Raw genomic sequence first — 72,089 nt, 5'->3', positions numbered from 1 at the left:
CGTCGGGGTGTGCCATGTAGGCGTACTGCGGGTTTGCATGGAGGAGGTGGGCTTTCTCAACCAAGGGAAGCGATTTATGGCTCCGCACATGCTTCCGCAGGAGGATGGGACCAGGAACTGTCAGCCATGTTGGGATCGAGACCCCGGAGGTGGACTTCCTGGGAAAGGCAAACACACGTTCATGTGGGATCACATTAGTCACGGTGCACACGAGCGACTGATGGAGTGGAGCGCGTCGGCAGCTCATCACTCATGAAGGAGGATCCCTGATCACTGTTAATGTAGGTGGAGAAACCGAACAGAGTGAAGATACTGTGCAGGGCTTTGATGACAGTGCCAAAAGTTATGTCGGGGCAGGAGGGAGTACTCATCAATTACGTTGAGGAAGTACACGTTGCGGTCGGTGGAGGGGAGGCGCCCTTTGAAGTCCACGCTGAGGCGCTCAAAGGGGTGGGAGGCCTTCACCAGGTCCGCTCTATCTGGCCGGTAGAAGTGCGGCTTGCACTCTGCGCAGACGTGGCAGTCTCTGGTTACGGTCCTGACCTCCTCAATGGAGTAGGGCAGGTTGCGGACCTTTACAAAATGGAAGAACCGGGTGACCCCCGGGTGGCAGAGGTCATAGTGGAGAGCCCGGAGTCGGTCCACTTGTGCGCTGGCATATGTACTGCGGGAGAGGGCATCAGGGGGCTCATTGGGCTTCCCCAGGCGATACAAGATCTCATAGTTAGAGGTGGAGAGCTCGATCCTCCATCTTAAGATCTTGTCATTTTTGATCTTGCCCCGCTGCGTATTGTTAAACATGAAGGCAACCGACCGTTGGTCAGTGAGGAGAGTGAATCTCCTGCCGGCCAAGTAATGCCTCCAATGTCGCACAGCTTCCACAATGGCTTGGGCCTCCTTTTCGACAGAGGAGTGCCGAATTTCGGAGGCATGGAGGGTGCGGGAAAAGAAAGCCACGGGTCTGCCCACCTGGTTGAGGGTGGCGGCCAGAGCTACGTCTGATGCATCACACTACACCTGAAAAGGCACTACCTTCAGTACCGCACTGGAATGTCAGCCAGGATAATGCACCCTCATGTCTCGAGTGGGACTTGACTCACAGCTTTCTGACTCAGAAGCAAGAGTGTGCTACCAACTAAGACAAGGCCAACGCTTAATGAGTTAAAGTCATTTCAACTGAAATAAAAGGGCTTCCAAATTCTATTCTCAATACTTTGACTTTGGCCTGGAACCAAAAGATTGCAGGTAAACCCGGTCGACCAGAACCAGGTTAGAACACAAAGACAATCTCACAAGTTCACCCATTCAATCATTGTGGATTTAATCAGAATTTTCAAAGCATTTCCATCAGTTCCAACCACAAACTGCAAAAAAAGCAGGCCTTGCATTTGTACAGCACCGTACATGACCTCAGGACATCCGGGTCGCTTACTGCCAATTCAATATTATGTTTTGACATGTAGTCACTTGTAATGTAGGAAATGCAACATTCCTTCAGCTAGTGTGAGAATGCAATGGGTTTGAAATGTACTTGTACCCAGAATTAGGCACAAAGGGGAAAATAAACAGGCATGTTGGCATTAACTAAGGCAGCACATAATAGTCATGTCACCTGCTGATTATCATGGGTCAAGAATGCAGTTGGTAGTATTTGTTGTATGCACACCTGTATGGGGAGCTGGATATTGGGCCTCTTTGACACCACTTAAAGGTAGTCTGCGCCTGTTAAACAGAAGGGAGGTGGTGGCGTAGTGGTATTGTCACTCGCCTAGCAATCCAGAGACCCTGGGCAATGCTCTGGGGACTTGGCTTTAAATCCCACCATGTGATAAAAATCTGGAATTATAAGACGACGATGACCATTAAACCATTTTCGACTGTCGGGGGAAAAAAATCTGGTTCACTGATGTCCTTTAGGGAAGGAAATCTGCCATCCTTACCTGGTCTGGCCTACATGTGACTCCAGATTGACAGCAATGTAGTTGACTCTCAAATGCCCTCTGAAATGGAGGGCAATTAGGGACGGAATAAATACAAGCCCAGCCAACAACGCTCACGGCCCATAAAATTAATTTAAAAAACCTTTTAGAGCATGACCTATGGAGGCCTTGGGTCTGGACGATGGACACCTCTCCCTGCCCTCCACCCATCTTGCAATGAGGATGGGGTACCCTTCAGGGGCCAACGGATGCTCTTTCAGTATTAACTCCACTGAAGAAGAACAAGGGATTGTCAGGAGCCTAGTTTCCAGGAATGGCTAGAATGCTGGAAACATTCAGGGCGGGAGTCTCTCAGCCCGGGTCTGGGCCGGAGAATCCCCGTGACCGATGCAAATTGCGCCACGCCGCCCCAGTGCTGGGACGCGTGCAGAGAATCGGCGCCATTGGCGCCGGCATTGACGGCATGGCGCCGGTTGGGGGCCGTTCTACGTGGCCCCAACCGCATCCCAGGCTGAGCGACTGTCGCAAAAAACCCAAATCCCGCCAACGGCGTTCACACCTGCTCTCAGCCGGCGGGACCTCGGTGTGGAAGGGTCGGGGGCGGTCTGTGGGGGGGAGGGGGGGATCGGGGGGGCCTCCTTTGTGGCCTGGCCCGCAATTGGGGCCCACCGATTGGCGGGCCAGTCTCTCGGACTGTGGGCCTCCTTTCTTCTGCGCTGGCCATTTTAGCCCTACACATGTTGCGTCAAGGCTGGTGCGGAGAAGGGAGCCACTGTGCATGCGCGCGTTGGCGCCGGTGCCACTGCGCACGCGCAGACCCCACGGCTCCCAGTTGGTGCCAGGATCAACAGCTGGAGCGGCGTGGGTCACTCCAGTGCCGTGCTGGCCCCCTGTTGGGGCGAGAATTGCTGATCCTGAGGCCACGTTGACGCCGTCGGGAAAAGCAACACCGTTTCTGACAGCGTTAACACTTTGCCTCAGGATCACAGAATCCTTCCCTCAGTATTCCCTCTGGAATTGTCTAGGTAACTTCAGGAAAGAGTTAAGTAGATTGCCGTGATGTCTTTTCATATTGCAGTAGTATTAACATTTAACCTATTAAGTGAGTCTCTGTTGAAGAGATTGAAAGTGCAATCATATTAGAGGCTTGCGGTGGCACAGTGGTTAGAACTGCTGCCTCATAGCGCCACGGAGCCAGGTTAAATTCCAGCCTTGGCTGACTGTCTGGGTGGAGTTTGCACCTTCTCCCCATGTCTGCATGGTTTCTTCCGGGTAATCCGGTTAACTTCCCCAGTCGAAAGCTATGCAGCTGGATTGGCCAATTTAAATTGGGCTTGGGTGTCCATGGTTGTGCGGGCTTGGTGTGGCAGGGATAGGATGGAAGCCTGGTTAGGGTCTCTTTCAGAAGATCGATGCTGACTCGATGGGCCGAATAGCATCCTTCTGCACAATGATTCATTTTTTTTTCTTTAAAAAAAAAATTTAGAATACCCAATAATTTTTTCCAATTAAGGGCCAATTTAGAGTGGCCAATCTACCTATCCTGCACATCTTTGGGTTGTGGGGGTGAAACCCACACAGACACAGGGAGAATGTGCAAACTCCACACGGACAGTGACCCAGGGCCGGGATTCGAACCCAGGTCCTCAGCGCCGTAGGCAACAATGCTAACCACCGTGCTGCCCCTGCACAATGATTCATATTGATGGCATGAAAAGCAATGATCAGTGTCAGCAATGGTCAATTTAATTAATAATCAATTCTGATAGTAAAATCTAATTGAAGTATATTCCAGTCAGAGACCTATCATTGATAACATTTTTTAAAAAATCATTTATGGGATGTGGACATCACTAGCAAGACCAGCATTTATTGCCCATCCCAACTTGCCCTTGAGGAGTTGATGGTCAGTAGCCTGTTTAAACAGCTGCAGTTTGTGTGGTGAAGGCACATCCACAAAGCTCTTAGATGGAGGGTTCCAGGATTTTGACTCAGTGAAAGAGCAGCAATATATTTTCAAGCCAGGTTGATCTGTGACTTGATGACTTGGAGGGGAACTTGAGCGGGATTCTCCAGGCTCCCACCCCTGTGTTTTGCAGTGGCAGGAGGTGGCGTGCCGATCACTGGTGATGGGATTCTCTGCTCCCGCCACTGACAATGGGAATTCTCATTGAAGGCACCCCAAGCTGCCGGGAAACTGCTGGCGCGGAACGGCTGGAGAATTCCGGCCCTTCCAGGTGGTGGTGTTCCATGCACCTTCTGTCCTTGTGGTAGAAGTCACGGAGTTGAAAGGTGCTCTTGCTGAAGTCTTGGTGAGTTGCTGCAGTGCACCTTGGAGATGGAACATGCTACAATTACTGTACACTATTGGTGGAGGGCGTGAAAGTTTAAGGTGGTGAATGAGTTGCTAATCAAGCAAGTGGGTTGATTTGTCTTGGATGGTGTTGAGCTTCTTCAGTGTTGATTGAACTGCATCCTTCTAACCAAGGGATGAGGATTCAATCGCACATCTGACTTGTGCCTTGCAGATGGTGGACAGGCTTTGGAGAGTCAGGTGGTGAGTTACTCACCACCGAATTCCCAGGTCTGACCTGTACCACAGTGGGCTGGATTTTTCCTGCAGGCGTATGAACCCCACCATGAGGCTCAAATGTGGGTCACAATCCCACAGTGTGTAGGAAACAGTCACTCATGATTTTCCCTGGAGCAGCCACGATTACTAGAGGGTGAGCTTGATATCTGGTGGGGCCTTAAAATCAGGCCCAGTATTTTGTAGCTGGTCCAGTTATCATCCTCGTTAATGTGAACTCCATGGTATTAATGATGGTGGAATTCAATGATCATCGTGTAATTGAATGTCAAGAAGAGATGGTTAGATTCTCTCTTGTTGGAAATGGTCATTATCTGACACTTGTGTGGCACAAATGTTACTTACCACTTATCAAGTCAAACTTGCATGTTGTCCAGATCTTGCTGCATGTGGGAATTGTGAATGGAGCATTGCACAATCATCAGCCAGCATTCCCACTTCTGAACTAATGATGGAAGAATGGTCATTGATGATGCAGCTGAAGATGGTTGGGCCCAGGACACTGTCTTGAGGAACTACTGCAGGAATATCTTGGAGCTGAGGTGACTGACCTGCCAACAATCATCAGCTAGACTCAGAGGAGGCAGAAAAAGTGACTTTGATCTGAGAAAACTGGGGAGTGTAACATGCTAGGGAGTTACAGATCTGTGCACTGTAAAGCCAGGACAATCAAATCATTGTTAAGTGACATATTAAGTAATGCTGCGAAACATGCTAATTGTCACTAAAAAGTTATAAATCAAGGGTGGTACTTCGGAATTCTTAAGTTTGGCCGATCTAGTACACTGAGCTCAGAACTGTAACGTGCTTTATATTTCCTGGCTGAAGCTTTCAACATTTTGTCGTAAGTGCTGTTGCTATGTTAAATTATTGTCAATAATTGTTATTACTATGTATAATAAATCTGTAAATGTCCACGTTCAACGCTGTCAAACATTTATTTTGACGTGAAAGAGTTCTGTGACAGTACTTATTAAAATGACGCAGGGGTTTGATGGGGGCAGGCACTTCCACATGTGGTAGTATCCAGAGTAGGGATCATAAATATATGATAGTCATTAGTAAATTGAATAGGGAATTCAGGAGAAACTCCTTCATAATTATAATCATAATAATCTTTATTATTGTCACAAGTAGGCTTAATTTAACACTACAATGAAGTTACTGTGAAAAGCCCCCAGTCGCCACATTCCAGCAGGTACACAGGGAGAATTTGGAATGTCCAAATTACTTAACAGCACGTCTTTCGGGACTTGTGGAAGGAAACCAGAGCACCCGGAGGAAACCCACACAGACACAGGGAGAATGTGCAGACTCCTCACAGACAGTGACCCAAGCAGGAAATCAAACCTGAGACCATGGTGCTTCGAAGCAACAGTGCTAACACTGCACTACCGTGCTGCTAGGGAGTGGTGAGAATGTGGAAATTCCTACCATGAGGAATAGTTGAGGTGAGTACCACAATGAAAAGATGCGCATTTCTGTAGCACCTTTCACGACTATCAGACATCTCAAAGCGCTTTACAGCCAAATAAGTACTTTTGAAACGTAGTTACTGCCGGGGGGGGGGGGGGGGGGGGGGGGGTGCGATTCTCCATGCCCGCCCCGCTAGCCAGAGTGGTTCTCCTGGCGTCCCAGCCAGGCCCCATCCGGTGGGACCATGCAAATAGCGCATTAGAGCTATTTTGACTCTTGTTGCCGGGCAGGAGGCACCATTCACCAGCCAGGTGGGATGCTCCGGCTCCCACAACTGAGGGTCCCATTGGTGGGAATTGGTGCAAGTATTGAGGAGCGTGGACCTGGCGGCTTGCAGTCTGAGGGGTGGCAAGGTGATCAGTACCCTCCCAAAAATTGCTTCCAAGGTGCCGAGTGGGTCCTTCATGGGGAGTGGGGGTCAGGGGGCTTCTGCTGAAGTGCTTCCCAGAAAAAACAGCTGTGGGGACTGCCCCTTCACTTTCTCGGAAGCACTTGGGAACAAAGAGACAGACCTTTAAACTTGGCATGGTGGTAGAATTTTTCAAGGGACGAAGGATACAAATAGGATCACTTTTACTTAATTATGGGTAAACTTTATTTTTTACTTATTGAGGTGACTGTTTAACTGGGTTTCATGGTTGCAGATGGGGAGAACAGCCAAAGGAGCTCCATCCCAAGGAAGACCTCCAACCTAATCCCCTCCAAGCCAGCACAAACCCTGCTGACCCCTACCTCCCATGGACCTCCTTCGGCACCCTGGCGACAATTGTTGGGAGGGATTTTACCACCTTTCCACCCCACAGACTGCAAGGTGCCAGGTTGGCACTACCAAGGAGCGGTGCCTAAAAGGGTGAGATTGAAAGGGGGGTGAGGGGGTGGGGCGACGGAGTGGGGGGGGCACTAAGTGGGGGGCCTAGGAGGGCTATAAGCAGAGTTTGGAGGAGGGGGCCCTTGTCAGCCATTAGGGATTAGGGTGCTAGAGGGAAGAGGTATGGTGGGGTGTCCTGCCAGCGATCTTTGGGCAGAGGGGGGTTCTGCAGCAGCTTTTCGAGATTGGACGCCGTTTAAAAATACTGCTTCGAACTCTCAGAGGTGTGGGACTTGTCAGAGAAATTAGGTTCCGCCCCTATCAGTCCCAGCGCAGACCCCGGCAATCATTGAATGGTACGAAGAAGGCAAATTTACCTATACAAATTTCCAAGTGCCATTGAATAGCACATTAACATTCCTCCCAGCACCAACAGGAATCACTCTGGCACCACAGGTGGGAGCACTTAGATTCCGGGACAGAGAGGATCCCGTCCAATATCGTAATGTGAGAAACACAGCAGCCAATTTCTGTATTCCAGGCTGACATAAACAACAATAATGACCAGTTAGTGTAATACTGTATTATGTGATGTTGATTGCAGGATAATATTGGCCAGTATGACAGTAATATATTTGAGGAAGCTGTATAAGTACACGAGGGGGAATGAATAAAAGGGTATACTGATTGGGTTAGACGTAATAGGATGGGAAGAGGCCGATGTGGAGCAGAAACACCATGGGCGCGATTCTCCGCTACCCACGCCAGGTGGGAGAACCGCGGGAGGGCCGGGCGACTCACAAAACGCCCCCCTGGCACCCCCCGCGATTCTCCCACCCCCCTGCTCGGATGAATCGCCGGTCGCCATTTGTCACGGCGACTGCCGATTCTCCGGCCCGGATGGGCCTAGCGGTCTGACGTTCCCGACCGGTTCACGACGGCGGCGACCACACCTGGTCGCTGCCGTCGTGAACATGGGCGGCAAATGCTCGTTTGTGGCTTGTGGAGGGCACAGAGGGGAGTGAGCACCACGGCCGTGCTCGGGAGGGGACTGGTCCGCAATCGGTGCCCACCGATCGTCGGGCTGGCATCTTCAAGCGACAAACTCTTTCCCCTCCGCCGCCCCGCAAGATCAAGCCGCCACGTCTTGCGGGGCAGCGGAGGGGAAGACGGCAACCGCGCATGCGCGGGTTGGAGCCATCAGCCGTCATGCCATCAGCCGCCCATGCACGGGTTCGAGCTGACCAACCTGCGCATGCGCAGCTGATGTCACTTAGGCGCCGCCGTCGCGACATTCTCGGCACGCCGCCTTGACGCAAGCGTCAAGGCCCGGCGGCCGAGAGTTACGGAGCGCCACTCCAAGCCCCCCCGGGTGTGGGTGAATAAGGTGCAAGGAGCGGCTTCCGAGGCCGTCGTGAAACTCGTCCGCGTTCACGGCGGCCTTCCCGATTCCGCGCGGGAGCGGAGAATTCCGCTCCATCAGAGCCCAGTTGGTCCAAATGGCCAGTTTCTGTGCTGTAAAGTCTATGTAATTCTGTGCATCATAGAATGGAGTCTTAAGGGTCACATCCTGATTTCTGTGAGAGATGAAAAAAATGAAAATGAAAAATGATAGCATAGTGCTTCAAGCCAACTCCACTTACTTTCAATTACATTTAAAATTTCTCTGGCAAATCACAGTCAAAATCTAAACAACATGAAAATTCACAGAAACCTGTCCTCGAACATCAAGGATCACAATATTGTGTTGAACACGAAGGTGGATTTAAGTGGTTTAGAGAATTCTTTGATGAGGGGTCTCAGACCAAAATGAGACTGATGCTTCAAAGGTTATATATAACCTGTTGTGTCTTGATCAAATAGTTGCAACACCAATAGATTTAGCGAGAAGTATATGAGGAGCTTAAAAAAATGTGAAGGAGTGCTTGTTTAGGGTTGAGGCCAGCAGTGGAAGGCAATCTTAAACATGGGCCAGAATTCTCCAGTCATTGCGATTCACTTCTCCCGCCCGCAGCACACACGCACCAGCGGGTTTCCTGGCAGCGTGGGGTGGTTACAATGAAAAACCATTGACAAAGGGCGGGAAGATAGAATCTTGCCACCAACGAACGGCATGTAACCGAGAACCATGCGGCTGTGGAACCGGAGAATCCAACCTCTGGACTTTTGACAGGGGCTTCAATGTCCATCCCCCGCCTGCCCCCTCACCCAGTATGCTGTGGCATTCCACATCTCACTTTGTCCAGAGTGAGGACAAGGTTCACCGCAAACGTCAGAAATTCAAATGGCTGGAAGGAAAATATGATACAAGAGAAAGGCTGCAGCATTTCTTTCATTTTCATCAGTGGCTTTAAAAATCTCTGTGAAAGAACCTGGCATCTACAGCTGTGTCCACGCCTGTTCCAGCAGCAGCTCTAACCTTTTTCTGTAAGCCTTAAATTAGACAGCCTTTCACAGAGGACCAGACGGGCTTTGTCAAAGGTAGACAGCTTACCGCGAACATCAGGCGCCTGCTGAACGTGATAATGACCCCCTCCGGGGAGAGAACACAAGAGGTGATCGTCTCCCTGGACGCAGAAAAGGCCTTCGACAGAGTCGAGTGGAAATACCTCATAGAGGTACTGGAGCGGTTCGGGCTTGGAACAGGGTTCACCGCTTGGGTAAAGCTCCTGTACAACGCTCCCATGGCGAGTGTACAGACCAACAATACCAACTCCCAATACTTCCAGCTGCACAGGGGCACCAGACAAGGATGCCCACTGTCCCCGCTGCTGTTCGCACTAGCAATTGAACCGCTAGCAATCGCGCTCAGGGCAGCAAAAAATTGGAGGGGGATCCGAAGGGGAGGTAGAGAGCACAGAGTCTCACTCTATGCGGATGATCTGCTCCTCTATATCTCGGACCCACAAAGCAGCATGGACGGAATCATCGCGCTCCTGAAAGAGTTTGGAGCCTTCTCGGGCTACAAACTCAACATGAGCAAAAGTGAGATCTTCCCAGTACACCCGCAAGGGGGGGAGGGGGGGGGGGGGGGGGGGGGGGCAGCACTAAAGGGGCTGCCGTTCAAACAAGCCCGACATAAATTCCGCTACCTGGGGATCCAAATAGCCCATGACTGGAAAGGGATCCACAAATGGAACCTCACCAGCCTGACGGAGGAAGTTAAAAAGGACCTGCAAAGATGGAACACACTCCCGCTCTCCCTCGCGGGGAGAGTTCAGACGATCAAAATGAACGTACTGCCCAGGTTCCTCTTCCTGTTTAGATCCATTCCGATCTACATCCCCAAGGCCTTTTTCAAAGCGCTGGACAAACTCATCATGGCGTTCGTATGGGGGGGTAAAAATGCTAGGATCCCAAAGAAGGTCTTACAAAAAACAAAACCAGGGGAGGGCTAGCCCTCCCGAATCTACAATTCTACCACTGGGCAGCAACAGCCGAGCGAGTAAGGGGATGGATCCAGGAGCCAGAAGCTGAGTGGGTGCGTGCGGAGGAGGCCTCCTGCATGGGAACCTCCCTCCGGGCCCTCGCCACGGCAGCACTCCCATCCCCACCCAAAAAACACTCCAGCAGCCCAGTGGTGACAGCCACCCTCCAATCCTGGAACCAACTGCGCAGCAACTTGGCCTGACCAAAATGTCGAACAGGGCTCCCATCTGCAACAACCATAGGTTCGCGCCAGCACTGACCGACGCCACCTTCAAAAGGTGGAGGCAGGACGGGGGGACACTGACAGTCAGGGACCTATACACGGACGACAGGATCGCAACACTGGACGAACTGACAGAGAAATTTCAGCTAGCTGGGGGGAACGAGCTACGGTACCTGCAGCTCAAAAACTTCCTACGAAAGGAGACAAGGACGTACCCACAACCGCCACGACAGACACTACTGGAAGACCTACTGGACGCAAGTATCCTAGAGAAAGGGAACTGTAGTGACATGTATGACCGACTGGTAGATAGGGACGACACCGTACTGGACGCAACAAGGAGGAAATGGGAGGACGACCTGGGGATGGAGATCGAGTGGGGACTCTGGAGCGAAGCACTGCATAGGGTCAACTCCACCTCCACGTGCGCAAGGCTCAGCCTGACGCAACTAAAAGTGGTACATAGAGCCCACTTAACAAGAACCCGTATGAGTAGGTTCTTCCCGGAGGTGGAAGACAGATGTGAACGGTGCCAAAGAGGCCCGGCCAACCACGCCCACATGTTCTGGTCTTGCCCCAGACTCGTGGAGTACTGGACAGCCTTCTTCGAGGTTATGTCCAAAGTGGTGGGAGTGAGGGTGGAGCCATGCCCGATAGTGGCGGTCTTCGGGGTTTCAGAACAGCCAGATCTATTCCTGGGGAGGAGGGCGGACGCCCTTGCCTTTGCCTCCCTGATCGCCCGCCGTAGAATCCTGTTTGGCTGGCGGTCAGCAGCACCGCCCAGAGCTGCAGACTGGCTGTCCGACCTCTCGGAATCTCTCCAAATGGAGAAAATCAAATTTGCCATCCGAGGGTCGGACGACGGCTTCCACCGAACGTGGGAGCCATTCATGCAACTGTTCCGGGACCTATTTGTGGCCAATGTACAAGAGGAAGAATAGTCGGGGGAAGGTAGCGGGAGGGGGGGGGGGCTACAAGTTCGGTACGGGGGTTCGATGGCTAGCTAAGGCCCAAAACCAAACTAAATAAACATGTTGAGGGGGGGGGGGGGGGGCGCAGTTACTACTACGAAGATGCTTACCTGTAAATATGTATGTTAATTTTTGCGTGTTTGTTTTTTTTTCTCTCTCCTAACAATTTGTAATTTGTTCAATATAAAATATGAAAACTGAATAAACACATTTATAAAAAAAAAATTAGACAGCCTTAATATCATAGAATTTCAGAGAATGTACAGTGCAGAAGGAGGCCATTCAGCCCATCGAGTCTGCACCGGCTCTTTGAAAGAGCACCCTCCCCAAGCCCACATCTCCACCCTATCCCCATAACCCCATAACCCAGTAACCCCACCCAACACTAAGGGCAATTTTGAACACTAACGGCAATTTAGCATGGCCAATCCACCTAACCTGCACATCTTTGGACTCACACACACATCGGGGAGAACATGCAGACTCCGCACAGACAGTGAACCAAGCCAGGAATCGAATCTGGGACCCTGGAGCCGTGAAGCAATTGTGCTAACCACCATGCTACCGTGCTGCCCTAAATATATGTTACAAAGATTTTAATCTTTGTTTAAGTGCAACAGTTAATGTTTTCGTCAGTTCCATTGCCATTTGGAAAGGAGCCTGAAAAAAGACCAAGAGGAACGGCAGCACAGTGGTTAGCACTGTTGCTTCACAGCGCCAGGGACCAGGGTTCAATTCCCAGCTAGTCACAGTCTGTGAGGAGTCTGTACGTTCTCCCGGTGTCTGCATGGGTTTCCTCCGGGTGCTCTGCTTTCCCCCCACAAGTTCAGAAAGATGTGCTGTTAGATGAATTGGACATTCTGAATTCTCCCTCAGCGTACCCGAACAGGCGTCGGAATGTGGCGACTAGGAGATTTTCACAGTAACTTCATTGCAGTGTTAATGTAAGCCTACTTGTGACAATAATAAAGATTATTATAATTTATCACTGGGTATTTGTAAGCATGTGTTGTTCTCTGACTTGCTGTATTTTGTTACTGATGAAAGGGGGTTAATTTAAAGAGCCCTGATTTCTCCTCTATCTACCCATCCGGAAACAGAAAGATGTGCATGGTTTTTTATTTCTTCCGCCCCTTTATGGACATTTCCCCAACGTCCAGCTTTAATCCGTGCAAGTTGAGCTTTCCTGCCCTGAGAAGTTCTGGCAGATAAAAGAAGATAAGAAAAGCTGAATCTCAGGTAAGTACATTTATTGAACTCCTTGTGAGTAGGAGCAGGAGTGTTACCCTTAATAGGGGCTGGTTTAGCTCACTGGGCTAAATCGCTGGCTTTTAAAGCAGACCAAGCAGGCCAGCAGCACGGTTCGATTCCCGTACCAGCCTCCCCGGACAGGCGCCGGAATGTGGCGACTAGGGGCTTTTCACAGTAACTTCATTGAAGCCTACTCGTGACAATAAGCGATTTTCATTTCATTTTTTCATTTCTGGGATCAACAAATGTATCACTTGCGTTCGTATGTGGGGGGGGTAAAAATGCTGGGATCCCAAAGAAGGTCCTACAAAAAACAAAATCCAGGAGGGGGGGGGGGGGGGGGGGGGGGGGCTAGCCCTCCCAAACCTATAATTCTACCACTGGGCGGCAACAGCCGAGCGAGTAAGGGGATGGATCCAGGAGCCAGAAGCCGAGTGGGTGCGCACGGAGGAGGCCTCCTGCGCGGGGACCTCCCTCCGGGCTCTCACCACGACAGCACTCCCATCCCCACCCAAAAAACACTCCAGCAGTCCAGTGGCGACAGCCACCCTCCAATCCTGGAACCAACTGCGGCAGCAATTTGGCCTGACCAAAATGTCGGACAAGGCTCCCATCTGCAACAACCATAGGTTCACACCAGCATTGACTGACGCCACCTTCAAAAGGTGGAGGCAGGACGGAGGAACACTGACAGTCAGGGACCTATACACGGACGGCAGGATCGCAACACTGGACGAACTGACAGAGAAATTTCGGCTAGCCAGGGGGAACGAGCTACGGTATCTGCAGCTCAAAAACGTCTTACGAAAGGAGACAAGGACGTACCCACAACCGCCACGACAGACACTACTGGAAGACCTACTGGACGCAAGTATCCTAGATAAAGGGAACTGTAGCGACATGTATGACCGACTGGTAGAAAGGGCCAACACCGTACTGGACGCAACAAGGAAGAAATGGGAGAAGGACCTGGGGATTGAGATAGGGTGGGGACTCTGGAGCGAAGCACTGCATAGGGTCAACTCCACCACCACATGCGCAAGGCTCAGCCTGACGCAACTAAAAGTGGTACATAGAGCCCACTTAACAAGAACCTGTATGAGTAGGTTCTTCCCGGAGGTGGAGGACAGATGTGAACGGTGCCAAAGAGGCCCGGCCAACCACGCCCACATGTTCTGGTCCTGCCCCAGACTTGTGGAGTACTGGACAGCCTTCTTTGAGGCTATGTCCAAAGTGGTGGGGGTGAGGGTGGAGCCATGCCCAATAGCGGCGGTCTTCGGGGTTTCAGACCAGCCAGATCTATTCCTGCGGAGGAGGGCGGACGCCTTTGCCTTTGCCTCCCTGATCGCCCGCCATAGAATCCTGTTTGGCTGGCGGTCAGCAGCACCACCCAGAGCTGCAGACTGGCTGTCCGACCTCTCGGAATCTCTCCAAATGGAGAAAATCAAATTCGCCATCCGAGGGTCAGACGACGGCTTCCACAGAACGTGGGAGCCATTCACGCAACTGTTCCGGGACCTGTTTGTGGCCAACGAACAAGAAGAAGAATAGCCGGGTGGCCAAGAATCAGGGGAAAATGGTCGGGAGTCGGGGGAAGGTAGCCGGGGCATGGAGGTGAGAGATGGACTGGGAGGGTGGGGGGTGGGGGGAACGGCTAAACCTGAGGAGGGAGGGGTGAACCACGGGGGGAAGACAGCTAAACCTGGGGAGTGGGAGGTGAACCGTGGAGGGGGAGGGGCAGGGAAGCGGGAGCCGGAGGGAGGACACGGGATGCCAAAACGTGCATGATATCTCAGGGGCGTGGAATGAGGAAACTGGAGATGGAGGACGGGAGGAGCGGCAGAAGCGGGGGCGAGCGTGGGACGGCAGCGAGACCCGTCCGGGAAGGGCGGGCGACAGCAGCACACAGCACAGCCAAATATCGCACGCTGTGATTTTCACCCCGGTACCCAAATATGTGTGTGCCCCCCCCAGTCCCCCAGTCCCCCCCCCCCCCCCCCCCCCCCCCCCCCACAGGCAGTCGCCTACTTATGTTGGGTGGGTAATTTTGCCAGATGTACAGAGATGCCGCTGTCGAGCTGGTGCACAATACCCCACCAGTTATTCCATTTCATATGTTATTGTATTTGTTTTTTATGTTGGGGTGTGCCCTTCTCCTCTAAATGTGTGTGTATATATATATGTTTCTTATTCTGCGTACATAACAGTAATTATACCTTGCTCAAAAAAAACCCAATAAAAACATTTATAAAACAAAACAAATGTATCACTTCACCACCTCCTACCATGTCAGATTTTCTCCCAGTAATATGCAACACCCACCTTTACAATGTCCCATCTCTCCGTGTTGTCCAATTACCCGACAGTGGCCCATCTTGCCGGTAATGTCCCACCTCCCCACAATTTTCCATCTCCCCCACAATGTCCCACCTCCCACACAAAGTCCCACCTCCGCAACTAAGTCACATCTCACCCATTTTGACCCACCTCCACCACAAAGTCCCATCTCCCCCACAATGTACCATCTCCCCACAATTTTCCATCTCCCCCCACAATGTACCATCTCCCCCACAATGTACCTTCTCCCCAACAATGTATCATCTCCCCCACAATGTACCATCTCACCCACAATGTCCCATCTACCCCACAAAGTCCCATCTCCCCCACAATGTCCCATCTCCCGCACAACGTCACATCTCCCCACAATGTACCTTCTCCCCAACAATGTATCATCTCCCCCACAAAGTCCTATCTCCCCCACAATGTACCATCTCCCCACAATGTTCCATCTCCCCCACAATGTTCCATCTCCCCCACAATGTTCCATCTCCCCCACAATGTACCATCTCCCCCACAATGTACCTTCTCCCCAACAATGTATCATCTCCCCCACAATGTACCATCTCACCCACAAAGTCCCATCTCCCCCACAATGTACCTTCTCCCCAACAATGTATCATCTCTCCCACAATGTACCACCTCCCCCACAATGTCCCATCTCCCTCACATTGTCCGATCTCCCCCACCATTCCCCATCTCCCCCCCAATGTATCATCCCCTACACAATGTACCATCTCCCCCACAATGTCCCATCTCCCCCACAATGTCCCATCTCCCTCACATTGTCCCATCTCCTTCACATTGTCCCATCTCCTTCACAATGTTCCATCTCCCACACAATGTATCATCTCCTTCATAATGTCCCATCTCCCCCACAATATATCATCTCCTTCACAATGTCCCATCACCCCCACAATGTCCCATCTGCTTCATAATGTCCCATCTCCCCCACAATGTCCCATCTCCCCCACAATGCCCCATCTCCCCCACAATGTCCCATCTCCCTCACATTGTCCGATCTCCCCCACCATTCCCCATCTCCCCCCCAATGTATCATCCCCTACACAATGTACCATCTCCCCCACAATGTCCCATCTCCCCCACAATGTCCCATCTCCCTCACATTGTCCCATCTCCTTAACAATGTTCCATCTCCCCCACAATGTATCATCTCCTCCTTAATGTCCCATCTCCCCCACAATGTCCCTTCTCCCCCACAATGTCCCTTCTCCCCCACAATGTCCCTTCTCCCCCACAATGTCCCATCTCCCCCACAATGTACTATCTCCCTCACATTGTCCGATCTCCCCCACCATTCCCCATCTCCCCCACAATGTATCATCCCCTTCACAATGTACCATCTCCCCACAATGTCCCATCTCCCTCACATTGTCCCATCTCCTTCACAATGTTCCATCTCCCCCATAATGTATCATCTCCTTCTTAATGTCCCATCTCCCCCACAATGTATCATCTCCTTCACAATGTTCCATCTCCCCCACAATGTCCCATCTGCTTCATAATGTCCCATCTCCCCCACCATTCCCCATCTCCCCTCACAATTCCCCACATCACATCTCACAGTGTCCCATCTCCCCCATAATTACACATTTCCCACCATGTCTCAACTCCCCTGAAATCACACATACGCCCCACAGTATCCCACCTCCCCTATAATGTCTGACCCCCACCACCACGACCCCCTCATGATGTCTCAGTTCTTCTCTATTTTCCCATCTTCCCCACAATGTCCAATTTCCTTCCCCACGTAATATCCAGACCCACCTGCAATATCCAGCCTCTCATAAGCACTCTCTCCCCATCCCACCTTTGATTCCCCTGGTAACCTGGTTGGCTGTCAAGGGGAAAACTGTTGAAAAAAAATTACATTTAGCATGTCGTGTGAGAAATCCTTACTGGCAGGTTTCCAGTCATGAAATTCCTCCCTATCTTGTTATCCACATTCCCCGGCTTTGAGTAAATATTGGGGGCCAATTAATTCTTCCATTTATGAGGCTGAAGAGAATTGAAGGTTAAATAACCCGAGTCCACAGTGCCACAATGAAAAGCGAGTATTGTAAATTATATGAACAGTGTCCAGTTGATTACATGGGATTGGCACATAGCAATTGGCACTTCTGAGTTTATCAGTCTTTCCAGAGTAGCAGCTTGGCAATTAGGAGCACACAGGCCAATGTGTTTGCAGTCTGAGCACCCTGCCAGGCAAGTAAAATCTTTATTAGTGTCACAATTAGGCTTACACTGCCATACGCCTAGTCGCCACCCTCCGGGGCCTGTTTGGGTACACAGAGGGAGAATTCAGAATGTCCAATTTACCTAACAAGCATGTCTTTGGGACTTGTGGGAGGAAACCGGAGCACCCGGAGGAAACCCACGCAGACACGGGGAGAACGTGTAGACTCCACACAGACAGTGACCCAAGCCGGGAATCGAACCCGGGTCCTTGGCGCTGTGAAGAAATAGTGCTAACCACTGTGCATCTTACTGCTGTCTCATCCAGCTTTGCTTTCTGTGGGCAGTGAGGTGTTCCTCTTGATGCAGAACCTCGTTATGGTATGGGAGGTTCCGCCTGGCCATGTACTGTGGTTAGAACCACCTATACAGTGACCTCCTCTTTTTTCTTATGATAGCCAATCCTGCTCTTGTCTTCCCTGCATCAACTTGTCCTCCAGCTCCAAAGGCAACAATATGAGAGTGCACCTGACTGCAACCAAATTAAGAATGCCAACAAAAGCCAACACCAACAAAATCTTGCTTTCTTTGCTCAAAGTGACATTTTCTCAGAGTGTTAAGAGAGCAAAGAAGTGGAATGGGCATTAGCCAACAGCATGAAAAGACAGCAAATAACCTGAGGGTTGCGTGATCTGTTTTATAATGAAGGGAACCATCTTCCCAGCTATCACCTCATTAAATAAGTTGTGCGTGTGGCAAGCCAGGGACTGGGATGAGCCAAAATTGTGGGATAGGGCAAGGAGTGAACCTAGGCAGGGTGCTCGTTCAGAGGGTCAGTGCAGACTCGATGAGCCAAATGGCCTCCTGCACAAGAGGAATTTTATGGTTCTATTAAGAAAAATGGCAGCAAATTAAACCAGAATAAGTCATGAAAATAATGCATACGATAGAATAGGAACACTAAAAGTGAGATTGGAAATGGGCATGACAGTTGATGTGACACATCATTTCCACATCACTATAACAATGCTAAGTATGTTTGTAGCCTCAACATTTACCGAGGAGGAGATCTTGAAAAGGAACTAGTTTGCAGAAGTAAATTGCGATGCTATTCACATTACGACCAACATGGTTTCCAAACAGCTGTGCAAACCTAAGGCAAAGAAATCTCAGGGACTGGATGTGATGCATCCAAAGATTCTTAAGAAGGGAGGAAATTGCAGGGATCCTGGCACAAATATTGCAGCAACTGAAAATTGGAGAGGTGCCTGGGGACTGCAGAAAGGCAGATGTTACTCCGATTTAAAAAAAAAGTGAGGTGGCCCAGGAAAATACACACCATAAAAATTGACTTATGTTGTGGGTGAATTAATGGAAATCCTAAAGGTAAAATTCTGGGGCATCTGAATACTGTAGTAACAAAATCGTAAGATAACCAATTTGTATTCATGAAGGGAAGGTTTGCTGATCTCTCTTTCTTCTGAGGATGTGACAAGAGGTAGTGAGATAGTGAATATATAGACTCATGGAAAGGTTTTGAAACAATCTCCCCTTGAAAGGCTGTTACTAAAAATAAAGAAAGCAAGTATCAGTGGAAATATAATGATCAATATGCAAATGGTTGCCTGAGAGAACCACGTTGTCATCAGCCTTTGAGTACGTTGCCCATAGTGTCCCTGAGGTCGCTGCCATGCTTCCAGCTGAAGGCAATTTTAGGGGCTCTCCCAAAAACATCTTTGTATTGTCTGTGAAAGACCACCACTAAACTGTGCTTTGCTGTGTAAGAGCATATTGTTTCTCTCCTCGACATGAGAGGCCTGTACTGTTGTGTACAGAGGCATGACAGGACACTTCAATCCTGTTGCCCGAATTTTAACCATGAAGTGCGCCCAAAGCCGACGTGACAGGAACCATGTGTAAAACTCACTCCTGGCCAAGATGGCATTATTAATAATTGCATTGGGTGGCCAGTTGAGACTCCCCCATCATGAACTGCGTCTACTGGTTGGGTTTGCACTGCGCGGAGGTGGGTGCCGAGACTAATGGAGACCCGGTGCTGGGGTTGAAAACCGGAAGGGACAGCTCCCTGAAGTCTGCCAGGAGTTGTGGACGAGGCTGAGTGAGGTGTTCAGAAGGATTCCTATAACTGTCCCTGCTCTACAGTCAAGGCCTCAGCCTCTGGTGCTCATGGAAGCCGGGTGTACAGATAATAATAATCTTTATTAGTGTCACAGGTAGGCTTACATTAACGCTTCAAAGAAGTTACTGTGAAAATCCTGTAGTCGCCACACTCTTGCACCTGTTCGGGTACACTAAGGGAGAATTCAGAATGTTCACCCAACAAGCACATCTTTCGGGACTTGTGGGAGGAAACCGGAGCACCCGGAGGAAACTCACGTAGACACGGGGCGAATGTGCAGACAGTGACCCAAGCCGGGAATCGAACCTGGGACCCTGGAGCTGTGAAGCAACAACGTTAACCACTGTGCCGCCACAGGCGGGCCCTCTGACTCCTGTTTCTTGGACACGTGCCTTGGAGTTCTGGAGGAGGAGGTCAGTGCCAGGTGGAAAATTCTCACATCCAGAGATGGCAAGAAGACCACCCCACCTGACCAAAAAGCCCAGGTCACCACGCAGGTCACCACGTGGCATAACGTGGTGTGCCACACGTGGCCTCAGTGCCGCGAAACATTCAATGATCTTCTGCGGTCAGCAAGGTGCAGAGTAAGTGTATTCGGGGTGGCCATTCCTCCGTGCGCTCAGGTATCTGAGTGCGTATGCCAACTGGCACTGAAGCCTGGCCTGCCGAGGCTGGAATGTCAGCACAGTAGGCCTCAGTGCATCAGAGAGTGAAGTGTGCCACAGTGAAATGGGCCGCTTAATATCCAGGTCGGCGGAAGGGGAGCTTGCATGGACCTTCAGGTTGACAGAGCACTCATGAGACTTTATTTGTTCCCTGTCATAATGCTACATAATGCTACTGGAGCTGGCGTTCCATTGGCCAGTCATGGTGAGGTAGGGGTCTCAGATAAAGGTAAGAGTGCAGATCACAGATACATGTGCCATGGGTACTGGTAACATGGGCTTTCGGTCATCAAAAAGTGAACTGTCACAACCAGAATGCCCTCGAAGCTCCTATGCAGATGGCACCATGCAGCACGTCTCCATTGTCTCCTCAGCCTGCCCGGCATGCGCAGACCCTATAGTGATTAAATTTACTAACCTTTTCTCTCCCTTCCACAGAAGAGTCAACCAGAGGAGCAGCCAGCGACCCTGTGGACACCCCCCCCCCCGTTAAGCTCCACAGAAACTCCGATGTTGGTGGGCATTATGCCATCGTCTCTGTGGATAACGCACAGTGGTGAGGGCACATCACACTCACGTGAGGAGGTGGCAGAGAGGTCCCTGGGCACCGACATTGGGAGCACTGCTGGAGACTAGGACCATGCTCAGTCCCAGACAGACGGTGAACCTCTGCAGTCGCCCATCAGGCTGCAGATTCTTTAGGTGCAATTTTCCCAAATTAAACTGGATCAGGAGAGGAAACGAGAAAACCTGCGTGAACTTTGAAGGTTTCACAGCCGTTTTTTCTCACCAGATCTGATGGCACCTCTTTTCAATTTCAAAGGGCTGGTGCCCCAGTCTCAAAGTTTAATTACAGATCCCCTCCCCCCACCCCCGCACAGGTTAGGACCTTAAACGTATGGCAGGTGGATAAGGGGAACAGCTCCCAGCTCCCATGTGCAAAAAGGGAACCCCCCACACCCACACGCGCCCACTCTCACATGAAAACCCCCCTCATGGATAAAGGATAACACATCCCACCTGCAGAAGGGGTATCGCTCCCCCAAAGAAGGAGGGTACCCCACCCCACCCCACTAATGGAGCCCCAGGGCATTGCTCCTGGTCTTTCTGGACGTGAACCTGATCACGTCACCAGGGGAGAGGTGCTGGGAAAACTCAAATCTCACTGTCGAGTTTTGCGTTTCTGGGTTGCGCGCCATTTAGTGGCCATAATGGGAATCTTCCACAGGGCGAATAGGGCCACTAAATTGCGGCCTTTAAGCGTGATGCACAGGAAGATCTGGCAGAGATCTTTCCGTTATTGAGGAGTCCATGAGGAACATGAGCACAGTGTTGACCCTGAGAAACAATGACAAATCTTCCTCCATTGAAAGAGTGGTGTCTCACATGGAGAACTAGCTTCGGGAACACCCTCAGGAGTTCCAGGGTTCACTTCCGGTTGCGGCTATGACTAGCTAAGCCGCACATTTGGAAGCTCCTGCAACAAAGGTGTTTTTGGGCCAATTGGAGGGCCCCAACGGCGCTGAAAAAACGAATCCCGGTGGGGGAAGGTCCCCTGAGGAGAACTAGACCGATTTTATGGTCGGTACCCGGAGTGGAGCGGCAAGAAAAACGGCAGCAGCTCCCCAAAAAAAGCGGGGGAAGAAAATCAAAATGGCGGCCGGCGGTGCACCGGAGGAGTGGAAGAAATGGGCGGAGGAGCAGCAGGCCGCTCTCCTCCGTTTTTTCACGGAGATGAAAGTGGAACTCTTAGAGTCCATGAACGCGACGGCCACCAGGTTGGTGGGAGCCCAGGCGATCCAAGAGGCGTCGATTAAAGATCTGCAGCAGGAGATGGCCGCGAGGGAGGAGGAGGCCACAGTCATCGGGGCAAAGGTGGAGGTGCACGAGGCACTCCACATGAAGTGGCAGAGCCGCTTCGAGGAGCTGGACACTCGGATGAGGAGGAAAAATTTGAGGATCCTGGGCCTGGAAGAAGGCCTGGAGGGGTCGGATCTCCCGGGATATGTGGCGGAGATGTTGAGCTCCCTGATGGGGGAAGGGGCCGGTCCGGCGCCCCTGGAATTGGAAGAGGCATACCGGGTCATGGCCAGGAGGCCTAGGGCAAACGAGCCCCCGAGGGCGGTGCTGGTGCGGTTCCAGCGGCTAAGTGATCGAGAGAAAGTCCTGAGGTGGGCTAAAAGGGAGAAAAGCAGCAAGTGGCAGAACTCGACGGTAAGGGTGTACCAGGACTGGAGTGCGGAGGTGGCAAAGCGGCGGGCCCGGTACAACCGGACAAAGGCGGTGCTACACGCGAAAAAGATCAAATTTGGAATGTTGCAACCGGCGCGCTTGTGGGTCACCTACAAGGACCAACATCATTATTTCGAGTCCCCAGAGGAGGCCTGGACCTTTGTACAAGAGGAAAAGTTGGACACGAACTAAAACCTGGGAGCACCGGCGGTCGTAGCCGCCGGGGGACTCTTGATTGTGCAAGTGGCCCTTTTCTTTTTCAGGCCAGGTCGGAACTGGGTAACAGTTTCGTGGAGTGTTTGGGGTGTTTTTTCTCGAACGGTTGACTTTTCTGAATATTTTGAAGGTTTCGAGTTGTTGGGTGTTTCTGTATATTTGTACTGTTGAAATCTCTATTGTGGGTCGTTGGCTTCTTATGGGGTGTTTTTTCCCGTTTCCAATTTCCCTTAGTTATTTACCCCTCTTACCCTTTTTCTTTGGGTGCTTGGGGGGGTTTTTTGTTCTTTTTTTTCTTTTCGGGTTATGGTTATCTGCGGTTATTTATACTGTTTGATGGAGGGTGATGGTTGGGCACACTGTTAGTTGATAGTTAGTTAATTATTTTGTTATTTAAGTATGTAGTTAAGTATTTATGTATTTAGTTGCCATTGGGTATTTGTATTTATATCGTTAAGTTGGGGAGACGGGACGGGGGGGAGCGGGTTGATTATGCGGGTCTTTCTCAGGGGTTTTAAGGGGATCTTTCACGGGCGCAGATGGGGTGAACCGGGAGGAGTCGGAATGTGGCAGGAGCAGCCGGGTCAGCGGAGACCAGCTGACTCTCGGGAGTACGATGTGGGGTACATCGCGGCTAGGAGGGGTCCTAGCCAGGGGGGGGGGGGGGGGGAAGGGGGGGGGGACTGGGGGGGGACACCGGGTTGCTGCTAGAAAGACCAGGGACGAGAAGGGGAGAGCCGGGGGGGGTGGGGGGGGGGGCCATCGCTATGGGAAGCGGGTCAGAAAAGAAGGGATGACCCGGGGCGAGCAAGGGACAAGACATGGCTAATCGACAGGGAGTAGGGACGGGTCGCTCTGCGACCCGACTGATCACGTGGAACGTAAGGGGGCTGAATGGGCCGGTCAAAAGATCAAGGGTCTTCTCACACCTGAAGGGACTGAAGGCTGATGTAGCAATGCTGCAGGAGACTCATTTGAGGGTAGCAGATCAGGTCCGCCTGAGAAGGGGGTGGGTGGGACAGGTGTTCCACTCAGGCTTGGATATCAAGAACCGGGGGGTGGCGATTTTGGTGGGAAAGAGAGTGTCGTTTGTGGCGGCAGAGGTGGTGGCAGACAAGGAGGGCAGGTACGTGATGGTGAGGGGTAGGCTGCAGGGAGAGAGTGTGGTACTGGTAATGTGTATGCCCCGAACTGGGACGACGCGGGTTTTATGAGGCGCCTGCTGGGCCTCATCCCGGGACTGGAGGCAGGGGGCCTGATCATGGGAGGGGACTTTAATACGGTGTTAGACCCTGGGCTGGATAGATCGAGTTCCAGGACGAATAGGAGGCCGGCAGCGGCAGAGGTGTTAAGGGGGTTCATGGAGCAGATGGGAGGGGTAGACCCATGGAGATTTGGTAGGCCTAGGGCGAGGGAGTATTCTTTTTTCTCCCACGTCCACAGAGTGTACTCTAGGATCGATTTTTTCGTATTGAACAGGGGGCTGATACCGAGAGTGCAGGACACGGAGTACTCGGCCATTGCGATATCGGACCATGCACCACATTGGGTGGACGTGGACATGGGGGAGGCGCGGGACCAACGCCCGTTGTGGCGCCTGGATGTAGGGCTGTTGGCGGACGAAGAGGTGTGCAGAAGGGTGAGAACGGGCATTGAGAACTATCTGGGTACGAATGACACAGGTGAGGTGCAGGTGGGGACGGTCTGGGAGGCCTTGAAAGCAGTGATTAGAGGAGAGCTGATCTCCATAAGGGCACACAGAGAGAGGAAGGAGAGGCAGGAAAGGGAGAGGCTGGTGGGGGAGCTCCTAGAAGTAGATAGGAAATATGCGGCGGCGCCAGAGGAGGGGCTATTAAGGGAGCGGCGTAGCTTGCAGGCCAGGTTCGACCTACTGACCACTAGGAAGGCGGAAATGCAGTGGAGAAGGGCGCAGGGTGCGGCGTATGAGTACGGGGAAAAGGCGAGCAGGATGCTGGCACACCAGCTTCGTAAGCGAGATGCAGCCAGAGAGATTGGGGGAGTGAGAGAGAGGGGTGGGGATGTAGTGCAGAAGGGGCAAGAGGTGAATAGGGTCTTTAGGGACTTCTATAGGGAATTGTATAGGTCTGAACCGCCGAAGAGGAGAGGGGGAATGAAGAACTTTCTCGACAAATTGGGGTTCCCAAAGGTACAGGAGGAGCTGGTGGAAGGGTTGGGGGCGCCGATAGAGCTGCAGGAGCTAATTAAAGGGATAGGCCAGATGCAGGCGGGGAAGGCGCCGGGGCCGGATGGGTTCCCGGTGGAGTTTTACAGGAAATTTGTGGACTTGGTGGGTCCAGTGCTGGTGCGAGCCTTCAATGAGGCGCGCGAGGGGGGGGTTCTGCCTCCAACAATGTCGCAGGCCCTGATCTCCTTGATTTTGAAGCGGGACAAGGACCCGGTCCAGTGCGGGTCCTACAGGCCTATCTCCCTCTTAAATGTAGATGCCAAGCTGTTAGCAAAGGTCCTGGCAACCAGGATAGAGGACTGTGTGCCAGGGGTAGTCCATGAAGACCAGACGGGGTTCGTGAAGGGACGCCAACTTAACACAAATGTCCGGAGATTGTTAAATGTGATTATGATGCCAGCAGTGGAAGGGGAGGCGGAGATAGTGGTAGCGCTGGACGCGGAGAAGGCATTTGACAGGGTGGAGTGGGAATACTTGTGGGAGACGTTGGAAAGGTTTGGGTTTGGGGAGGGATTTATCAAGTGGGTAAAACTGCTCTATTCAGCTCCGATGGCAAGTGTGGTAACAAACGGGAGGAGGTCAGAATATTTTGGGCTCCATCGAGGTACTAGGCAGGGATGTCCCCTATCTCCCTTACTCTTTGCATTAGCGATTGAGCCGTTGGCGATGGCACTGAGGGGTTCAGGGGGGTGGAGAGGACTGACAAGGGGAGGGGAGGAACATCGGGTCTCGCTCTATGCGGATGATTTGTTGTTGTATGTGGCAGACCCGGAGGGGGGAATGCCGGAGGTAATGGGGATACTAGCGGAGTTCGGGGACTTTTCGGGATATAAATTAAATCTGGGGAAAAGTGAGGTCTTTGTAATACACCCGGGAGACCAAGGGGAGGGAATTGGGAGGCTCCCCTTCAAAAGAGCAGTTAAAAGTTTTAGGTATTTGGGGGTGCAGGTGGCAAAGAACTGGGGGACCCTACACAAGTTGAACTTTTCCAGACTGGTGGAGCAGATGGAGGAGGAGTTTAAGAGGTGGGACATGGTGCCGCTGTCGCTGGCAGGGAGGGTGCAGTCAGTTAAAATGACGGTCCTCCCGAGGTTCTTGTTTTTGTTCCAGTGTCTGCCCATCTTCCTCCCCAGGGCCTTTTTCAAGAAGGTAACGAGTAGTATCATGGGGTATGTGTGGGCACATGGCACCCCGAGAGTTAGAAGGGTCTTTTTGGAGCGGAGTAGGGATAGTGGAGGGCTGGCGTTACCCAACCTTTCAGGATATTACTGGGCGGCAAATACATCGATGGTACGAAAGTGGATGATGGAAGGGGAGGGGGCAGCCTGGAAGCGCATGGAGAGGGCGTCCTGCGGCAACATAAGCTTAGGGGCACTGGTAACGGCACCATGGCCGCTCCCTCCCACGAGGTATACCACGAGCCCGGTGGTGGCGGCCACCCTCAAGATCTGGGGGCAGTGGAGGCGACACAGGGGGGAAGTGGGAGGTCTGATAGGGGCACCACTAAGAGGGAACCACAGATTTGCGCCGGGAAACACAGGAGGGGGATTCCAGAGCTGGCAGAGGGCGGGTATTAGACAACTGAGGGACTTGTTTATAGAGGGGAGGTTTGCGAGCCTGGGAGAGCTGGAGGAGAAATTTGGGCTCCCCCCGGGGAACACGTTCAGGTACCTCCAAGTGAAGGCATTTGCCAGACGACAGGTAGCGGGGTTCCCCGCGCTCCCCGACAGGGGGGTGAGTGATAGGGTGCTATCAGGGGTCTGGGTCGGGGAGGGGAAGATCTCGGACATCTATAAGATTATGCAGGAGGTGGAGGAGGTACCAGTAGAGGAGCTGAAAGATAAGTGGGAGTTAGAGCTGGGGGAACAGATAGAGGACGGGACATGGGCAGACGCCCTGGAGAGGGTCAACTCGTCGTCGTCATGTGCGAGACTAAGTCTCATTCAATTTAAGGTACTGCATAGAGCCCACATGACGGGGACAAGGATGAGTCGGTTTTTCGGGGGTGAAGACAGGTGTATTAGATGTTCGGGAAGCCCTGCGAATCATGCACATATGTTTTGGGCATGTCCGGCACTGGAGGAGTTCTGGAAGGGGGTGGCAGGGACGGTGTCGAGAGTGGTGGGGTCCAGGGTCAAGCCAGGATGGGGACTTGCGATCTTCGGGGTTGGGGTGGAACCGGGGGTACAGGAGGCGAGGGAGGCTGGAATATTAGCCTTTGCGTCCTTGGTGGCTCGGAGGAGGATCCTGATTCAGTGGAGGGACGAAAGGCCTCCGAGTGTTAACACCTGGTTAAACGACATGGCAAACTTCATCCAATTGGAAAGGATCAAATTCGCCCTGAGAGGGTCGGTGCAGGGGTTTTCCAGGCGATGGCAACCCTTCCTAGACCTCTTGGATCAGAGATAGAAACTGAGGCCATGACAGCAGCAACCCGGGAGGGGAGGGGAGGGCGGGAGGGGGGGAGGGGGGGGGGAGGGGGGACAACGACGAAGGAAGTACGGTAGCGGTGGTGGCACGGGCAAGGCCTGCCCGAGGACGCTGCTAGAAATGATAAGTTGGTCTGACTGTCGGTTCGCCGGCGGGGGGGGGGGGGGGACGCGCGGGTAGGGGGGGGGGGGGGGATTTTTTTTTTTTTTTCCTTTTTCTTGTTAAGTAGGGGGGTTTGACTTTGTTTTGTTATAATTTAAATGTAAATGTAGGGGGGGTTAAAATGTTTGTATTTTGAAAAATTCAATAAAAATTATTTAAAAAAAAAAAGGAGTTCCAGGGTTCACGCTCGGACTTGCAAGCCAGCCCACTGGCTGTGATCTCTGGAGGCCACAACAGTATGAGAGATGGATGAGGCACCTCTGCTCTCTACTAGCCACATGCCTATCAATGGTGAGCGGGGCAGTGAAAACACACCTGTCATTGACAGATGACCTGTCTGTTGTCTGTATGGGCTTCTCTCAGGGAGCTCCGGACGAGGGCAGCAGCTCTTCGGCCAGTGGCCGCAACATTTGAGGAGTGCCCAATCATGAGGCTGGATGCTCCTTCCCAGCGGAGCCAAGTCAGGCACCAGCGACCAGAGGATCCCTGCCAACGTCGTCATTGAACCCATGACAGCATAGTCAGCAGACTGTCTCAAATGCCGCTGCCAGCGATGGGGGTGGGGAAGGGGGAGGGGCAGCACCAAGACGTAGCACCCATAGGTGTATGTTTAAGGCACCTTAAGAATAGCAGGTGACATTATTTGCATTCATCACTTTGAGTTTTCTGTTTAGTTTGGCACATTTGTATGCTGCCCTTATATTAAGTAACATAAACATGCTCCCAAATTCAATGGGCTGAGTTGGCTGCATGTTTTGTACATTGTTGGCCAGATGTTGCGCAGCTTGTAAGCTGAGAGCTTTGTGTGGTGCTGGATTTCTGGATTGGGCTCTTGAGGGAAGTTTTACTGTGGAGCGAGATCTTCATGTCATCCACCTCAAAGTCCTCACTCTGTGTGTGCCCAGGCTCATCCTCAGACCCATCACTGGAGTCAGCCCCCCCCCCCCCCCCCCCCCCCCCCCCCCCCCCACCCCACCACCACCAGCAACCTGTGAGCCTACCGCACTCTCCTCAGCCTCCACTTGTCTCACCTTGTCAGAGTGAGATTGTGCAGGGCCCAGCTTGGGGCAACTATCAGGGAGACATTCTCTGAAGGATGTTGCAAGAATCTCCTGGATCAGTTCAGGGATCTGAAGCGCATCTTGAGCACCCCAATGGTGCACACCACCACCACCACTCTTGTGGAGGCACAACTTCTGCTGAATCTCTCCTCAGCCTCAGTTCATCATGGCGTCATCATAAATTGCCCTTCGTATCCAAAAACATTAGGTGGGGTTACTGGGTTACGGGGGTAGGGTGGAGGTGTGGACTTAAGTAGGGTGCTCTTTCCAAGGGCTGGTGCAGACTTGATGGGCCGAATAGCCTCTTTCTGCACGGTAAATTCTATGATTCTTTGATCAGCCACCACTTCATGGGATAAGGAGGACCCACCTTCGAATTGTGCAGGAGCCACGAATAGCCTTAATATCTGGAAACTCCACAAGATGCAAGAAGTGTGTGAGTTCCCTGGGTAATGGGCACAAACATGGAGAATCTATATCCTGTGGTCACAGACAATCCACACATCCAGTGAGTGTATCCCTCCTGTTGTGAAAGCTCCTGGTTCTCCTGCCCGCACCTTGATGGTCACATGCGTGTAGTCTATAGCACCCTGAATGCAGGGGACCCCAGCTATTGCCATGAACATTCATACTCTCTCCGCCTGGCTGCCCTCATGTTCCTGGTAGTTGATAATGGGCAGGCATGTCAAAAGGTGGCATCAGTCACCAGTTTAAAACAACTGTGTGCAGCTGATTGAGAGACGAGGCACAAATTCCCCACTGAACCCTGAAAAGAACCTGAGGTGTAGAGGTTGAGGACCACTGTGACCTTCAACTTCACTGGCATGGGGTGAACCCCTCCCCCAACAGTTGGAGGTGACTTTGGGACCTAACATGTCACAAATTGATGTCTTTGTGTCCCCACCTCCTGGGCCTCAGGCACTTGGAGGTAGCTGGTGTGCTGTTTGTATACTCTAGACACTGGGTAGTGGTGTCTTTGGCGTCCCATCCTCGCCAGACCCGTGCCTTTCCTCGTCCAGGTCTCTGCCTTGGACACTGCCCTTGCTCACTTGGCCTACTCTCCATCCTGCCGCTCTCTCCTTCAGAGTAGGGCCCATCAGAGCAGTATAGTATTCCCACAGGATCAGATGCAGAGGACCAGTGCCTTGAAGGTGAGAGCTCACAGTCCTCCAATCCTCACGAAAACCTTCCAGGTAATTCCTGGAATTCTGAAAGGCTGGCTTCTAATTCTGAACAATAACCACAATACTCAAACTAAACTCTATACTCACACAGCTGTGAACTCTCTATCACAGAGAAACGTTTCCTGTTCCGGTGGGGTGAGGTCTTCTGTCCTGCCCTTGGATGAGGAAATGCGAAAAAAGAATGGGTTGCCAAAGAGGTTGAGGGCGACCATCACCTTGGTGACCACCGGGAACTGGTGTCCTCTCCATACCCCCACGGCGCCAAGTGTGCCACCATCATGGGTGGCACGGTGTCACAGTGGTTAGCACTGCTGCCTCACAGCTCCAGGATCACAGGTCGATTCCTGGTTAGGGTCACTGTCTGTGCGGAGTCTTCGTGTTCTCCCAGTGTCTGTGTGGACTTCTTCCGGGTGCTCCAGTTTCCTCCCACATCCAAAGATGTGCAGGTTAGGTGGATTGGCTATGCTAAATTGTCCCTTAGTTTCCAAAGGTTAGGTGGTTACTGGGCTTAAGTAGGGTGTTCTTTCAAGGGCCGGTGTAGATTCGATGGGCCAAATGGCCTCCTTCTGTACTGTAAATTCCATGATCTGGCACGGGTGGTGCCCGGTCTGCCATGTAAGCCTTAGTCGGCAGCGGCACACCCGGTCCGGCAGCTCCTCGAAGGCATCGCTGATGATATAAACATGGCCTGATACGGCACCTCCTTTGCACCTCCTCCTCAGCCTGGTGGACAACCGGCACTTGAGCCCCACTGATTGTCCCCTGCTGGTCTGGGCAGGCTCCTCGCATGCAGCGTCTTCCCTCGGCTGGCCCTAGAGCTGCCGTTGCTGTGCACCCCTGATGGCAGCAGCGGCTCAGTACATAGCGAGCATTGCTGGCTGTATCTGAAATCCATGTCTGTGTGGGTGGAGGGAGAGAGACAGAGAATGTCAGCAAGGTGAGGGTTTCCTTGACCATCCAACGTCACCAGGTTACATGGTCACTCTAAGTTGTACTGTTGTGCCACCCTCAACATTTTCTCCCCCCCCCCCCCCCCCCACCCCCCGCCCCACTCCCCAGGCTCCTTTGAGACAACGCAGATTGCACTGCATCCCTGTATCAATCAGGGATTGGCACCCGGCCTGTGATGTGGGGAGCCTCTATCCTTACCACCTGGCACTGCCAACTGGAGTACTGATGGCTGCCGCAACCAGAGTTAGCAATAGGCTCTGTGGTCCCTGTCCTGGTTCTCCCAGTGTGATCTACTCTGGGTCTCCTCACTGGGTGAGCGTTGTACGCTCTGCCAGAAGGGTTGCAACTGGATGTATGGTGGAGGCATTCAAACAGTGCAGGAATGGGTCTCCATGCTAAGTGGATGGTGTGCACACAGGTCCTACAATGGGGGATGAGCGAGGGATGCATGCGTTTACTGTGAGTTTACTGTGAGTTTAGTTGCAGTATGATGTGGAGCCTGAGGTTTACACACAGGTTGTGATAGGGAGCTGGTCAGGTTTCCTAGCTGGGAATGGGATGAATGGGATCAGGGGCACGGTGAGCAGGTAGGGCTTGGAGACAGCTCGTGATCCAAATTGGTGGGCTAACTGATAGTGTCACTGCTAAGGCTTTTGATCTAAGAGGGGCAATGTGCTAGTATGCATTCCAGCAGCACCGGTGCATGGGTCTTTTGTTTGAGGTGAGCTCTGCTAATCTCTGCTGTGGGGCTGTGGAATGCCAACACCTGATGGGCCAGGGATTGAGCATGGCCATGCCCATTGATTGGTGATACTGCTGGGATATGAGGGTGTCCAAATGTGCAGGTTGGGTGGGTCTCCAGCAGACCAAGGCAGGCCAGCAGCACGGTTCAATTCGTGTACCAGCCTCCCCGAACAGGCGCCGGAATTTGGCGACTAGGGGCTTTTCACAGTAACTTCATTGAAGTCTACTCGTGACAATAAGCGATTTTAATTTCATTTCACATGACCAATGACCTTCAGAGCATTTGCAAGGTACCGTGAGCCGTCAGCAGTGTCAACAGTAAAAGTTGTGTTTAAATGAATTTATAGCAGCGATGGGGGTCACAGTCCGATCCTGAGGGGGACACCCCAAGTCCACTCATTTGCCACTAAGTCATATCCCTGAGGTGCAGGCATACACCCCCCAGAAAGCCCAAAATGTTTCAAAGCTTTGCTTACCTCTTGCTTCCACTCAACGGCCATGGCGCCTGGACTCACACTTGTATATACTTGCACCAAATCATGCCCGCGTTACTCACGGTTGTGACGGGTGGAGCATAACAGGCGGGTGGAGAATTGAGCTTGGTCAGGAGGGGGAGCCGTTCCGCTGGCAGGGAGGGCTTCAGCGGAGCTGGTGGGACTAGTGGGAGGTGGTCCGGGAGTGGCGAGGGAGGTTACAGGGGGGCAGTTTTTGGCATTCCGTGTCCACGCACGGCCGACGCTATGTTGTATGGCGCAGCCGCCGCCAAGGGCATGCGCGGCCACGGACCCTGCCATTCTGCATCCATGTTGGCAGGTAAAGCCGGGCTTGACGTGGCGTGGCTGCTTACCCCCCACCGGACGGTACAATCGGTGCGGGGGCGGTGCCGACGTTTTGGTCGTAAGACCAGACGCATCCTCCTGACATAGCCGCAGAATTGGAAAATCCAGCCCTCGATATTTGAATGTGCACAGGTTTTGCAATAAAATTAATGAATTGTCAGAAATGAATGGTTCTAATGTAACAGCCATTACAGAAACATGGGCCCAGGTTCTCGCTCCCGGGTTGGGTCCACAAAGTTGGGACGATTCCTCACTCTGTGAACCTAACCTTTAAAAATGGCTGCTCGCATGCTGGATTTTCATTCTGAGGGGGTGGGTTAGAATAGGAATTGGGGTGGGCAACCCCAAAAGAAGAGACAATGCTGTCAAATGTGGGGAGCGGGCTGACCCGCCTCGAGGCTGTGTGGAGTCTGCACGTCCTCCCCATGTGTGCGTGGGTTTCCTCCGGGTGCTCCGGTTTCCTCCCACAGTCCAAAGATGTGCGGGTTAGGTGGATTGGCCATGCTAAATTGCCCGTAGTGCCCTAATGAAAGTAAGGTTAAGGGGGATGTTGTTGTGTTACGGGTATAGGGTGGATACGTGGGTGGATACATGGCTCGGCACAACATTGAGGGCCGAAGGGCCTGTTCTGTGCTGTACTGTTCTATGTTCTATGTTCTATGAGGCTCTGGCACTGCATCCAATAAAAAATAGATTCAAAGATAAAAAATACTTCCACACAGCGCTGAGGACACAGGTTCTATCCCGACCACAGGTCACTGTCCATGTTAAGTTTGCACATTCTCCTCGTGTTTGCGTAGGTCTCACCCCAACAACCCAAAGATGTGCATGCCAGATGAATTGGCCACACTAAATTGCTCCTTAATTGGAAAAAAAAGAATTGGGTACTCTAAATTTATTTTTTAAAAGATTTTAAAAATATTTCTAGCCCTCACACCTCCTCCCTTTACACATTCCCCACGTCCCATCTATGTTAACCCATGCGACATCATGCCCTGTATTCGCCCCCATGGGCCCCATACCCTGATTGCCAACCTTTGCCACTTACCACCCCATTACCCTTCATAGGCCTTAGGCCAATCTCTGTCCCTGTCCCCATAACCCATGACACTATATAGTCCCTATGCCAATGTAATGCCAACTCATGCTAATCGATGCTCTCCATCCACCACCCTTTGCCCTTATACTATCCCAATTCACCTGGTATCTATGATGAATAGTATCATGAAACATACCCCTCCATCATTCCTGCCCCCTCAAAAATGGGAAGTGCCATGTTTGGCACTGGAACTTCCAATTTTTGGGCATTTCTGCTGCTTTTGCCATGACGTAGAAAATCTGGGTTGTGGTTGCAGTGTGACCAAAGTTGGGAACTAGATATTCAAGGAGACTTGAATTTTATAAGAGATAGCCAAACTGAAAGGTGGATGGAGGAAGTAACCCTGATTATGAAAGGTAAGATATAGAGAATAGAATGACAGGATTTTAGCTTGGAAAATTAAAACATGGAATTAGTTTGGGTGGAGTTTGGAAACAACAAGGTACAAAAAGCACTCATAGTAATTCATAGGTTTCCAAACAGTAGTTGTAATGGCGGCAGAGAATAAATCAAGAAATTTGAGGTGCATAGGGTGGCATGGGCGCAGTGGATAGCACAGGGACTGCGGCGTTGAGGACCCATGTTCGAATCCCGGTCCTGGGTCACTGTCCGTGTCGGGTTTGCTTCCCACTCTAGCTTATCTGTCATATGCATCCTGTTGTTAAATTCAGCCCATTGAGTTTGAGAGCGATTGAGCCAAGTCCAAAACTAAACTCTCAAATCTGCAGAAAGCAAAGCACATGCATATGACAGATAAGCTAGAGTGGGAAGCTCGATTAAAAGATGTGCTAGTAGATAAGAAATTGCAAACAATGAAAGGATAAATTCATAATTTTCAATATGCCCTCCCTTAATGAATAACATCCAGGGGAAAGTGGTCCATCCATAGCCAAGTAGGTCGATACCAATAGTGGGAAAATGCGAGAATCTATTAGAAGAGACACGTTAACAGGGCACTTAGAAACTCATAAAATGATTAGATAGAATCAACATCAATTTAAGAAAAGGAAGTCATTTTTGACAAACTTACGAGGTTTTTGAAGTTGTAGAGAATCGACAAGAGAATTGATAAGGTAGATGCAATATATTTGGATTTTAAAAAGCATTCAGTCAGTTGTCACTCAAGAGATTATCACTCAAAATTAGGGTTAATGGGATTGGGAGTTATCTATGGATTAATAATTGGGGTTTGGCCAGGAATGGAAAACAGAGAATAGGAATGTGGTTAGCACAATTGCTTCACAGCTCCAGGGTCCCAGGTTTGATTCCCGGCTGGGTCACTGTGCGGAATCTGCACGTTCCCCTCTGCGTGGGTTTCCTCTGGGTGCTCCGGTTTCCTCCCACAATCCAAAGATGTGTGGGTTAGGTGGATTGGCCATGCTAAATAGCCCTTAGTGTCCTAAAAAGGTTACGTGGGGGTTGCTGGGTTACGGGGATAGGGTAGATACGTGGGCTTGAGTAGGGTGATCTTTGTAAGGGCTGGTGCATACTTGATGGGCCGAATGGCCTCCTTCTGAACTGTAAATTCTATGATTCTATGATTTTATGAGGAATAAATTGGTTATTTTCATGTCAGCAAGCTATAGCTCGCAGGATTAGGGCTAGTGCCTTGGCTCTTTACAATCTATATCAATAATTTGGATGCGGGGACTGGGTTTAATGTATCAAAGTTTGCAGATAATACAAAGTTAGGTGGGAAATTGGCATGAGGAGTACACAGGGATTTAATGTAGGTAGGTGTGAGGCTATCCACTTCAGTAGGTAAAGCATGTGTTTTTTGTAATCTGAGAGACTGACAAATGTTAATATTTTGAATGATTCAGTTGTTTTTGTGCATGAACCACAGAAAATTAACATGCAGGTACAGCAACAATTAGGAAAACAAATGGCATGTCGGCCCTTATTACAAAGGGATTGGAGCATAAGCTTTACAGCAGGAGTATTATGTACAGTTTTGGGACTGGATTCGCCGCCCCGTCGTGCCACATTTCCGTTTCAGCACGCCAGCGGGATGCTCCATTACGCCTGCTGGTCAATGGGGTTTCCCATTGTGGGGCAGCCGCATGCCGTCAGGAGACCACCGGGCTGCAGGAAAAATGGAGCATTCCGCCGGTGGAGAATCCAGTCCTTGGTCTCCTTACCGAAGCTGATCTTCTACCTTAACTATACCTCCCTATACTATCCCCTTATCCCTTGGTTCCTTCAAAATCTAAAAATCTATCCATCAAATCAGCCTCATAAACACTCAATTACTGAACATCCCCAGTGATCTGGGAGTTAGAAAATTCCAAAGGTAGATTGTTCTTGCTTTGGAGGGAGAACATTGAAGATTCACTAGACTAGTCCCTGGGATGAAGAGATTGTCGCATGTGGAGAGATTTAGTAGACATGGGTTATATTCCACAGAGGTTTGAAGAATGAAAGGTGATCTAATTGAAACCCACAACGTTTTTAAGGATTTTGACAGGATAGATGCTGGTAGGATGTTTGCCCTAGCTGAGGCATCAAAAACTAAGGGCCGCAGTCTCTAGTGTCTGACCATTTAGGACTGAGATGAGAAATGTCTTCACTCAGAGGTTTGAAACGCTTTGGAATTTTCGAATGAAGATTTTGAGTAGTCTTCTATTTCATGACTGGTTTGAGCTGCATCCAACCAAGAATAATGAAAAACTGACATGAAGAGTCACCATTAGTTAATTTGTGGTGTTTGCTGCCAGCTGATAGCAAAGACTGTCAGCAGTCTGGGAGCAGATTATGAACTTCCTCTCAGCTCTAGTCATCAAGCCTGAAAAATAAAGCCTAACCCTAATCCTAACCAGTTATATAAAATATGGCAATTAAAAAGGAATTATGAGTACACATCACATTAAACCATTACTAAGTTTTTAGGATGTATCTTAATATCATTTTACATAAAATATCTCTTCATAGATGCAGTCTGGGTCAGTACCACCCAAAGTAAGAGACCAAGAACAGGGGTTTTCATGGAACCACTGCCTACAATTGACAAAAAAAATATAGATCATAGAATTTACAGTGCAGAAGGAGGCCATTGGGCCCATCGCGTCATGGAAAGAGCACTGTACCTAAGCCCACACCTCCACCCTATCCCCACACCTTCACCCTATCCCTGTAACCCCACCTAACCTTTTTTGGAACAGATTAACCATTCACCTGAAGAAGGAACAGTGCTCCGAAAGCTAGTGATTTGAAACAAACCTGTTGGACTTTAACCTGGTGTTGTAAGACTTCTTACTATGCTCACCCCAGTCTAATGCCAGCATCCCCACATCATATCATTTTTGGACACTAATGGCAATTTTAGCATAGCCATTCCACCTAACCTGCACATCTTTGGACTGTGGGAGGAAACCGGAGCACACGGAAGAAACCCACGCTGACATGGGGAGAACGTGTAGACTACACACAGACAGTGACCCAAGCCAGGAATTGAACCTGGGAACCTGGAGCTGTGAAGCAGCTGTGCGAACCACAGTGCTACCGTGCTGCCCATGCATGTCCATGCATTCCCATGTTTCTAGTTCCCATTAGTTTACAAACCAACTGATCTGGGAAGCACCAAAGGATTGCCTTCTGCAGATTAGATGAATCTCAATGCATTACTTGGCCAATCCAGCAGTTCTTAAATAAAGCGTTCTGTTGATCTCCACATAAAGAGCACTTGTGCCATTTTTAACTTGGTATAGGAGTCAGGCAGGCAAAGAATGAGACACGCACTCAATCTGCCTGACCTCATAATCATGAGGCCCACATAATTATAACTCCCATGGTTTATCTGCATGATACCAGTCAACAGCACACCTCAAATGGATGAGGGAGGGCAAACTGGGCAGTGCAGGATTTTGGGCAGCAGAAGGCGGCTGGCTGCATAGGGAAGGTTTCATGACCCTCAGGAAAGTCAATGGAAGGGAATTTCAGGAAGCCTCAAAGGAGGGAGAAATGAAAGTCCACCCAGATTTTTCTTATGGGGCTGGGCTCCTGAGCCCATTTTTCCTATGGGGCGCTGCTCCTGAGCCTGAAAAGAAAGTTTTAAAATTTTACTTTAATTCATCTTTTAAGGATCTGGATTCTATGCACTCTGTCTTCACCTGGAAGGAGAAGCACAACGTGTACCCTATTTGACCAAGGGTAAAACTGCACTCAGAGTCCAGTAACATCAGCCGAACCCTATTTGTATATTCCAAGAAGGATTCCATCGCCCATTGGGCTTTTAGAAAATTAAACTGACGTTGGATACCAATAGGCAAGTCACTTGGTCAGATTGAACTAACTGCCTGCACCAACCTATGCCATAAGGGTAAGGTTTCAACCAGCATTGCTTTGCACTCCAAAGATAGAATTTAATGTAGGCAATGGGGGCCTCGCCTGCCCCAGAGCGCCTACTTTCAGGAAGGCCTGATGAATTAAGTGTCAATATGATACTCAACTGAGTGGCAGCAGGCCTTGCCCAGGAGCAAGAACGCAAAGCCGCCGACCAATCAGAAGCTATCAGCTGTGCATTGCTCAGTAGCGCCACCACAAAGCTGGTGGCTGCTGCTGGCAATGCACCCGTTGAATGCTCAGGATTGACAAGGGATCCAGGCGTGGGTGAGTGATGGCAGCATGGGGGGTCATGTGAGAGAAGGGAGGGGATTCTGCAGCAAGTGAAGGGGGCTTCTTTCAGTGGAAACTACCCCCCCCCCCCTTCCTGCTGCCAGGTCCCTCGAGGTATTGCCTGACAAAGCCATACCCCACCCCCCTGGAAAGTTCACAAACAACCCCAACAGCATTTGCTTTTTGGACTCCCCACATGGGCAAGTTTTCCATTCATTGGCGTGTGAATAAAATGGTGGCAGGATGAGGCAATTAAGAGGACATTAATTTCCCACTTTAAGCCCTAAATTGGTTGTGGCTAGAAAGGCCGTCCATGAGCCTTCCCTCCCTGAAATTATTAGGAAAGTAGTGGGAAGAAATGAAATGAAATGAAAAATCACTTATTGTCACCAGTAGGCTTCAAATGAAGTTACTGTGAAAAGCCCCTAGTCGCCACATTTCAGCGCCTGTTCGGGGAGGCTGGTACGGGAATTGAACCTGCGCTGCTGGCCTTGTTCTGCTTTACAAGTCAGCTGTTTAGCCCACTGTGCTAAACCAGCCCCTCTGACAGATGGGGCTCCACCAACCACCCGTCTGCCTTTTTAAATGTGCTCTGTCTCCACATGTGCTCTGGAGAGGACATTAATTTCCACCCCATGAGAGGACAGTTGGCACCTCTGAATACGAACTGAATTTGGGCAGTTTCAATCTCGTATCCATAAGGTTGAGCAAACAGCATTCAACTTTCACCAATTGGCAATTTCACAGAGGGACTATAAAAAGAGAAATGCTGGCTGCAAATCTATAATAAAAATGGAAAATGTTGAAAATACTCAGCAAGTGAGACCACATTAGTGCAGAGAGAAACGGAATTAACATTTAAGGTCTCTTTCTCCATGCTACCTGATAGAGACAGTGCATTTCAGTCTGAGCTGTGCCCAGGAAAGAAGGGGTCACAATACACACACAGATGCTGCCAGACTGGCTGAGTATTTTCAGCATTTCCTGTTTTTATGCCTGATGCGGGAGTTGCACCAGTTCCGTTGAAGATGTTCTTCCAAGATCAAGAGCAGGGCATCTTAAATTGGACAGAGTAGGTGGAGGAATTCTCATTTTGCTGTTTGTGACTTGGAACACCCAATGCCTCAGTATAACATCTTAAACTTTTGCAAAAAATATCTCAGAATGGCAATAATAACCTGGTGGACCAAGCTGAAAAGCTGGTACAGCAGAAAATAGCTGATACAGATTCTACAAAGTAATCTTCTTATGTGCTATTGAAACCCAGGAAACACACATAGACCTAAATGAACAAAGTCTCCCTTGTACTTATGCTACAGGAAGGGCAGGCCTAAATGACCTTGCATTGCCTGCGTCGAGTTTTCTAAAACTTTGTGAGATTTTCCTTCATGCTACCCTGTACTAGAATTTGTGATGTTAACCTGTCTTTGTTTTCTGGCAGTGCCAGGTGTTTCCTTTGTGGAATAACTATATGCATGAATAGAAGCTTTTCGAGCGCAGATTTGCATTTGACTGGATAGGAAAGGTGTTAACTTTCAGTTCCTTTTCAACAACTCAGAGGTACGGGGTAAGAGGCTACTTGGTGGACCGATTTGGAACAGAGCTGTTACTATATGGCTGCTTTCAGGAAATGATGGCGTTGGAGGGTTTAAGCAGCTGGCATTAGTTCCAGACTATTTGAGACAACCAGAAAACCATCAGCTCATCCTGTTCCTGAGTCTAGATCTGCCTGCGCTTTCATCAATGGACTCTCTGCACTTCAGTCTATTTTTACTGCTGTCAGGTAAACAATCTTTATGCAACTCTTTATTAAAATCTCTTATTTTGTTTCACATTTGTCCTTTTAACTGAAGACATTTAAGCACTTTTTAAGACTTTCAAAATACTTTGCAGGGTACAGTACTTCTATTAACAACAGAAAGTTCTAAAGAACACTGAGGAATATTTGGGGTAAAACTGGCCCTGCATTTCATACTTAAAGGTTATATGTATTGCAGTGAGTCATTGAAAGAATGCAACTACAGTGGAAATTTCTTTCTCTGTTTTAATTGGGGAGACTCCAGAGATAGATAACATAAATTGGTAGATAACTGAGCATTCCAAAATTTTGGCCCTTAATCTGTGATGCTGCAATATCCTGGAATGAAGGACAAAATTAAAACGACATAGATTGAGCCTGTCTTTTCGGGTTTGTGAGATTGATTTGCAATAGATGGGATGAATTTTTTTGTTGTTGCAGATTTGAATTATCAATGTTTTATCCTGTGAAAATTGTGAAGGATAATCAGGAATGTGGAGTACAGCTAATAGAGGTTCCATTAGCACTGAGGTTGCACTGACAGATTGCTCTTTTTTTTCTCTTTCTCCATGCTCACTGATAATCATCTTGGTACATAGGTTAACGTCTCCCACAGAGACAGTGCATTTCAGTCTGAGCTGTGCCCAGGAACGAAGGGGTTAGCAGGTTACTGCTCCCTCATTGTTGTTTTGTATTTTGATTCAGTTTGCTCAGGGTCCATATGGGCCTCATTATTTATAATTTGGGTGCTTAATTCAAGGTCTGCTTCGCTTCCTTATGCAACTTGTTTTGTGATTTTGATGTGGAGCAAGCTGCCATTAGTTTTTAGACATGTACAATGCCAAGATTAGCTGGTGCTAATACAATGATTGACTGGTATGCACATCATTTTCTCAGTGCGATTCCTGAGGGCTCTGGGCTGTGTTTTTTTGTGTTCCAAATTGTAAATACAGGAATTGTTTTGTTATCACAATTTATATGAATGGCCAGACAGCAACAAGTCAAATTACATTTTATTTTGGTGTTCATCACAAAGCCGGACCAGCTCCCAACATTTGCTAGGATACCAGAGAGAAACCCCAATATTTTATTTAATGTGTAAGACTGTGAGGAAAGGATACCTCACTCCAGGAGTGGCTCCATGCACAAATACTGATATGCTGTATTAAAACTTTAATAAGGACACACAGAGTCCAGAGTGAGTAAGATAAAGAAGTTTGGTTTGTTTACAGTTATGCTATATACAACACCTGAGGCAGCACGGTGGTGCAGTGGTTAGCACTGCTGCCTCACGGCGCCGAGGGCCTGGGTTCAATCCAGACCTGGGTCAATATCCGTGTGGAGTTTGCCCATTCACCCCGTCTCTGCGTCGGTCTCACCCCCACAAACCAAAGATGTACAGGGTAGATGGATTGGCCACACTAAATTGCCCCATAATTGTGAAAAAAGAATTGGGTCTTCTAACATTTAAAATAATGTCATATAAAACACCTGGTAGATCCCTCCCGGGTCTCTCCACGGTTGGTGTCTTACTAGCCGAAATTTTATGCACAGTAGAATAGAGTTCCTCTGCTCGTCAGAGGGGGAGCTTGTACTCTGCAAGAACCACGGGGAAGATAATCGTTCCCACCCCATAAGTCCTCATTTATATAAACATTATTTCATTAGCCCACCTTTTACGATGTTTTAATTGCACCCCAGTCTCCAAAAAATCTAGCTGCCTTTCAAACCATGATTTTTAAAAACATGACTGCAGCAGTCACATTCTAACTCTTGCTGCACCAAATAAATATCCAATATATCTGATATTCCTCAATGTATAGCTTTCAAAACATGTGTGGAATATAGGTCAATGCAAGATCAGAATAAAAACTGCAGTTCATCTGGTTCCAAAAATGAATATATAGGAACATGAGTAGATCCTTCAACCATTTGAGCCTATTCTGCCTCTCAGTGAGATCATGACTGATCTGTATAACTCCCTCATCCTTGCCGTTATATTCATATTTTTATCATGGGGTGTGCTTGTGGTTGACAAGGCAACATTATTGCCCTTGAGTAGGGGGGGTTGGTCAGTTACCTTCTTGAACAACTACAATCCAATGTGGTGAAGGTATTCCCTCAATTCCGTTAGACATGAAATTCCAGGTGTTTGACCCAACAACGAAGGAACTGCGACATATTTCCAGTCAGGCTAGTGTGTAGCTTAAAAGGAAACTTGCAACTGATGTTCTGCTTCCAACTGGTTGAAATTGCAAGTTTGCAAGTTGCTCTTGAAGAATCCTTGGCAAGATGCTGCAGTGCATCTTGTGGATGGTATATATGGTAGCCACTGTGTGCTGCTAGGTGGAAGGAATGAATGTTTCAGGATGGGGTGTCAATCAGGTTGTTTTGGCCTGGATGGTGTAGAGCTGCATGTGGCAGTAACACATATTATATATTAGGGTATGTATGGTAAGGCCCATGTAGTACAGGTACAGGGGTAGTCCCTGCCTGCTGGCTCAGCCCAGTAGGCGGAGTATAAATATGTGTGCTCCCCCTACAGCAGCTATTTCGCCAGCTGCTGTAGGAGGCCACACATCTTAGTGTAATACAGCCTCAGTTGTATTCAACTCTCGTCTTTGTGCAATTGATCGTGCATACTACACTGAACCTGGCAAGTGGAGAGTATTTCATCACACTCCTGATTTGTGCTACGAAGATGGTAGGATCATTTTATAGATACTGCTCTTGCAGCCACAGTATTTTTGTGGCTAGTCCTGTTATGTTTCTGGTTAATGGTGACCCTGAAGTTGGTACCAGATGGCTTCAAGTCTGATATGTTGTGATTTAGTGCACTCACCACAGTGAAGCATCACTGTGCTCGTTCCTGTCCCCATCTGCAGCATATCCTTTCCATTCCTCCCATTCCTCCCTTGATATCTTCACTTACTTGGAATTGGATATTTTCTATCTTGAACTTCAATGCAGATCCCTACTTGAAGACATCACCTTCATGCTTAATTTTGTTTCCCCATACGCGATTATAACATTGCCTCCAAACGTTATGGCATTATCCCCACGTGCCCTAGCATTGTTCGGTATCACTGGCCTCCGGCGCTGGCTACTCTATCCCCCAGGATGTTTGGTGACGGGTGGTCCAACATGATCTTTCCCCGTTAGCTCTTCATTACCTAAAGGCTGAGATGGTTGGTCTCCAACAACTCCAACCATCTTCTTTTATCCTTTAATTCCCTTGTGTATATGGCAAAAATAGATCCACCTCATATTTAAAATTATTATTTAAAACAAAATAAATTTAGAGTACCCAATTCCTTAATTGGAGCAATTTTAGCATGGCCAATCACCTACCCTGCACACCTTTGGGGTGTGGGGGCGAAACCCACACAAACACAGGAGAATGTGCATACTCCACACAGACAGTGACCCAGAGCCGGGATCGCGCCTGGGACCTTGGCGCCATGAGGCAGCAGTGCTAACCACTGCGTCACTGTGCTGCCCTCAGATTTAAAATTATCAACTGAGCTCGTAGCTACTGTTCTTTTGGGGAAGAGAGTTTTAAACTTCAACAAACCTTTACATGATAAAGTGTTTTCTGAATGGCTTGGCACTGACATTATGTTTATGTCCTTTTGTCCTGGACATCCCTATCAATACACTAAAACATTCATTCAAATATTTGCACAATTTCCAATCTTTCTATGTTATTCGCCTCCCTTCTCCCAGGAACAGTTTATTTCATGCCTACACTAGCTTCTGTGTAAAGCATCCAAATCTAAACTCTGGCCCAGAGATGGGAAAATTTCTAGCTCTGCGACATGGCCTTTAAAACCGGATGCCCGCTGGTTGGATTTACGTTCTGGGGAGGGGCAGTTGAATTAGAAATTGGGCCCGCTACCCCTGGAACAAATGGCTGTCAGATATGGAGGCAGGCTGGGCTTCTGTGCTCTGGAATGTTGTTTAAGTTTATTTTAAGAGATGAAAACACACATCAGCCCTCACCCACTCAACCCTTCAGGCAATCCCCACGCCCCATCCTATCTATGCCATCTCATGCCCCAGCCATCACACTTGGCCCCTGAAAACACATATGCCAACCTATGCCCCTCTATCCATCCCACGTGGCCCCTCATACCCGCAATTCCCCCATGGTCATTTATAGCCTATATGCCAAATTAGTGCCGACTCGTGTCAATCCATGCCCCTCTCCCTTTGGCCTTACCCTCTCCATGCTAACTCCCTTGTTTACTTTGACTGTTCCTTGACAGCTTGACAATTCCTTGACAGCTTGTCAGTTCCTTTACAGTTGTTTGACAGTTCCAATGAGTTTATGCACTTTGACATTTACTTTTAACAATTCGAAAGGGCACCTCACCTCCCTCAAAGGATGCCAGCCTCCCCTCAAGGGTTCTGTACCTCTCCCAATGGTGTCCCAGGACCACATCCAAAGGGTGTCTATGCAAAATATCCACCAAGTTGGGGGCTGATTTAGCTCACTGTGCTAAATCGCTGGCCTTTAAAGCAGACCAAGCAGGCCAGCAGCACGGTTCGATTCCCGTATCAGCCTCCCCGGACAGGCGCCGGAATGTGGCGACTAGGGGCTATTCACAGTAACTTCATTGAAGCCTACTCGTGACAATAAGCGATTTTCATTTTTCATTTCATTTCATTCAAGTTCGTGCCCCCTCTTACCTGGTCTGAACTTCATACTTCAAGTTTCACACCTTTGCCCAAACTGCGCATGTGTGAACCCCAGCCTGATTCCACACCCACCCCAGTGAAAATGGAACATGTGTTCAGGGCAGGATTTAGGATTTCGGGCCATTCTGGGATTCTCCATTGTGGTGGAAATCTGGGCCTCTGTGTGCATCTTAATCTGATGTTCTAAATAAATCTTTCATACCTTTACCCACTGATCAAACATCACAGACATGTCAAGGTGCCATGACCTAACGTGCTGTCCATTTACGTATTGAGCTTGGGCCCAAATTCAGTCTTTACAATGGGGAAGAAAGCTTTCTCTGTCTGTTAGGTAGAGTGTTTTACCCATGCAATTTGGGAGCTGTGCAAAACTTGGCCTGTGAGTGCTTTGCACTCATTGAAGACATTTAAGTAAAAACAAATTCCACATCCAGAACTAACATCCTTCAAGCTAAAAAAAAGTTTACAAACAAAAAAGGCTCCATTGAATCCAATTCCCTTGTGTCTGCTAACTCTGTAAGTCAGCTGAATCTGCTACAGAATGTTATGCCTAGCGCACCATCATGGGTTGGGTGAATACTGACTTCAGAAATCTCAGTTTGGTTAAAAATAAAAATTTGTTGAGAAAAGATGGCTGTGGATGAATGAATGCTGCACGTCTCAATGTACAAACATAGGAGGGAGGCTGTGGGCAAAAGAGCTGGCAGCCATGTATTTATACAGAACAAATTATGATAATAATAATCTTTATTAGTGTTACAAGTAGGATTACATTAACACCGCAATGAAGTTACTGTGAAAATGGAAATACACAGCATGTTGCTCTGCATTGAAAGACAAAAAGGGATTAACATTTTGCAAACCTTCTTCACAATTTACTTTTAACATTAAATGCGGGGATGGGGGGCAGGTGCAGGGGAAGCAGTGTGGGGAGGGAAGTGATGGAGTTTTAACTAGGATATGGTTTCAACTACACAGGCCTCAAAGTATTAGAGGTGACCGTACTGAGACATACAGGATTCTCAGGGGGCTTGACAGGGTAGATGCTTGGAGGTGGTTGTCCCTTGTGGGAGAGTCTAAGGCCAGAGGGTTACCCATTTAAGACAGATGATAATGAATCTGTGGAATCCTTTAATGCAGAGGGCTGGAGAGACTGCGTCATTAAATATGTTGAAGGCTGAGATAGACACATTTTTAATCAATCAGGGAATTAAGGGTTCTGGGATAAGGCGGGAAAATTGAGTTGAGGATTATATCAGATCAGTGATGATCTCATTCAATGCGGAGCAGACTTGATGGGCCAAATTACTTACATTTGCTCCTACATCTTATGGTCTTATGGCCTGGGCAGAACATTTTGCTTCAAACCATCCAGAGTGATCAGCTTGAGGCCTAGGTTATTTTAATTCATGGGCCTCATTTGCATCCCAGCTGCCCATTCAAAACAAGTGGAAAGAGGTAGTTGGCCAGCTTCGGACAGGTTAAAATCGCAGAGCCCAAATTTTGGCCACTAGCAACAAAGAAGGACGAGATGGGGGATGTTTGGAACTGTTATATTTTTATCCGGGCTTGGGATGTGAATGTCACCGGCAAGGCCAGCGTTTATTGCCCATCCCTAATTACCCTTAACAAGGTGGGGTGAGCTACCTTCTTGAAACACTGCAACCAAGCAGGAAACTAAAGGCCAGTCAGTCTGTCACTGGGAATCCATTGTTAACGAAGTAGTAGCAGGACATTTTAAAATTAAATACAATCAGGCAGCATCAACATGGTTTTGAGAAAGGGAACTTGTGTTTGACAAACTTATTAGAGTTCCATGATGGGCCAAGCAGAGTACATTGGGGGGAAATCAGATGTAGGGCAAGATTCAACGGACTGAAGTTAAAGTCTGCTGAACGGCACATTTAACGGTGTGTTTATCAGTGGCTGCAGTGCTGAGAAACATCCCACTATCCAACGGCACTTTGACATTTCTTTGGCCTCGGAGAGTTCCTCCCTGCTGAGGCCGCACTTGGAGGGATTTCCTTCTGGCAAGCTGAAGCTCACTAGCAGGAAAAGCTCTTTGCCGATTGGAACACCATTTTGTCTGGCAGCCCCGATCTTTCCACCCGCACTCTTTCAGGCCTTCCCCCAATTTCTGAGCTCACCTACAGCCCCCCAACTTTGGGGATACCCCCGGGAACCATCCCTCATCTGCCCTCTACTGGCAGTGACAACCTGACACCTGGGCACCATGGCACTGGCAGTACAAAGGGATCTGGATGTGAATCACCAAAAATTCAGCATGCAGGTTCAGCAGGTAACTCGGAAAGAAAATGGAATATTGACTTTTATTACAAGGGGGTTGGAATATAAAAGTAAGAAAGTCTTATGACAACTGTATGGACATCTAGAGTCTCCTTACTTAAAGAGGGTAAACATGCATTGGATGCAGTTCAGAGATAGATGACTGGGCTGACTGCTCGGATGAAGGGGTTATCTTATGAGTGAGGGTTGAGAAGGTTGGACCCATATTCACAGGAATTTAGAAGAATGAGAGGTGGTCTTATTGAAACATAAGGGGTGGGATTCTCCCGTACCCGGCAGGGCGGGGGGTCCCAGCGGGACGGAGTGCCGTGAACCACTCCGGCGTCGGCCCACCCCAAAGGTGCGGAATCCTCCGCACCTTCAGGGGCAAGGGCGGCGCTGGAGTGGTTTGCGCCCCGCCGGCCGGCATGGAAGGCCATTGGCGCCACGCCAGCCGGGGCCGAAGGGATACCGCTGGCCGGCGTGGGTCCGTGCATGCGTGGGAATGTCAGCGGCTGCTGACGTCATCCCCGCGCATGCGCAGAGGGGGGTGCACCTATGTATCGGCCATCGCGGAGGCTGACATGGCCGACGCATAGGAAAAGAGTGCCCCCAGGACACAGGCCCACCCGTGGATCGGTGGGCCCCGATGGCAGGCCAGGGAATTGTGGGTGCACCCCCCGTGGCCAGATTGCCCCGCGTCCCCCCCAGGACCCCAGTGCCCGCCCGCGCCGCCAGTCCCGCCAGTAAGAGACCTAGTCTAATTTACTCTGGCGGGACTGGCAAAGAACCAGCGGGACTTCGGCCCATTGTGGGCCGGAGAATCGCCGGGGCGTGGGGGGGGGGGCGCTTCGAGCGGCCGCTGACTGGCGGATCCTGGAGAATCCTGCCTAAGATTCTGAGGTGGCTTGACAGGTTAGACACAGAGGAAGTTCCGTCCTGTGGGGGAATCTAGAAATAGGGGGTTGGGGTCTCCCATTTTAGACAGAGATGAGAAGGAATTTCTTCTCTCAGAGAATCTTTGGAATTCTCTTCTGCTGGGAGGCTGGGTCATTGAATATATTCAAGGCTGCATGAGATAGATATTTGATTGACAAGGGAGTTAAGAGTTATGGGGCAGGCAGGATAGATCAGCAATGATCTTATCAAATGGCACAGCAAGTTTGATGGGCCAAATGGATTACATCTCCTCCTATTTCTTACGACAATATGTTTTTATGATCAGTCCATTTGCTGTAAGTGCACCCACACGTCTATAAACACACTGGGAAAGAGATGCCGATGGGGTGTATGGGGTCTGCGGCAGCAGAGATGCAGACTTTCCTTTTGAGATTTGGTGTGCCACTTTTACTTCTCCTGACCCTGCTGTGCCATTATTTTAACTTATCTTAAGGAGTCTCCATTCTTTCCCTATTGTATCAGTTGCCTGTTGTACTCTACACCTGATAACCAGTTCCATTGACCTGAAAAGAACAAAGTATCAGGGGCTGGATTCTCCGTTGAGAGTCAGGCCCGCTACCGTTACTAGCAAGGAGAAAGAAGTTGGCCACTCTGCTCACTGGCAGCCGGATTCTCTGCTCCTGACGAGGGTCAATGGGAATTCCCACTGATGCCAGCCCACTCTGCTGAGAAAACCGTCAGCGGGGATGCACTGCCGGCGGTACCAGAGAATCCGACTGCCAGTGAATGGCTGGGGAATTCCAGCCAGATGTTGTGTTTAAACGTACGCATCGAAAATATTGCATTATTTTTACTGAGAAAAGGCATACTCTCATGTGTACTCATGCACATCAATGTCAGGGTGTAAATTTGTTTGTGGTCTTCATTCAGTTCATGTCACAGCCGTGAAAGAACATCATGGACGGCAAGCAAGAAGTATTTTGGACCTGGTCGGAATGATTCGATGCAGCACCGACCGCTCCATTTCTTACCTCATGTATGGTTGTTACTGTGGAATTGGAGGAAAAGGCTGGCCAAAGGATGGCACTGATTGGTAAGAAAGGCTTCTGTACGCTGCAATTACTCAGAGGTGAGATTTGTTTCTCTTGGTGTTAGGCTTTGAAACACATCAAATTTATTCAAAGCCAGAGCCCAGCCTTGACATTGAAAACAACTGACAAAAATGCCTCGGAACACGAGTGCATTAGCCTCACAGTCGCTGGATCAACAGACAGTATCCACCTAGTCCTAGTGCCTACTCTCAGATTCTCAACGTCACCAAGGCCAATGGTGTTCATAAACACCTATTGACCACTGGACTCGCAGAAATAAGGGGTTGGATTCTCCGCTCCCCGACGCTGAAATCCCGTTCGGCGACATGACGGAGAATCCGTTTTGGTGCTGAAATCGGGGGTGGCGCCGGTTTTTAAATTCTCCGCCCCCCGAAAACAGTTGTACTCGTGGAGTACGCTGCGCTGAGTATCCACCGCCTCAGGCCATTGCCTGAGGCCCACCCCACGATGCTCCGCCCCCGACCGGCCGAATTTCCAACGGCGTGGGACTCTCATGGTCCCACCTTCTGGGATCCTCGCGTGGCGGCTGCGGACTCAGTCCAGGGCTGCCACAGTCGGGGGAGGGCCGATCGGCGGGCAGGAGGGGCTTCATTCGGGGCTGGGGGCAATGTGAGCGGGCAGTCCGGGGCACTACTCTGCTGGTTGATGCAGTGCACTACTTTGCTGGACCAGGTCCATGGGCTGAGTCTGCCATAGAGCGTGTGTATGCGCGTATGTGCCCTCTGACCTGGAAGTGCTGGGGCTGTCTCGGCTGCTAGAGCTGCGAACTCTACAACGGCTCCCTGCTAGCCACCAGCAAAACGGGGAATCTGTGGCCTTTTGACAGTTTTCCTGGCGTGAAAGACCACAGTTTTCATGATGGCATGGGGACTTAGTCCTAAAAATGGAGAATCCAGCCCGAAATTCCTTCTCCCTATCCGAATTTTCTGATTTAAAAGGAGATGTGTAAATGGCAACTGAAAGCAAGCAATCGTAATTTAGCAATTAAAGTTACCTTCTTAAAATAAGAAATGCTTGTTTATTCTGTCCTTCTGCCTCCCATTCTCCCAGCTCAGTTGTTCGTTAAAAGTCTGCGAATAATTTCAAATTTTATTGCTGGGAGCAAAGATTTAAATTACCCTGGGACCTGCTGCTAGCGTAATAAAAAATCTTCCACAGATTGGCAGCAGTATCTGCCATTGAGATGTTCAATGCTTGCTGAAAGCAATAGCTAATTAAATAAATAAAGGAAGTTTACATTTATATATATATATGGCCCAAAGTGCTTTATGATAATTGAAGATCTTTTGAATTTACTATCACAATGTAGGAAACGCAGCAGTCAATTTGCGCATTAGCTCTGAGTTAAGGCAAACTCAGGCAGGCTAACAGTGCATCCACTGCAAGAGGCCTGAGTTAAGTAGAGCAGCATTGAGTCAGGTTGCTTGTTATAGATTACTATCCAGGGACTTCTTCTGGTTAACAAATGTGTATAGATGCTGAGCGAGGCTCATCTACAATGCGCAAGTAATCTGCTGACAGAGATATGAACAAAGGCCAGTGAGTGAGGTGCGAGAGACACTCATAGAATTGTACTGCCCCTGAGAGTTAGTGCTTTCAGAAGCAGAGGAAAAGGAAAAATGTTGGGGAAGAAAATGACCGTTATTCAATTGATTCTATGGCTGGTGGCATCCATGGAAGGAAATATTTTGGTGAGACATGAGCAGTACATTTTGACCCTCCAGACACTCACTTTAGATTCGGCGCCCAACCAGTTGGTTAATTTTCTCATTTGTTTATTCCTATTTGTCTTAAGGTGCTGTTTTAAACATGACTGCTGTTATGCAAAAACAGAGAGAGCCGGTTGTCGTCCCAGATCAGACAGTTATAACTGGTATTGCATATATAATACTCCGAGATGTGGTGAGTAAAAGGTTACTCTTAAAGGGCTGGATTTGAACAGGTGGTCGGGACTGGGGTGGGTGCCTGAAGCCGAGATGAGTGGTGCATGCGGAAACTGGGGATCACAAGAGCTCCAGTTGTTTTTTTAAAGATCGTGCCCCATTTAAACGGAGTCTGTCAGCTTCCCAACTGATGCCACAACCTGGGTTTGTGAAGGAAGATTGATTTGTGATAAAGGTGGCCCAAGGTGGGGGAAGTCCAGCATGACTGAATGGCCAAGGAAGGTGCTTACGTGGCCAAACAGGTTGATTAGCAGCCTGCAAAGACTTCCAATGTGCCTGAGGGCAGGCGGTAAGACCGGGAGAATTTCCTGGGCAGCCGTATTGCAGAAAGCAACAGCAAACCACTGAAGGACTTTGTCAAGCATCATCATTGACTAATCCAATGGAAGTCCATGTTTGCCAATGTCCTCTGAGGGCCTGGTACCTGAAGGAGGAGGATATATGGCTGGCAGGGCACTGATGTTGACACCTACCCACCTAGAGTATTATGAGGTTCAGCTCGCCAGTGGGCAAGAAGATGGTGGCCTAGCCACCCGACCTATTTTATATGTCCTCCCCACTACAAAAATACTCAGTGGGGGCAGGCAATCAGGTATTAAGAATGGATTTATTTTTTGTCTTAGGTTTACCAAACATTAAAACATGATCTGTTGTAACAGCTTTTAATTTCCTGGACAATGAAGCCACACAGTTTATAACAGCAATCACTGTATCAGAATATTTGTCCTGTACTAGCATTGCTAAGTATTTGAGGATGTTCCAGTTTGTAAACAAACGTGACCAATACAGATGTAATATTTTAGAAATGTGGTACACCTCCTGAGGAATCAAAACCTTTCTCCAGGTTTCAAAAATATCTAGAAGATCAGTGTTGGCATAAAAAATGTCTGCTTTATAATTAATGGGGAACAATAAAGTGTTAGAGAGGGAGGAATTCTGGAAACATTTCTAATCTAAAGCCAAATGGGAGTCAACAGCCCTGTGCAGCCTCTGAGACTGTTCTCACAGCTTGAAAGCTATTAGAAGTTGAGATGCCCTGAGGCACAGTTTGAACATCGTGATAAAACAATGTACAAAATTCATCACTGTTTTGGTTCATCGAGTTTATTGTGGAGAACATAGTGAGTGTTGAAAAGGGCATTCAGTACACACAGGGGAAAACATGTCGATAAACAGATTCAAATTTTCATTCTGCAATGATGTACTCCAATGAGCGCCATTGACAGCCAGCAAGGGAATGTTGAGAATTCTTCATTGATTGACGAATGCAATTTATTTCATAAAACACAATTTATTTGTATGTTGTTCCTAATATGATCCATTTACCAGGAGTGATCTAACCATCAGGAATCCTTTTAGAATTTCAATTGCAAAAATACATTATTTGAGATTACTTTTAAAAACAAACTATTAATCAACATTTGCTGAACTTTTGATTGTTGTTGAACAGCGAGTGCTGACGATATCGTGTGACTTGGGCTAAGAAGTCACTGCACGCAACAGCTAAATTAATATCAAAGATATACCACTTGTTCAAAGTGCTCCAGTAATTATTTTATTTTCAATATGTGTACTGAATCAGTGGCTACTTAAATCCGGGTCTCTCAGTAATTTGATTGCAACTCACTTACATTTCTTATATAAATCTACAGAAATCTACAGAATGGGGATTATGTGATGTGGGTGCAGGAGCGGTTGCTCTGCTTGTCTTTTAATTCTTCATTTCATCCTGATGCACATTTCATATATGCTTTTTCTTGGGCTGCATGGCTCACGTTATGGGCGGGTTTACCGACCACCCCGCCGCATGTTTTCGGCGGCATAGGCGGCCTGCCAGCAGGATCTAACGGTCCTGCTGTGTCAACGGGATTTCCCATTGACTGCATCCCACGCACCCCCCTCGCCGGGAAACCCATGCGCCGGCATGGGACTAGAATTTCCCACGGCGCGAACAGCCGGTAAATCCCACCCTATGCCCCTGGAAGTTCCTGATTAGTGTTTTTGTGAGGAAGAGCCGAGATAAAATGTTAAAATCCTTGTTTGTTTGTGGTGGTCGGAATGGTCAGTGGTGGGGCCCAGTTTGCAGTGATGCAGTTGCTGCTGAGCGGGCTCTCGCCTTGGCGGTGCAGTGGTCATCATCGCAAATGTCATCTTGGCTGAGGATCTCTGCTCTGCTGTGCAGGTTGTTAGAGCTCACTTTGAAGAATGACAGGGTTCCTTTAGACTGACAGTGGAGGCACATGTGAGAGTTCTTGCAGTCGAAAGAGCACTTTCCCTGGTAAGGGGCCATCTTTGTGTCATCGAGGTCCTGCTGCATTGTGTGTCGTCTATCCTGACAGGTTCGGGCGATGGGAATCGGGCAGGGTATGCCCCTGAGCCTGGCCTCTGGCGAGAAGTGGGAGGCAAGTTCCCGATTGAGTTCAAAGGTTGGCTGACTGCCATGCTTTGGTAATCTTGATTTGGAGGCTGGGTACATCAGATTCAATGCAGCACAGCATGACCTGTCTACTTGACTAAGTGTCAGTTGCGCCCACCGATCACTAGTCTGATATCAGCTTATCTTCGATGCTTGTCATGAGAAGTTGGAGGTGCCCGAGCAGGCCAAGTCATTTCCCCCTGGCCGGGGCCTTGGGCGTGGACCGCATGGGCGTAAATGAGACAGCATGGTGGAAGTGATGGTGTCTCGTTCTTCTATCGCTGAAATCCTTCAGAAATCCTGAAGCGTTCTCATTGATCCTGCTTTGCCCTTTGCCTTCTCACGCAACATGGGAGATATCTTTAGCCTGCTATTTACCCTGCAGTTCTTTTATTATTCTGAAAATTACTCCCTGATGATCATATTGTTGATTATTTATTGCAGTCGTTTTTGCTGTTGAGGAATGCAAATTGTGAGCATGATGGCCTGTGTCATTGATTATCCTGATCGAGCAAAATCATATTGAGTCAATTATGGAAAGTGTGATTTGTGCACAGTTTTACTCCTTCTGCTTATTGGGGCTTATAGGGGATTTTCACAGTAACTTCATTGAAGCCTACTCGTGACAATAAGCGATTTTCATTTTTTCATTTCATTTTCACATTGTGTCTTATAATCCTTATGGTTGGGGGGATGGGGGCGTTTTTAATCACCCCCTGCCACGTTTATGTAGAAGATGAGTGGTGGGGTGGGGTGAAGGGTGGATGTTTGGGGTTCATAGGATTAGTTCAGTCCTCACTGAGATTGAGGGCCAGTTAGCACTGATCTGTTTCAGGTTTGGGGGTTATTTGAATTTAAGAATCCATGAGTTTTACCGTCAATGGCCTGGGCAGATTTTGTATCCTGGGAAGAACTGGGTTTCTTCTGACTGCTCCTTGAGGTTGAATTTTGATTTTCCTCCACTTAGGTTTCTTTCTTTACTCCTCCCTTGCGCTATCAAAACATGCTGAGGAGAGACTGATAATTCTGTTGGGTTGTTGCAGCAAGAGAATGCTATGGGTATCATTTCTGTGACAGTGGTCGCTTTGAGCTAGGCTGGGCGTCCCTTCCGAGGGCTTTTTTTCTCTTCTTCTCTTCGTCCGGGTGAGCATTATGGTGGTTCATATCCTAATCTGGTCCGGTGGCTTGGGGGAGGTGGAGAGGGTGGTTTGCCTGGTTGTGCCGGGGATGAGGGAATCGGCTCTTCCTTGCAGGGCTCCTAATTGTTGGGTGTCTTAATGGTTCTTTTTCTACTTGGGCTGGGGCCCACCTTGGCTGGGGCTGGAGTAATTATCTTATTGTTATTCGTATGTGTGGGGATGGTGCGTTGGCCTGGATGAGATCCTGGAGGTATAGCGTCTTTTGTGTCAGTTGGTGCTGGGTTCGGCCAGGTCTAGTGTTGTTGCCCCTAGGGGCTCAGGACGTCCCTCTTTGAGGGTGCTTGTAGAGGGAGGGACTTCCTGGAGGATGGGTTTTGCTTCTCGGGGGCCTGGGGATTGGCTGAGTTTTGTGCTTTGGTGGACATTCTGCTGTCCCCTTGGGAGGGTAGGAAGCCTTCTTGTTGTGTGAGTGGCCTATTCTCCTCTTCGTTGGTGGGTGCTTGGCGGGCATCAGGGAGGCATGGGGTCTGGGTCAGGTCCTCACCCTTTGTCATCAGGTAGGTTAGTTTTGGTAATTCTGGTTCGAGCTTCCATTTTTCCCTTGGGAGAGGGCTTGATCATAAGGCAGACATGTATGGAATGATTTTGATTCTGCCCTGGGTCTGCCCTGTTAGAGTTTAGTTGTGTCGTGTGACATGTATGTAAATCCCCTCAGAATATTTTCTTTTGTTTTTGTCAGGGTAGATAAGACAAATCTGCTCTTGGCCCCACATGGGTGCAGATAGATCTGATATTCAGAAGGAAGAGGTTGTGATGGGTTGTGGCTGACGTTGGTGTTGCTGGAATTGAGGAAGATGTACATTGGTGTTCGCCTGATCAGGAGGTTAATTCTGATTTCACGTGACGATTGCGGGCTTGTGCAACATTTTGTCAGATTTTCATGATCTTATCCGGTTTCTCCTTCAGTTTCTAGTGGGGAGATTGGTTTCTAGTGGGGCGATGCGAGTACCTAGTTTTGTCTATTGATTGCACCAGTTGTGTTGTTCCCCTGTCCCATTCCGTACTCATGTATGCTAAGCCGTTATTTTCTCCTTGCTTTTGGCAATATATTATTTCATAACTTTTTTGCATTATTCTCTGAAATGTAAAATCTCAATAAATATATATTTTAAAAAAAGAAATGACAGAACACCAAGGTTGAACGATTTTTTTACCCTCAGGAGAGTTTACTATTTCATCTAAAACAATGACAACTGCGGTAATTCAGCATACCTGTGGTCTGCACTGGTGTCAGTTTAGGTAATGTGCACAAATCTTAGGGTGAGATTTGATCACATTACCTTCTGATTCACGCAAGATAACTGAATGTTTAATGCCAATTACAGAGCATAAATTTTCTAAAAATCTATTTGTTTTTATTATAGGGTCCTTCTTTGACCATTGCAAAAGGATGATTTGTGAATGTGACAGGAAGTTTTCTCTCTGCTTGAAGAAAAATGTATACCGGAAGAGATATGCACTGTGGCCCAATTTTTTTTGTGGAAGAAGAAAACCAGGATGTCCTTCAGATTGATCAATATGGGCATATGATTAAATGTGGGTCATGGTTGAATGTAGAGCTTGCTTTAAGTTGATTCAACATGTAAGTGTTCAGCAAATTCTCTCTAAACAATTAGGCTTTTTTTCATGATACCACAAGTGCAGCAGGACACAGGATATGAATTGTTGGAAATTACCACCATGCTACCTCTGATATAGAAGCATGGAAAATAGGAGCAGGAGGAGGCCATTTGATGCTTTGAGCCTGCTCCGCATTCATTATGACCATGGCTGATGATCCAACTCAATAGCCTAATCCTGCCTTCTCCCCCATATTCTTTGGTTCCCTTCACCCTTAGTGTGCTATATCTACTTTTTCTTGTTTTGGCCTTGATTACTTCCTGTGGTAACAAAGTCCACAGGCTCACCACACTCTGGGTGAAGACATTTCTCCTAATCTCTGTCCCAAATGGTCTACCCCGTATCCTCAGATTGTGACCCCTGGTTCTGAACACATCCACCATCAGGAACATCCTTCCTGCAACTACACTGTCTACGCCTGTTAGAATTTGACAGATGTCTCAGATACCCCTCACTCTCTGAACTCCAGTGAATACAATCCTGACCAATTCAATCTCTCCTCATGTGCTGGATTCTCCGCTGTTGGAATTCTACATTGCGCTTGCAGACGGGGGTTTCCCGATGGCGTGGGGCTGCCCACAATGGGAATCCCCATTAGCTGTCTGATGAGACGGAGAATCCCGGGTGCGCCCCGCCCCATATGTCAGTCCCGCCATCCCAGGAATCAGTCTGGTAAACCTTCACTGCACTCCCTCTAGAGCAAGAACATCCTTCTGCAGATAAGACCAAAACTGCACACAATATTCCAGGTGTGGCCTCACCAAGGCCCTGTATAATTGCAGCAAAACATCCTTGCTCCTGTACTCAAATCCTTTTGCAATCAAGGCCAGCATACCATTTGCCTTCATTACTTCCTGCTATACCTGCCAGCTTACCTGCAGTGACTGGTGCACAAGGGCACACAAGTCTTGTTGCACATTCGCCTCTCCTAAATTATGACATTCCGATAATAATCTACCTTCACATACCTGCTACCAAAGTGGATAACCTCGCATTTACCCAAATTATACTGCATTCGCCATTCATTTGCCCACTCACTCAACTTGTCCAAATCACACTGAAGAATCTCTGAATCCTCCTCACAACTCACCCTCCCACACAACTTGGTGGTCATCACAAATTTGGAGATGTTACATTTTGTTTCCTCACCTGAATCATTAATATATATTGTGATTAGCTGGGGTCCTAGCACCGATCCCTGCGGTACCCCGCTAGCCATTCCCTGCCAATTTGAAAAAGACCCATTAATTCCTACTCTTTATTTCCTGTCTGCCAACCAGTTTTCTATCTGGCTCAATACATTACCTCTAATCCCATGTGATTTAATTTTACACTTTAATCTCTTATGCAGGACTTTGTAAAAAACCTTCTGAAAGTCCAAATATACCATATCCATTGGCATCCCCCGCATCAACTCTACTAGTTACATCCTCAAAGGATTCCTGTAGGTTTATCAAACTTGATTTCCCACTTCAAAAATTATGAATGGAAAAATCATAGACTGCACAGTCACGATATACTTCATGTGTGGAGTATGTGATTTAGTTCTGTACGTTATCCTATCTCGATAAAATGTGTGGTAACAGCAATGTTGGTACAAATATAATTTATAGGATTCCAGCATTTTCCACAAACAAGAGTTCAAAAGCAACAACAGCTGACATTTATATAGTGCCTTTAATGTCATAAAACAGCCCAATAAAAATCATCAAACAAAATTTTACACCGAGCCACAAAAGGGGCCATTAGAGCAGATGGCCTAAAGCTTGCTTAAAGAGATAGGTTTAAGGACAGACAAAGGAAAAAAGAGAGTTTTAAGGACAGACAAAGGAAGAAAGAGACGTGGTGAGGCAGAGAGGTATAGGGAGGGAATGCCAGAACATAGGGCCTAGGCAGCTGAAGGCTGAGCCACCAATGATGAAGTGATTAAAATCAGGAATGCTCGAGATTTTTTTATAAGGTCATTAAGAAGTCCACACCCAGTTGTTCAAAGAAACTTTGTTTATTGACAATAACTATTATGTACATCACACTGTAGATCCCGACTGGGCCTGCCTTGCTGGTGCCGAACTGACCGGCTTTATAAAGCATACAACTATACATTGTTTAGAGGTCCTCGCCCCTTAACAGGGGAGCTCATATTCTGCAAGCTTCATTGGGAAGTTAATTGTTCCCATCCCGTAAGATACTTGCGGTTATAACAAGGCCCAAATTGGATAGTGCAGATAACTCGAGGAGTTTGTATGCCTGGAGGAGATTTCAGAATTAGGGAGGGACGAGGCCACAGAGAGATTTAAAAATACGGGTGAGAATTATAAATAGAGGCATTTTTTTATTAGATCCAATGTAGGTTTGTGAACACGGGTGATAGGTGGACAGAACTTATTACAAGTTAGGACAAGGGCAGCAGGGTTTCTGATGTCCTCGAGTTCACAGAGGACTGAAAATGAGAGGCTGGCGAGGAGAGTATCAGAATAGTCAAGTCTAGAGGCAACAAAGGCTTGGCTGAGGGTTTGAGCAACAGAACTGAGGTGAGGCAGAGCTATGTGATGTTACAATGGTGAAACAAAGTGGATTAAGTGATGGCTTAGAAATGTGGCCGGTAGTTCATCTTGGAGTAAAGTATAACACCAAGGTTACAAATGGTCTGGTTCAGCTTCAGACTGCTGCCAGGGAGAAGGATGGAGTCAATAATCAGGGACTGAAGACAGTGGGCTCAATTTTATTGCCCTCAGGTGGCAGGAACAGAGGCAAGGGGCCTGATAAAACAGCGCAGAGCTGTGACTTCCCCCAATGCAGTCCCACCACTGAGGAGGTTTCCCAGTGGTAATCACAGGCTTTGGTACAGAATACAGTAAGAAGTCTTACAACACCAGGTTAAAGTCCAACAGGTTTGTTTCAAACACGAGCTTTCGGAGCACGGCTCCTTCTTCAGGTGAATGGAAAGGCTTGTTCCAGAAATGTTTATATAGACACAGTCAGAGATGCCCCGGAATGCGAGCACCTGCAGGCAATCAAATCATCAAAGATGCAGAGAGAGAGGTAACTCCAGGTTAAAGAGGTGTGAATTGTCCCAAGCCAGTTCAGTCGGTAGGCCTTTGCAGGTCCAGGCTTGTTGGTGGGGGCCGAATGTAATGCGACATGAATCCCAGATCCCATAATTCATGTCGCATTACATTCGGCCCCCACCAACAAGCCTGGACCTGCAAAGGCCTACCGACTGAACTGGCTTGGGACAATTCACACCTCTTTAACCTGGAGTTACCTCTCTCTCTGCATCTTTGATGATTTGATTGCCTGCAGGTGCTCGCATTCCGGGGCATCTCTGACTGTGTCTATATAAACATTTCTGGAACAAGCCTTTCCATTCACCTGAAGAAGGAGCCGTGCTCCGAAAGCTCGTGTTTGAAACAAACCTGTTGGACTTTAACCTGGTGTTGTAAGACTTCTTACTGTGCTCACCCCAGTCCAACGCCGGCATCTCCACATCTTTGGTACAGAATGGCTGCCCACTCCATCATTAAACAGAGGCACCATCAGCCGAGAAGGCCATGGCAACCAAATGCTACTGATTGCATCAGATCCCAATGTTTTCCTCTTGGAAGGATTTTCCTTCCAATCGGCAGAGTCTTTTTCCCTGGGCCAGTCCCGATGTTAAGTACTCCCTCTTTAAGGTCACCTAACTACCTTAGCAGAAACCCCACCTCTCAATGGAGCTGTCGAATCTTCAGAGATGCTGGCTCTCTGATTTGCCCTACAGCATCAGGAGCTCACTATTGTACTGCCCCCCAACCCACCGCAACCCCCGATCCCAAACTAACCACCAAGACTAGAGGCCACATCCTGCAAAATCACTGAGCCAGTCCTGTCGTTGGCTTGTGACCTTCATTTGGTCACAAAGCTCATGATAAAATTCACCCCAAAGGTTCGTTGGGAGATAGGGAGAGATCCTTGGGGAAAACTGGAGGTAATGGCATGAGAATGAGAAGAGAAGCCATTCCAGATGCTTCTCTGGCTACGACTGGATGGAGAAGAATGGAATCTGGTGAGATCAGTCCCACCCAGCCAAACAACAGTGGAGAAGCTTTAGAAGTGGATGGTTCAGGTCAACTGTGTCAAAAGGCTGCAAGCAAGGGAGGAGGGAACGGTGATCATAGCACAGTCACGTTTTAATTGGAGCTAGTTCAATACTATGGCACTTGATTGAAAGGATTTAAATGTAGATTCCAGGAAAGATGGTTACGGACTTTGGAGATAGCTTTGTGTTCAAGGGACACGAAGAAGAAAGCGAGGCTGGAGATGAAGTGTAGTTTGCAAGGGGGTCCAAGGGGTTCTTTTGAGCAAAGTCATGGCGAAGGAACATTTGAAGGAGAGAGGGACAACACCTGAAGGCAAATAACTGCCAACAGTATTGTCTAAAATGGGAGCGAAAAAGAGAAGATGTTCTGCAGTTCAGTGGGAATTGGGTTGAGGGAGATATTTCCCATAGACAAGATGAGAACTGATACAATGGAAAATAAGAGACGAACTATAGAGAAAGTTCAGGGGTGAGATGGGGGATCTTAGAGGAGGTTTGGCTTGGTGGACTAAGGCAAAGGGTGGAGGCAGTTGGTCAGTATCTCGGTGATAAAGAAATCCATGAGCTCCTCACAGGAATTGTTGGAAGTGAACACAGTGAAGACAGGAGAAAAGGATTTAAGACGACGATCTCAAGTAGAGGAAAGAAACTGGGCATTACTGGATGATCCTGGATTTCTGAGATGCTTTGCTTGGCAAGCACAATGTTCGATAGTTCTTTACGTGAGTCAGCCAGATCTGGCAAACTGGCCAGGATTCATCCATGAGCTTCAACCGAGAGCGATGGTCAGGTTAGATAGACTTTTTGGCAGCATGGTGGCACAGTGGTTAGCATTGCTGCCTACGGCGCTGAGGACCTGGGTCACTGTCCGTGTGGAGTTTGCACATTCTCCCCGTGTCTGCGTGGGTTTCACCCCCATAACCCAAAGATGTGCAGGGTAGGCGGATTGGCCACGCTAAATTATCCCTTAATTGGAAAAAATAATTGGGTACTCTAAATTTATTTTAAAAAAGGAAAAGAAAGGTTAGATAGACTTTGATTGGAATTCTCCGGCTGTTCACTGGTGGCAGGGTTCTCTATTCCCGCCACTGTGAATGGGAGTTCCCAATGAAGCCACCCTGCGCCACAGGGAAGCCCACGGTCGTCGGTGTGCGGCCGGCGGAACAGTGCACCGCCTCCCACTGCTGATAAACAAACAGCTGGTGAGGGGGGGGGCAGAGAATCCTGCCCATTGTGTACCACAGATAAACCCAAACAGAAACACACCTATTTACTTTCCAGCAACATTTATTTGATAATAATGGGAGAAGGAATCATGACTGATTTTTACCCTCGCTATTGTTGCAACACTGGCCAAGACCAGTTATCACACAGACCAGAGATTGAACTGGAGCTATTTGCACCCTGAGCCACAAGGCCACAGATTCAAACTCCCCTTCAAGAATTTGGGCACACAATCGAGGCTGACGCTTTCATACAGTTACCATTGGATTGTCACTCTGTCTAAGGCAGTGTCTTCTGGATGAGATGCAAAAAGCCCCATGTTACTTTTCGAAGAAGATCAGGAAAGACCTCTGGTGACCTGGACAGAAGTGTCTCAACCACAATCAGTTTATTAGATTATCCGGTCATTGATCTCATTATTGCTTATGGAACCTTATTGGACATAAAATTGGATGTGTCCCTACATTATAACAATAACTACACTTCAAAAGTACTTTCTTGGTTTTAAAGAGCTTTGGGACATCCCTAAGGTATGAAATGTGCTCCATAAATGCAAGTTCTGTCTTCCTGATTTATACGGTCTGACAGGCTTCCCAGTGGAAGTGAATTTACCCATTAAGCACATGATACGAAATTCAAATTCCGTTCATTTTATGCCTTCCAGTAATTAGTTATTGATTGTGGCATTCCAATCGCTATTGGACTCAGCCACAAAGCCAGGATCGTTCACTTCCTATATTTCCAGTTCAAGGAGCAGAGATTAAACAGGATGATATTTGTGCACAGCAGCCTCATCACATCATCAGCACCATCCACAGAATCTGAGAAAAATGTTTGAAGATTAGGGAGTGTAATTTTTTGTCGGGCGTAATCAACGGTTACATCCAAACTTACATCCTCATTCGACCATTTTACCAGTGTCAATTAATGAAATCCTACTGATCTCATTAGAAAAAAGATCATGAGGTAAAAATCAACTTAAATGAATAAAAGTCTGTGTAAACCAGCAGGACTCGAGGAAAGTATCAGAGTCACACCATCATGGTTTTAGGGTAAGGGGTAAGGAGTAACAGATTTAAAACGGCGATAAGGAATTCACCACCCCAGAATGCAATGGAATACGGGACATTGAGTAAATTTAAGGAGAGAGAGACAGATTTTTAATTAGCTATGAGTTGAAGGGTTATGGAGAGCGGGCAGGAACATAGAGTTGAGGCTGAGAGGAAATCAGCCATGGTCGTATTCAATGGCAGAGCGGGCTATTGGAGCTAAACTGCCTACTCCTGCTCATAGTTCTTATATATCTTAAATTTAAATTTGAAAATTGAAGTTCAAGCTACCTAATCGTCATTCAGGTAAATTTAGGCACAGCATGTTTAAAGACACAAATAGGCATTAGTAAATTTGTAAAATGAGAAAAAACTTTAATATAGATAAGTTTAAGATGGTTTTTAGTAAAGAGTAGGGAGGCCATAACCTGCTCGGAAGATAAGTGTCAAAATGGAGTAGAGGTGCAGAGGAATTTGGGGATACAGAAACCTCAATCACCCAAAGCCGCAACATTGGTTAATAAACCTGCGTTCATTTCTAGAGGTGGGGAATCAAAAAGCAGAAATATTGGGTGGGATTCTCCGTCAGCTGACGCCGGAATTGGGAAATGCGATTGGGCGGAGGATCGGATTTGACGCTAAAATCATGGTGAGCACCGGTTTTACGCCAAATCGCAATTCTCCGGTGCCTCGACAGCAGCATCAATTCATTCCACTCCGCACGTACAGTAAACACTGTTGGCATATCATTAGCTTGCCTGACCCGGTATTCGCTGGCACCTCTGTGATTCTCCGCCTTCACCGGGGCGAATTCCCGCCTTCACCGGGGCGAATTCCCGATGGCAAATTTCACATGTGCTTTCAAAAATCGGGGAATAAGTGCTGCTGAGGGAGAGAGAAGGGTACGGAAAGTGTCCAATATCGCTATAGTTTGCTGACAGTCGTGCCGCTGGCCGGGGGGCTTCTGCCAGGGCCGGGGGGAGCAGCAGGGGGGTAGCCAGGAGATGGACTGTGGGGTCAGGTTTGACGGGCATGGAACACCATTGCCGCAGCCTGCAAGGCAGCCATGCAGCTGCGCTGACTGCCCACAGTGAACTTAGGGCCTTAGGTCGTATGGGTCTCCCCCCAGCCACCCCCACACTAGGTGCCTTCTGTCCCAGCTGACCCATCAGAAGTATAGATGTGGTCCAGTACAAGCAGTGCCATCTTGTTGGCTGGGATGGTTTTTGTGGGGTGTGCAGTGATTATATGCGGCTGCAGTTTGTCAGTCAGTCTCCGGAGTGTCAATCGCAGTTTGGCACACTGGCAGTGCCACTGGCACTCTGACAGTGCCTGGGTGGCGCTGCCAGGGTGGCACTCTCCAGATGCCAAGTGAGTGCCAGGGTACCACCTGCCCTGTCCCCGACCACTCAGTGGTCTCTAATGGTCCAAGGTGCCATCACACCTGGGTCACATTTGTGTGAACCAATACTAAAAGGCGCCCTCTCAAAGTCTCCAGGTGCAGCTGGAGTATGAGCCTATGGCTCATTTAAATATGCAGATCTGAATCTCGCCCAGTTAGGGCGTAAGATCGCAGCAGGAGGAGGGAGTCGGGTGGATCAGGATCGGCCAGGCACAGAGCCCGATTTGGGGTTCTCGCAATATTCACCCATGCTGAACAGATCCGTGCCGGGCAGAACGGGGATGCTGATTCGCGCTCTATGGGCAAAATTCTCCCAAAACGGGAGAAATCGTCAAACTGCCGTAAAACCCGGGCGGGTTTTACGGCATCGCGCCCCTTCCCGACGGGGGACCGATTCTGGTCCCCCGTCGGGGCTAGCAGCCCGACGTCGGAGGCTCCGACAAATCGGGCTTAACGAAAATCGTTAAGCCCGCTTGTCGGATTTAGCGCCGGCTGACGCGTCATATGACGTCAGCCGCGCATGCGCAGGTGGGAAGACTCCGCCCGCGCATGCGCGGGTGACGTCATCGCGTTTTTGCGCGAAACCCGCGCATGCGCGGTCCGGGTTGCCCCTCAGCCGCCCCGCGTATTGATACTGCGGGGCGGCGGAAGGACAAATAGTGCGCGGGCATCGGGCCCGCTGCCCGCGGTCGGTGGGCACCGATCGCGGGCCCATGGCACCCTTGGCACGGCCGTGGTACTGCCGTGCCAATCGGTGCCATGGTTATTTTTTTCCAGGTAGTCACGACGTTTTTACGAACGGCAGGACCAGGTGTGTTTGCCGTTCGTAAAAAGGTCGTAAAGGGCTGGGACTTCGGCCCTTCTAACAGCTGTGAATCGCTGCCGGCCGTAAAAAAACGGCGGCAGCGATTCGTGTCGGGATTTCGGCGGGGGGGTGGGAGAATAGCGGGAGGGCGTCAAAAAAGTCGGGAAGGCCCTCCCGCTATTCTCCCACCCGTCGTGGGGGGCGGAGAATTTCGCCCTATGTTTTTTCCTTTGCCAAGGCTCTCAAATCTGCAAAGTATTTCCAAGATTCACTATTTTTATTTTAGTTTACAAGCCTTCACCATGATTTGCTTTTGTACTCACAAATAATACTGTCGTACTGCTGATTTGTAGGACATTTAGTTTAATCCATAAGCCTGAAAATGTAATATGCAAATGGTAGAAAACCATGTTAAAGGATATAAAAAGTATAAGCCATAGAAAGTAGCTAATGACAGGCTCTAAGTATGCAGGGCATGAGAGCAATCGATCGGCTGTGGGACCAGACTAGCTGCCATAGTATACAAGCTGAATTCGATATAAGTCAGAATGAAAAATGCAGTTAGAAAAAGAATTTATCCCAAAACAAAGGTCAATTTTATGCCGATTGAAAAAAAGAATTTCTAGTTCAAAGGACCACAGTGTTTTTGAGTAAAATCTGCCGCTGTTCCAGTTTTCTCGTTTGCGACGAACTCTCAGATCTTGTACAGTTAGGATTTTATCCACTTTTTTCATGCTAAATTTCTTTACTTGGAGTTAAATTTCACTGAAAACTGTACAAAGTGAACAATTATGTGCTCTTGGTTACTTTTTGGACCAATGTCAAATTTCAAATGAAAAATATTGTAATATGATTAAATTGAAAAGCAAAAGCATTAGACAGAAATGTTCAGTGTTTGAGAAAGTTTTTTTGCCTTCCTGTGGGAATGATACATTGTATTTATTTTTAGTTTTAGTTCTATTAACTCACATTGATTCTCATCCTCTGTGGATTCAAATTCAAGTTTTATGGCATAAAACAGCGATAACTGCAATACCAATTTTCTTTATTTTCCATAATCTTTTGGGAATTACATTATTTACAGGCTTTCTCTGCGGGGATTCAGTACTTGCACATTATGCCACCACAGATATGGGAACTCAATCATCATGGAATCATAGAATCCCTACAGTGCAGAAGGATGCCATTCGGGCCATCGACTCTGCACTGACCCTCCGAAAGAGCATGGCTACCCAGGTCCACTCCCCTGTCCACACCACCGCTAAACCTGCACATCTTTGGATATGAATGAGCAGTTTGGCATGGACAATCCACCTAACCTGCACATTTCAGGAGGAAACCAGAGTACCCGAGGAAACCCACGAGGACACAGGGAGAACGTGCAAACTCCACATAGACAGTCACCCAAGGTTGGAATCGAACCTGGGTCCCTGGTGCTGTGACACAGCAGTGCTGTTCACTATGCCACCGTGCACTGACAAAGATGTTGGGCGGGATTCTTTCAGCTCACGCCGGTTCAGAGAATCGCGATTCATGCGACGCAGCCTCTCTGCCGATTCTCCGGTGACCGGAGAGACGGTGCCATTGGTGCCGGCACGGTCGCCGCGGCGCCTGTTGGGGTCCACTCTACGCGGCCTCCCGCCGATTCTCCGCCCGGGATGGGTCGAGTGGCCGCCAAAACAGCCTGAACAGCGCGCATGTGCAGACCCGCGGCGCCCATTTGATGCCGGTATCGGCAGCTGCAGCAGCGTTGGCCGCTCCAGTGCCCTGCTGGCCTCCTGTAGGACAGAGGATCGCTACACTTAGCGGTCCGATGACACCATCATTAAACTCTCCAGTTTTTACGACGGTGTCAACAATCTGCTGTCAGAAGGGATAACCCCGCCCGTTGAGTCCAGAAAGCTGTCATGTACCTAATAGGAAGATGAGGTGTTGTTCCTCCAGTTTGCGTTGGGCTTCAGTGGAGCATGGCTACGGGCCAAGGGAGGTGTGTGGGAGGGGAGGGGGGCGGGTGGGGCTTGTTTCAGGATGAGAAACCTGGAAGTATGAATTTTTCAGACATCTTGCTGATACTGCCACAGTCAAATAGGTAGGGAGGGAGGGATAAGAGAGAGATCGTGGGAATGGGTCTGATGATCTATAGGGGGAATTCAGTATTGGGGGAGAGAGATTGTAGGATTGTCAGAGGTCAGGGGGACTGAAACATGTAAGAAGGTAGGTTTGGGGAAAACCCTTCACTTCCTCCACAAACAGTGCCAGAGATGCAATTGCCTCATGGACGCACTCTTTCTCACATTTTACCTCATGGATTTTCCAAACCTGGGAAAGCTAGCAAGAACTAGTTAAATTAAAACCTGGCTGAAATTGAAGATTGCAGCCAATTTTAAAGCTGTTAGCCCAAACTGGCCCCACCCACTAACACCGCGCCCACCCGCTAACACCACCCCCAACACCCCCCACCCCGCAACCTCATCCCCACCTCCCAACACCACCCCCACCCCCCAACACCACCCCCACCCCCCAACACCACCCCCACCCCCAACACCCACCCCACTCGCCAACACCAACCTCACCATGACCCCCCAATCGCCACCCTCACCACCCGCCTATAATCCCCCACACCACCCCTATAAACCCATCACACAACCCTCCCCTCCCCACAACCTCCCAACCGCTCTACACCCCCACAACTCCCCACTGTCCCAGAATCCCCTACACCCCCACCACCACTACACCCCCCCACACCACCCCTACATAACTCCACACCACCCCCACACCACTCATACACCCCCACACACACACCCTACAACCCCAAAACCCCCCACACCTCCTACACCCTACACCCCCTACACCCCTCCTCCATAACTCCACACCATCCCCACACCACTCGTACACCCCCACACACACACCCCTACAACCCCAAAACCCCCCACACCTCCTACACCCTACACCCTCCTACACCCCTTCTCCATAACTCCACACCACCCCCACACCACTCGTACACCCCCACACAACACCCCCTACAACCCCAAAACCCCCCACACCTCCTACACCCTACACCCCTACACCCCTCCTCCATAACTCCACACCCCCTACAACCCCTCCTCCATAACTCCACACCACCCCTACACTCCACAGCCTCCCAAACACAACCCCCACACCACTCCTACAGCCATCCAACCCCGCAACTCCCCCCCCCCCACACCAGCCCTACACCCTCCTACACATTCCCTATCACCTCCCACCATTCCCCAGACCCTCCACACCACTACTACTGCCCCCCCCCCCCACACCAAGACCCCCACACTAATTCTGCCCTCCCCCACCCCTCAATCCCACCGCACCCCAGGGACCTGATAGCGGATTGGTGCCTATCCTCCCTTCAGTTACAAGTGGAAGTGAACAGGCTGCTGTCAGGGTTGAACTTTTTAAAGTTGTAACTTTTCAGCAGGCCCCGGCCCACCCACTCACCCATTTCAAATGACCTTCGCTGCTTGCCCTGATAAAAGTCAGAATTCTGAGCACCTTTGCCTGCACGTGTACCGCACATATAAATCAGAGAACAATAACAGAAAGTGAAGAGAACTCGAGACTATTGAAGCAAAATGACGTATGGGTCCTCTGTGTACTTTTTGATGAAAGCTGTGAACACATTCTGCGGCTATTTTGCCAAGCTTTGATCATTAATGTGCAATTATGGTGCACAGGACAGAACAAAAAGATTCAAGGTCGCAGAGCTGACAACAATAGAAAGCTAATCTAATTTTAAGAACATAAGAAATAGGACCCAGAGAAGACCATTAAGTGAATGAATATTCTATTCATACTATAGTTTCAACTTGCACGTGGACGTTGATTTTAAGACCGAGTTAGGCATAGTCACTCACGTGTATAAAACTAATCTGATTCTGATCCACAGTAAAGTTACTTGTCTACAGTTCTGGTTTGTCTGACACAGGAAGCAGGAGAAATTCATTAGCTTATTAATATTGACATTGAATTTGTATAGTGGCTGTAAACCGAAAAGCAGAAATTGTGTCAAATCGATAATTGAACCCTGTAAAATGGACTAATGAGTAAGTGAATCTGGGCAGCAAGGGCTGACAAAAATTCAGTCTCCCAGGGACTGAAAGGGAAGATAGTGGTAATGTCGCACAGAGGCCTATCTAGGCTAATGCTCTCGGGACACATATGGTTCAAATCCCACCATGGCAGCTGGTGGAATTCAAATTCAATTGATAGAAAATCTGGGATAGAAAGCTCATTCTCATTAAACTTGTAATATAATGACCTGCACATAAGGGGTTTAAGGAGGGACTGGACATAGAACTGCCAACAATGCTGTAGAGAGCACATGACCTGCACCGAGACATCAGTGTGGTGTTGGACAGAGCAGTGCGTAGAAGCAGGCATGTAGATAGTTACTAGCTTGGACCCTTCATATGTGAAAGGAAATTAAAATTCTCCACATCGCTGTCTTAAATGGGTGACCCCTTATTTTTAAACAGTGACCTGTGGTTTTAGATTCTCTCACAAGAGGGAACATCCTCGCTGATTGATCGGGGAAGCTTGTACTTCCAAGGCCTACAGGAGGTCGAAAAAAAGGTTCCCCATGGGGCCTCGTGGGGGTTATGACATCGCTAAACTCCAGCGGATACATGCCTATTGTTATGGAAATATTAAATACTTATTTAATAACACGTCACTTACTGAACTAGACCCAACATGGTACAGCAAAACTATCATCAATTGTCATCAAAACCCACTCGTTGTTTTAGGTAAGGCAGTCTCAGTCTGGCCGACATGTGACTCCAGATCGACAGCAATGTGATCGACTCTTAATTGCCCTGTGAAATTGCCCAGTAAGCCTCTCAGTTCGAGGGCAATTAGGGATGGGCAACAAATCCTGGCCTTGCTCATATTCCGTGAAAGTAGAAAGAAAGAAAAATAGAGACAGTCAAACTGCGGCAGGCTTGACCACCACACTACAATGTCAGGGGAGATGGTGGACAAGTGGTAATGTCATTGGACTAGTAATCCAGAGACCCAGCTGAATTTTCTGGAATATGGAGTCAAATCCCACCACGGCAGCTAAATTCAATTAATAAATCTGGAATTGAAAGCTAGTCTCAGTAATGGTGACCATGAAGTATAATTTATTGTTGTAAAAAACCCATCTGGTTCACTAACGTCCTTTAGAGAAGGAAATCTGCTGCCCTTACCTGGTCTGGCCTACATGTGACTCCAGATCCACAGTATTGTCGTTGACTGCCTCCTTGCAAGCCATTTAGTTCAAGGGCAGTTCAGGATATACAACACATGCTGGCCTGTCATGTGAGGCCCACCATCCCATGGTTGAGTAAGAAGAAACAATGCATGTACATGTAAACTTGGGTGAGTTCCCAATCCCAACGGTGCCCGCTCTGTGTCCAGGATTTTCCACTCCCATTTTCTTCAGGCGGGTTTGGCGATGGGAGTAGAATATCTCTCAAGGGGCCCAAATCGCATTTTACATCAGTAGGAAGTCTCGCCGCGATTGACCCCTCCGCTCACCAGCTCTCACCAGGCAAAGTCAGGAACCTCATTTCCATACAATAGCATTCATTATCAGGCCTCCCCATAATAATCATCACCCCCAGACTAAAAGATCCACCCACTGCGGTGTCATCACGCCAGAGCGATTTGCACAGCGTTCAAAGACAGGCACCTGGTGAACTCAGCTCTGAGGGAAGTTTGGAGGTGAATGTTCAGCCCGCCATGGCAACCACTGAAGCTGAGGTGAAAGACGGCACTAGCGAGTACAAAAGGGAAGTGGTAAAGGCCTCGAGTTAGAGGCGTATCAGCAAAGGGTCTCAGATTCATGCCATCTCATCTGTAACTGTTTGAATCCTTCCAATCAGATTTCAACCCCTTCTGGGGCATCGCAAGTAGCACCAGCCATGATCATGAATGACATTCTCTGAGGATCTAGTACTTTACCCTTCCTCAAACACTTTGTAGCCTTTGATATGTTTGATCACTGTGGTAGCACACCGCCTTTAAGGGAAATGCCCTGGTGGTCCATGTGACAGGTTGGGGGCCTATCTGTTTGTCATCACTACCTATACCTGTTACTGTCTCGAGCCACTGCATTGGCGATGAGTATGAAACGGATCGATCGCAAATCTGCAGTCATTGAGTTTGAATGGGGGGGTGGGGGAGAGCCTCCAAGGCGATCACAGAGTCAGACAGCGTCGCCAATACCAGAGAACAGTGAGTGCAAAATGCCCATTATTGGGAAGTTAGACCCATTCAATCAGGGGGCCGAAGACTGGAGCCAGTATATGAGCGGCTCCATTTCTTCTTCACGACAAATGAAATAATGGGTGAGGATAAATTAAAAGGTATCAAATTAGCAATTTGTGGGCCTATACCCTAAACCTTATAAGAAATTTGACATCTCTGGAGACTCCTGACACAAAGTAATTTATGAAGCTGGTCAGGGAGCATTCAACTCCAAACCGTTGATCACACTACAGTGATAAAAGGTAGATTTGGCAGAGAGTTTATTTGCTTTTGGTGCAATAGGAAGGGCACTATCCAGGTACGGTGCCATGTATGCCAAAACATGGCAACTCAAAAGAAAAGCAGCGAATCATTGCACCCGAGAACAAAGTAGAGAAGAAGTCAGATGAGAAGTCTGAAACATAAAAATTGAACGTGATGAGAGTGAGCAAAACAGCCCCAATTGAGATAGTCCTCACAATAAATGGGAGACCATTAAAGATGAAGGTTGATACTCGGGTGTCGCCAACAGTTGTGGGTGAATAGACGTTTCATTATCTTCGAGAATGTGTTCAGCTTTTGGACTTGAATGAGACAACAGCCAAGTTGGTGACATATTCAGGGAAGGCACTGAAAATCTTCGGAACAACGGTGCCCCCAGTGTTCTATAAGCAACAAGATGTCCTGTTGCTTATGATCATGGTTGAGGGACAGTGACCAAGCTGGATAGGGAGTGATTGGTTGCGCCAAATCAAATTGAACTGGTTGGAAATGTTTTAAATCTCAGACAGTGTCTTTCAAGAAGTCTTGAACAGCTACAAAGACCTGTTCCAGAATGAGTTGGGTTGAATAAGGGAGTGAAGGCCACAATTGATGTCACCCAGACTCAATGCCCAATTTGTTAGAGTAAGACTGGTTCCTTATACTTTGCACCAAAAGGTGGAAGCCAAACTGAAATACCTGGAAGAACTGGAAATCATAACATCAGTGCAGTTTTCCGAATGGCAGCCCCCATCGTTCCTGTATTAAAGCCGAAACCACTCTGTGAGGATATGTGGGGACTATAAGCTTACAATCAACAGGAAGCCTAATTAGATAAATACCAAATTCCATGAATTAAAGACCTTTACGCGTTGTTCGCAGAGGGCCTCACAGACACCAAGCTTGACCTCAGTTATGCGTACTTACAACTAGAATTGGATGAAGGTTTCTGAAAGTTTGCAACAATTAACATGCATAAAAGGCCTCTTTCAATACACCGAATTACCTTTTGGCATCTCCTTCGCCTGTGCGATATTCCAGATCTCAATGGAAAATCTCCTTCAAGGCATCCCAAAGGTTGTGGTCTACTTGGATAACGTCCTAATAACAGGAACATCGCACAAGAATCACCTAGCAAGTTTAGAAGAGGTATTGAGAACATTCAGATATGCAGGAATCCGACTCAAACATGAGAAGTGAACTTTCCAGACTCGTGAGGTCACTTACCTAGAATTCTCAGTAGATTCAAAGGGCCCACACTCACTTG

At 48.7% G+C, this 72,089-nt stretch overlaps 1 protein-coding gene across 1 annotated transcript; it reads left to right on the top strand.

Moving 5' to 3' along the window:
- The first annotated feature begins 39,127 nt into the window (after window positions 1-39,127).
- Window positions 39,128-55,675, top strand: zgc:92162 (group 10 secretory phospholipase A2). Its single transcript, XM_038821085.1, has 4 exons — window positions 39,128-39,547; window positions 48,380-48,542; window positions 50,357-50,463; window positions 55,484-55,675. Exons 1-4 carry the CDS (start codon window positions 39,508-39,510, stop codon window positions 55,630-55,632), a joined length of 459 nt encoding a protein of 152 aa, XP_038677013.1. The 5' UTR covers window positions 39,128-39,507; the 3' UTR covers window positions 55,633-55,675.
- Window positions 55,676-72,089: the final 16,414 nt, after the last annotated feature.

Source organism: Scyliorhinus canicula, chromosome 15 (assembly GCF_902713615.1).
Source record: "Scyliorhinus canicula chromosome 15, sScyCan1.1, whole genome shotgun sequence".
In the NCBI taxonomy this organism is placed as follows: Eukaryota; Metazoa; Chordata; class Chondrichthyes; order Carcharhiniformes; family Scyliorhinidae; genus Scyliorhinus; species Scyliorhinus canicula.
Note: the sequence above shows the minus strand (reverse complement) of the source record. Positions and strands in the feature narration are given on the sequence as shown.

Coding starts and splice junctions, on each gene's coding strand:
- zgc:92162 (XM_038821085.1), top strand. CDS start 39,508: ATGGACTCTCTGCACTTCAGTCTATTTTTACTGCTGTCAG. Junction 39,548..48,379: donor TCTATTTTTACTGCTGTCAG/GTAAACAATCTT, acceptor GTCTTCATTCAG/TTCATGTCACAGCCGTGAAA. Junction 50,464..55,483: donor ATATAATACTCCGAGATGTG/GTGAGTAAAAGG, acceptor TTTTTATTATAG/GGTCCTTCTTTGACCATTGC.